The following is a 72,089-nucleotide window of genomic DNA, read 5'->3' as shown; positions in this document are numbered from 1 at the left end:
CTATGGGATGACGCAGAGGAACGCGACGTGTGGGTTCGCTTACGTCTGGGAGAGCCAGAAACGGCCTTTCTCTGAGTGGAGCTGTCCCTTTTCTGGGTAACACTCATAGCCGAGGCATGACCCAGAGTCTGGAGTAAGACTGCAACATCTGGGTCGCCCATTCCGGGGTGGTAGCGGCCGCTGAAGCAATGGTAGGGGCTTCGTGGGGTTCTGACCCAGTATTTTGCACACAATCCCTGCAGCGCGAGTATGTGCTGCCACTGGGGAGAGTGGCTTTGCAGGCGGTGCAGAAAGCATAAAAGCAGTCCTGCCTGGTTCCTTGAGTCCGGCATAGTGCACAGAGGATGGCTAGCAGAGGACCCTACAGGGGTGGCTACGCAGAGGAAACTATAGGAAAGCCTTCTAGGTAATATGGATTCACAGCTGAGTAAAGAGAACCCGGCTGTGATGTTACCCCACCAGTGTGCCCCTAGGTCCAGCGCCGACAAGTCACAGTCCTGTGCCCCCCGGAGACTGCTGGCATTGCTGCTGATGTACCAGGCAGCGTCTGCTCCAGCGAAGATGGCCGCCGAGGTGACGAGGAGGAAGAAGGGGGCGGAGAGCTGAAAAGGGCGCGCAGGGCTATGTAAAAACGCGCCCTTTCTGCCTCGATCCGCCCCTTCTATGACACTGTGGAGTGTCATATTTGTCATCCGGGGGGAGGGCCGGGGGGCAGAGAGGAGGCGGCGACCACAGCTAGGCCAAAGCCGCGGCCTAAATTAGATATCTATGGCCAGAAAGGGCTCCAGGCCGACGCGGTAGTCCGGGAGGGGGTCGGATTTTAACCAGACTCCCCCGGATTGAAAGGCAGGCTAGCGGTGGGGCCACAATCTGAAGCGGGGCCCTGTCACAGGTCCCCCTGAGGCGCTATAGACTGATGCTGCCGCAGAGACAGGGACGCAGGGAGCCCTGTGTCTGCATGTGCTATGCCTGCCCGCACTCCCCCCGGCCCCGACAGGAGCCCGCAGCTGGCTGGGGTCCCTGGATACTGTGCAGGTTGCCATGGAACTGACCCTACCTGAGGCATCTCAACCTAATTCCCCCAGAGGGGGATTAGGGAGGGTGCTGCTGTCGCCGTCAGGGGGCGTCTTCCTCGCCTCAACCTCAACCCAAGACCAAAAGGAATTGGGGAAGGAGGGGGGTCTCAACTTCGAACCAGCACCCGCAGGACTGGGGAAGGAGCGACATGGGGAACCGCCATCTCAACTTCAACTGGGCACCCCACAATAGGGGGCCGAGGAAGGAGCCATGCCGGGAGTCTCACTTAGGAGACCCACTTTTCTTCATCTGTCATCTGGAGGAAAAAAACGGAAAAAAGAAAAAATTCTTTAGGTGTACCTCCTTGCGACACCAAGGAAAAACTGGAGAAGGCTTACGCCGTCCAGGGGTGTATACTGCAGAGGAGGAGCCATAGTTATGTGAAGTACAGTATTCATATGTACGGGATATCTTGTTCTTCAGACTCCATTTTTGTGCTTGCGATGCCATTTTGTTGTTTACAAGATAAATTTTGTAATTAGATGAAAGTTCGCAGATGTTATGAAACTAGACTGTTCTAGCTTGTACAAGATATGAGATATGAGACCCTAAAAGAATGTGCTATTGTTCTATTTTCTTCGTCACACAGCTAGGGACATATTCCGATTTTCTTGCAATACTATTGGCTTATAAAGTGAATGTATTACGACGATGCTATTGGTAGCTGAGTACTTTGCATAATTAAGCAAAATACTATAAAAAGGTGACATAATAGAGGGGGTTAGTGATCTGCCTGGATCCTCCCGTACAGAGACCCCCGTCCCCGTGTGGTCATTCCCAGTTGCTAGCAACGCCCTATGAACTAATTTGGAAATCACTGGATCAACCATGAAGGGTTAATTTAGCCCTCCCTAAATAGCTACCCCAACAGATTGGCACCCAACGGGGGGCCCTGAATAGGGACGCCTCTGCCCCCAGAGGACAAGACAGGATTCTCGGAGCGGACACGGGTGCTGGAAAATTGGGACTGATCATCCCCCATGACAACCACGGTAAGTTGGCAGTTATACTGTTCAGACTGACCGTTGGTGTGGTTTTCCTGTGCTTGTTGCTGCAAAGAGGATCTGAGGTTTGTCCCTTTGGTGGGGCGATTCATGGGTGGAATCATATAGAGGTGCAGTCCCGTTGGGGGCCCAGTGCTCGAACCGTACCTCATAAGGGACGGACACCCCGGATTGACCAGTTATTGTGACTCTTTATAGTCAAAATATCCTGAATTCACTGTTAGTCAGGCGTGGTGAAGTGGTCGAAGACTGGGTAGGATACGTAACTCAGGTATATATATATCTATCTATCTATCCAGAGGTGTCCGGAGGGATAGTCTGAGACGCCCTCCTCCTTTCACTGAGTACCGCAATGAATTTTGGGCTTCCCAGAGGGGGTTGACCCGGTGGAAAAGACTGATACGGCCACTCCAGATCTGTGCACAACTAAAGGATATTTAGCTCTAAATGAGAGAATCCGTGGAAGGAAAAGAATTTTGTGGCTTGGCACATGAATTGTGTGACGAAGGTGTTAGGAAGAACAGAGGAAGTGAATTCTGATTGTTTCTGTTACTGCTATGTTGAAGAAAAATTGTCTATTATGACAGGGACTGGATTGTTTGTGGTTCAAGGAAGTGACTGTGGTGTGAGAAAGTGATTGATTAAGAAGGAACTAAGATTGATACTAATGTGTCAGGCAGACAAATAGTTAAAAGTGATGATTTGAAAGAAGGGGTCTCCCTGCTACATGATAAGGTCCCTCCCCAGGAAATATCATCCGCCGCTAGCCTCAGTCCCCGTTATGCCTAATATTTTTAGTGGTTATGAGTATCCACCCACTCCTATTTTAGTCACCTGATCCAGAGAAGGAAAAAAAAATAGTTTTCAGAAGAATTTAACCCATCTGTTCAGCGTACAGAGGGGGAAAAAAGCAAACTAGGAGCTGCTCCAGCCCCCACCATCGCGCTCAGCACGGCTGCGAGTACACAGCCAGTCCCTTATCAGTATCAGTGGAGCACACAGCAAACTCTGCCCCCACCTCAGACTTCAGCTCCTAATCCTATGACTAGGAACCTTTCTCCCCAGCCCCTCCCTGGCAATGCTGGCGCTGTGCCCAACTCGGACACTTTCAGAGAAATTGTCATACTTCCGCTGTTTTAATTGGAGTAGATGGTAGACCCAATTAATATACTCTTACAAAACCGATCCCTGTGGGACCCTTCCCCGAGGTTACTACTCAGTTCGTAATCTCTCCCATATGTCCAGTAAATTTACTAGGGGGCAGATTTATTATCACAGTTCCGCTCCGGAATACAATTCCAAGATGATAGTCAGATGGTTCTTACGTTATGTAATCCCTATGTAGATGAAGACAGTGAGGAAATCTGTATTTTGCATGCCTTTCCACAGTTATGCCACAAGGGGCCCAAAACAGTCCCAACCAGTTTGCAAAAAAAAAAAAAAAAACATGAGCGAGTGTCTCTTGCCCTGGCAGTTAGATCACCCCCAGGTTACGCTGCTTCAGTATGTGGATGATCTTTTGTTGTGTGCACGGACGGAGCAGGAAGCCATTTCTGCCACTGTTAGCCTCCTCAAGCATCTGGCAGCACTGAACTGTCGGGTTTCAGCCTCGAGACTTCAGTTTTGCCTTGGTCAAGTGATATTCTTGGGTCACTGTCTCCTTCAGGGTGCCAGACACCTCGCAGAAGAAAGAAAAATAGCTGTCAGCTCCCTTCCTTTCCCAAAAGATGAAACTAAACTCCAGCGTTTTCTTGGACTATGCACTTATTGTCAGTGGATACCGGATGCATCTTTCATAATGCAACCCCTTTACAATGCCATGGAAGATGGCAGTGATGAGGATTACCTCCAATATGATTGTTCCCAACTTCTGACTGAAGAAACAGCTACTCCACCAAATGTCAGTGAGAATCCACTCCCAAATCCTGATCTGGTGTTATACACGGATGGTTCAAGATATGTTGATGAGTTTGGTAGATTCCACATGGGATATGCTGTTACCACAGAGGACACTGTAGTGCACACAGCTGCACTCCCGCCCTCACAGTCAGCACAAGAAGCAGAACTCCAGGCTCTGTCTACTGCATGTACTTTGGCCAAGAACAGACGGGCTAATATATACACGGACTCACGGTATGCATTTGGTATTGCTCACGATTTTGGGGCTCTATGGGCCAATCAAGGGTTTATTACTACTGCCGGAACCCCAGTGAAAAATGCTGAAGTTGTTAAAACCCTCATGGACTCAATCAAATTACCTACTCAGGTGGCCATTATCAAAGTTAAGGCGCACGTTCCTAGGACCAGTCCAGACTGTTGGCAACGCATTTGCGGATATGCAAGCAAAAGCTGAAGCTCTCTTACCCGTTGAACCAACCATACTAGCTATGGTGACCACATGCTCTCAGCGTAAACAGTTACAAGAAGCATTGACCCTACAAGAACCTGATGATATACAACAGACTGAAGTTTTCTGTCAGACCCCGCTTAATGACGATGCAGAGAATGTCTCCAAAGGAAGAGGTGAAGCAATGGAAGACTGATGGGGCACGTATGGATAATGGTCTCTGGAAAAAGGACCAACTCGTGTGTCTCCCTAAGCGGATGTACCCTGCTATTGCCACATGGACCTACACATCGAGAAAAGAATCAGGCCCTCGCACTGGTGCAAAAATTCTACTGGGCCCTGAAAATTTCCCGTTTTGACAGCGCTCAACCGTGCCTGTAATATCTGTCAGACCTGAAATCTCGGTCAACTTCAACGTTTACCTACGAAGCATCTTCTTGCTAAGCCCAACTATCCTTTCCAAAGGCTCCAGGTGGACCATATCACATTACCTAAGTCTGGAAGGTATGAATACTGCTTGGTTGTTTACATGTTCTCCAGTTGGCCGGAAGCATTCCCTGTTACCAACATGATTGCAAAAACCACAGCGAAGAAACTGGTGATGGAAGTTTTATGCAGATATGGGATTCCAGAAGTTGTTGAAAGTGATCAAGGTCCGGCCTTTTCTTCTCATGTGTACCTAGAAGTTCTGACAATGCTGGGATCCACTGTAGCCCTCCATACTCCGTACCACCCACAATCCAGTGAGGAAGTTGAGAGGCTGAACGGCACACTAAGGGGACAATTGACCAAAATGATGTAGGAGACTACGGCTCTATGGCCAGAGCTCCTACCCATTGTACTATACCACATTCGTACTACCCCTATTACAAAATATGATTTGTTCCTATATAAGATATTGTTTGGTGCTAGGCCCCCAGTTGCAAATTTCCAGCCTCAGCAGTTATCAGAAGAAACTGACCGTGCTGTTCAATATGTTATTCAGCTTAGTAAAAATCTTGCTAACACCTATGTTCTAGTTTTCTTTTCTTTTCCAGATTCAGGAGAAACCGACACCTATCATAACCTGAAGCCTGGTGATTTGGTAGTCGTGAAGAGGCATGTCAGGAAGCACATACTAGAACCCTTGTATGACGGTCCCTATAAAGTTCTCTTCATCACCCAACCAGCCAATAGCAAATAAAGGGGAATAATGTTTTAGTTTTTCACATTTTTCATATTATTGGTAGAAGTTAAAAGTTAAAGTTAGAAGATATTCAATGACTCAGATCAATACAATAAAGATAATGATCGTAATAAGGACAGTTGGTGGTTAGACACTTTCTCCTTTCTCAATCCAGCCAATTGGTTTAAGGGAATTGGGGGCTGGATAGCTGGGATCTTACAAAGCTTGTTGCATATTGCTGCCTGTATCCTTGTTGTATATGTGATACTAAAACTTGTTCTTTGGTGTATTCCTGTATGTATTAGGAAATTCTACACTAAGACAGCTAATGATGATACCAAAGGTGTCGTTGCCCCTGCTTTTCTCTGCACCGATCTCAAAAGGCTACTTGATGAAGATACTGAAGCCAAGCACATGGCTACCTACAAAAGATCTTCACCACCGTTATCAAAAATTGTTATTCGTAAATTGTAGTATACAGGGGGATGGGTGCGCCGCGACAGCCATGACTGATAACACGGCATCAGTCATGTGAAGATCAGTACCCCTCGAGCTTAAGGCTTGGGATAGCACCTCTGATGCTGCATATGTGTTAACAAAATTTATCTAGGGTGTATTGTGAAGTACAGTATATCTTGTTCTTCAGACTCCATTTTTGTGCTTGCGACGCCATTTTGTTGTTTACAAGATATATTTTGTAATTAGGTGAAAGTTCGTAGCTGTTATGAAACTAGACTGTTCTAGCTTGTACTAGATGAGACCCTAAAAGAATGTGCTATTCTATTTTCTACGGCACACAGCTAGGGACATATTCCGATTTTCTTGCAATACTATTGGCTTATAAAGTGAATGTATTACGACGATGCTAGTGGTAGCTGAGTACTTTGCATAATTTAAGCAAAATACTATAAAAAGGTGACATAATAAAGGGGGTTAGCGATCTGCCTGGATCCTCCCGTACAGAGACCCCCGTCTCCGTGTGGTCATTCCCAGCAACGCCCTATAAACTAATTTGGAAATCACTGGATCAACCGTGAAGGGTTAATTTAGCCCTCCCTAAATAGCTACCCCAACAGTTAATCTTTTTCAGATTATGCAGTGTCGCCTCCTAGTGGACAGCAGCATAACACCAATGGTTCTGTGTCCCCCAATGAGGCGACAGAGTAAATTTTTATTTTTTTAATAAGCAAGTTGCCTGTTTTTGCAATTCTAGTTAAAGAATTTGAGAAAAACTTTAATTAGGAAGTCACTGGTTCTGTTTAGCGAGGTATGCATTGTAGTACATCTTACAATGACTGAAACCTTTCCTAGAATATTACACACACGTGGCCCCCACTACTTCATGTATTGGAAAATGTGTTGCCAGTGGATTTTCTGATCTAATGTTGGGAGACACTGGGATGCTGATGTAAGATGCCGTTCACACTGCTGTATGCAGTCTTTCTGATCCAATACTGGAAATGCCAGGGTACGGAGGTATAAAGAGGCTGTTCACAGTTATATACAGTCTTTCTTATCTAATACTGGAAATACCAGGGTGCTGAGGTAAGAGGCTGTTCACACTGCTGTATACAGTCTCTGATCTAATACTGGAGATACCAGGAGGCTGAGGCAAGAAGCGGCTGCTCACACTGCTGTATACAGTCTTTCTGATCTACTACTGGAGATACCAGGAGGCTGAGGTAAGAAGAGGCTGCTCACACTGCTGTATAGTCTCTGATCTAATACTGGAAATACCAGGGGGCTGAGATAAGAGGCTGCTCACACTGCTGTATAGTCTTTCTGATCTACTACTGGAGATACCAGGAGGCTGAGGTAAGAAGAGGCTGCTCACACTGCTGTATAGTCTCTGATCTAATACTGGAAATACCAGGGGGCTGAGGTAAGAGGCTGCTCACACTGCTGTATAGTCTTTCTGATCTACTACTGGAGATACCAGGGGGCTGAGGAAAGATGAGGCTGCTCACGCTGTATACAGTCTTTCTGATCTAACATTGGAAATACCAGGGTGCTGAGGTTAAGCAGAGGCTGCTCACACTGCTGTATACAGTCTTTCAGATCTAATAGTGGAAATACCAGGGTGCTGAGGCAAAACTGAATGCTCCACACTGCTGTCCACTTCTTAGTGGCTGCTATGACCCCACAATAGTAGGACAGTACAGGGTATAAGTTATTTCCAGCTGATGACAGAGGCACTTCCTATTGCACAATCACACAGGAACCGTTCAGTTAACATTATAGGACAGTTTTTACTTGTATCAGTTTAGGTTACACTGTTTTGCTAAGTATTTTGAAATGTACATTGACATTTTATTTTTATGTGGAACCCCTTTAAACTGGGTTTAAAAAAAAAAAAATTGAACCTTTTTCAACTGTTATGTCACATGATCTGAAGGACACGAGAGCTGCTGCACTCACTGATCTCATAAAATGGAATTAAATTAGACGAAGCATTATAAAAGCCCAGTGGTAAAAAGACATCTAATCATTTGATTAGATGTATTGTAAGGAAAACAAAATACATTTTTGCAGACAGTTCTGTTTTGGCTAAATAAAATCTTTATTTCTTGCCAGCTTTAACTCACATTCATGGGAAAGGTTTGTAATAATATTAGTTCCACGGTCAAATAAATCAAAAAGGAAAACATCTGGTTAATTGGATTTTCAATAATTTGAGATTTTATCAACTTGGCCAGTGGACATCATGACCAAGTTCACCAGATACAGCAACTATACACATTATATATTCTGCTTTAAAAGCAAGACAGCCTTCACAAGTATGTTTGTTTCATCAGCATGCCACATTAAGGTTGCAATGTCCATGCAAATAAATATACATAGATTAAAGTGGTAAAATAGGGTAAAGACATCATCCTCCCAGAAGATTTTATATGCTAGGGCTTCAAGAGGCACACTAGAATCTCATACATTAATTATGCCAACAGTTACCCTATATCTTCAAGGGGCTGAAGTGATGAAGGGGGCACCTATGGGGTTATCATCGGGACAAGGTTATTAAGTTGTCTCAATACTGCTAGGAATACAAAATATAAAGCTTTAAATCTACTGGACACTAGAACTGATCTAAACAGTAAAATCATCATCTTGACTCTGTAATCAAGAACATATATTTAATCAATACCACCTAGAAATAAATGTCTCAGCTGACAAGTCAGTGGCAATTACTCAGAAGACCAAAACAATCTAAATTAACAACCCAAAATGTATTTCAGTTTGGTTAGAAGTCTTCCCATTAACTTTTCCCCCCCTCTAAACCTGTGTAAATGTTACTGTAGTAGTGTCAGTGCTGTATTATACTCACCACTTTTCAGACTCTCTGCGGATCACACATTTCATTAAGGAAAGAAACTTGGATGATCATGAGCCATATACAAATCAGTTAAAGAATTGCAACATGTCCATAAAAATCGGATGCTGAACGTATGGAATCAGTTTATTTACGCACCCAATCATTCAATTTATGAAAGCAGCTAGTGCATGCTGTGATTTTTTTTGCCACGCTGATTTGGTCACTGGTATAGAAATCACTCATCTGCACTGCCCCACTGAATAACATTGGTCGTTTTTTTTCACTCCATAGACTTCCATTGTAACGGGCACTTATGGGTTATGCAGAGCACTGTGTGATCTAGAGAGTCGGAATCGCTGTCACATGACTCAGAAGAGGAGCGCAATGGTGCTGGATACCGGCGAAGGCCTCGATTGGCAAGTACACTAACACATGGACACTAACTTTTTTCTTCTACACCTGTGTAGTGTAGCAAGATGATCGGATGTTTATGAAGTTTGTGCACGTTCTACCTTCTGACAAACACTTTAGATAGAAGATTGGATTGTGGTGATCTAAATCTGCAGACAAGTTCCACTGCTATCACTGAAGAACCCAACATCTGTGGATCACTTACCCCCAATTACAATTTTATAACAAGAGTTGGGGACATTTAGGGTTTGTGCACATTTTCCTAAGAACAGGAGCTTGTCCCCCCACTTAAGACTTTTTTTCTTCATTTTGGAAATCCAGTTTTAGTAACATGACACTAAAAAACAAACCTTTCTGTTACAGGGTTCTCAAAAATGACTGGGAGTCTTGCAATCTGAGACTTAGAGGGGAGAGAAAAAAAAAAAGTGGCATACATGTTTGAGTTAGACCATAAGTCAATCAAATTAATAGATTTTATATTTTGCCAGTATTTCTAATCACATGCTATGGGGTTCTAACAAAATGAACAGTAACCCCCCCACCACCACCATTCCTCAACAGGAACACCCAAGACTAATGAGCGACCAAATTTTTAGGCCAATGAGAAACTAGGCTGAACCTGTGGAAATTATCACCCTGTATAACCTCACACAGTTCACAACCCTCAGTCTGTGGGAAGTTGTGGTTTTAATGATGAAATCCAAGTAAATATTTCCATCCTGGGTGACTTGATGTCCCTTTTTATCTAAATATTGAATGTCAGCACCCCTCCTATACAAAGTTCTGCCCACCTACCTATTTACATATTCACAGTTATGAAAGATTATGAGTAACTATCTGAACTAGAAGCATTAAACAAAAATTCAGAAACTACTTGGTGGAATAAAAGCAGTAATTGCTGTATGTACAAACGACATCCCCATCACTCCAGGAAGTCTATTGTAAAGGGGTTGTACTAGGTCTGGGGTCAGCAACCTGCAGAAGGCTTTCAGTTGGAAACTACAACTGCTGGCATGCAGCTAGCTACAGGCTGAGAGTGCTAGTTTCACAATAGCGGAGTGTCAGATTGCTGATCCCTCTACCAGGGTATATTCCAGCACTACAGACATGTTTCAGAAAATTTTGCAACGGTCCTATCTAAATGGGATAGGTAGAAATCCACACATGATGTAGAATTGTGGAACGGATTTTCAGTCTCAAAAATATCAGCAAATCTGCTGTGTGTGAATTTACCTTTCCAGGAGCTGCTTATGGGTTTAGCAGTTTCCTTGCCCCATGTCTTACATGGGGCATAAAGTTGAATCTGGAACACATGCGACTCCTTTAAAGAGTAACAACTTTTTCTTTTCTAAATAAATTTTGGTTTGCATGGAAAGCTATAAAATGTGCTAATCATTTTATTGTTAGATCTGACTTCATTCCTGTTAAGAAAAAAAAGTCATCCAAGTGCTTCAAATTAAACCCTTGCTTTTTCTCAGTCTATGACTGCCTACAGCTGCATCGATATCAGAATGTGTTCGTTTGGAGTACAGATGATGGCAGTAAAATGTTCTCTAGTTAAGGGGGTTTTACACTAAGCAATATCGCTAGCAATATCGCTAAAACGTCACTGGTTTTGTGACGTTATAGCGATATTGCTAGCGATATCGCTATGTGTGATACTTACCAGCGACCGGCTCCCCCGCTGCTCATCGCTGATCGCGCGAGAATGTCCAGCTCCATTTCTCGTCGGGCGCTTCCTGCTGAGACTTCCTGCTGTGACGTCCAGCGACGCGTGGAGGCGGGCGGGAGGACGCAGGATCGCTGTGTGTGAATGGTAAGTATCGTGCGCTGCGTCGCTGCTGCATCGCTGTGAGATCTTTCTGTATGAAAGCTCACTAGCGATCATTTAGCGATGCACCAGCGATCCTGACCGGGTCGGATCGCTGGTTGGATCGCTGGTGCATCGCTAAATGTAAAAGGGCCTTTAGTGAGACAGGTGCGGACCCCCTCACTGCCAGCATCTATACTCCAAATGAGCACATTCTGATATCCGTGTAGCTGAAAACAAGCAAATAATGGAGTAAAGCAGGGCTTACATGCAATATATAATATAAATATATATTTTTTGCAGGAATAAAGACAAATTCCCTAATAAAATGTTTGAGAACTTAACTTTTTATAAAAGGACAATATTTTAAAAAGTTGTTATTGTTTAATCGAATATCATTACAATAATGTGTTATATTTAAGTGAATCCAAAACAGTTTAATTGCAATGTAAGATTTAGTGTGAAGACCGTCCCCACGTTAAGGCTTGGTCACACAATGGGTGTGAGTGCAGGATGTGTGAACCAAGCTGGATATTAAACATCTTTGCAAGCTAGATATGCACACATCAGTCAGGAATCAAATACAAGCAGACCATTTCCATAACAGCAAGAGAGAAAACTTATAAACCTCTACAAATAGCTAGGATTTCAAAGAGAAGCAATTTTGTGAACAGCCACCTCTATAAAGGCTTCTGCCCACCCCTGAATTGAAAACTGCATTTGCTCTGGAATTTGTATTTTTTTTTTATATTTCGGTAGTTAACGGGAAGGAAGGTGTAAAAAAACAAAAACATGTTCTGTGGTTATTGAAGATCGTAATGTCATATCATGGGACTACTGCATGGATTACAGAGCTGGAACACATTCTAAGAGCATAAAACATAACATCTAATGATGCATGTGTTCCCCAGGCATCACAAGCACAAATGTATCCAATGGCCAGCACTCCAGTGTTGTCCACACTCTCTGGACAGCCCCAGGAAGAAGCCCACGTGAAACGCGTGTTGGGGCTGCGCATACTGGGTCTAGTGACTGGATACTATGGGTGAGGGCATTTTGGGTGCAATTCCTGGTTCCCTTAAAGTGACATGTATCTTTATTTTGAATGTGGTGACTGACGACTGCTGACTATACTGCTCATCTTTACTGATTAAGTTACCAATTTGGTTCCACTTCATTTTACACAATTTTTTTGTTAAAGATTCACTTTTGAGCAATCTAGTTGTCAGTCTGTCTAATCTCTACATGGGACCTTTAACTGTTGTATTGCACTGGCACTTTACTGTCTATTTAAGTGTTGTCCACACTGTCTACTGTACCGGAGCAGAACTGTTACACTGCATTCCCACAATTTATTGACCAGTTGGAGACCACTGCACTTTTCGCAAAGTGGTAAATTTTTTTCTTTTTTGACTGCAGAATTAAATAAAGCCAACTGTTGAGGAATCTGGTTGACCAGCCTAATTATTGCAGACCTCATCTAATCACGAAGATGATCAAGAAAGTCACTCAATGAATATCCGCTTACATTAGCTGATTGCAGCTAAACGACCGCCAGTTAGCTACTAGCTTGTTGATCGCCTGTTTACACAGGCCGACTGCGCTCCAGATGTGCACTTAATGCTCTGTATTAGATTATCCAGTGCACATAGCCTGCCATTGTTCTCGGCAGCTCAAATCATGTTTACACAGAACAATGTGCTTACCAGAATTTTTTCTTTGTCCCCCCTCCCCCGACATGCAAGTTTTTTTCTTGACACTATGAACAAGTGTATTTTTTTGCTAGCAAGATGGTGTGAATTTACATGCTGGTAACCAGTGAAAAATTTGAGGATGTCCTAAAGTTTATCATGAACACAATCTCTCACTTCAGACTGCAGCAGATCATCATGGCAAACCATGTTATGCAACATAAGAAAAACCTCCAACTTTGCTGCCTTAACCACCTTCTAATAAATGTATTAATTGTTTTCTACCTTCTTCCATTAGCTGAAATTAGCAAAAATTTACTCATTATGGGAAATGTGGAAGTAATCAAAATCTAAATAAAGTCCACTGTTACAGACTAGGCGCACCAAAGCTGCACAATAGCGGACACCCCCCTTTTTTTTTTTCTTACTTATACAGGCAGAACCTAGCACATCCTGCACCATTATCATGGATTGTACAACGTCTATTCTGTCTAAACTTAGAATAAGTGGACAAAAAAAAAAAAAACAAGACAAAAAAAAAAAGGAATCAAATTGTGTCTTAAGGATTACTCTTTATTTCCCATGACAGTCTAGCTTGTCTTCTACATTAATAAGTTTACAAGCTAGTTATATTCTGTGCCTAGAGTTATACTGTAACCATATTTCAGATGACAAGGAATGCTGCAAAAATACTCTAATCCAACAAAGTAAAATTCACAAAATAATCTGTATCCATTCTACAGTGTTTTACCAGTTATCTTTAACACAAAAGAAGGTATTGATGCTAATGGTGGCTATAGTCGTACGTCTTATAGCAATTTGTTGTTCATGCAACACTTGTGCTCAAAAGAGAAGGCACAGCATTTCCTACAATGAGCCACCTTATAAAGAGTTCTGCCGATTTCTAGAAATCCCTGTTGCTTTTAATTTAGTATGCATTACCTCACATAGAGGCAGTCAGCCAATTAAAAGTCACTTGCATGTGGTCAATGCAAGTCTTAAAAAATACAAAGTTTTCTCCCTAAAGTGGCTCAAAATAGAGATTGTTCACGGCTGCCTACATCTATAGATAAAAAGACTCTAAAACAACGTAAGGGCTTAGGCATAGTAAAGGTGTTGAGACCACGAATCCATTTTTACATCTAAATCACACCTCCTAGCAATCTGAATGTAGCAGTACAAATGCACCAAGTATCGTTTTCGAAGTGTCCATATCATTTTCATAGAAAACAAATGTTTGGTAACTAACAGGATTGAACACGACACAGTGTCTACCACAACTGAAACATCTGTACAGGACTCAACAAAATGTATCTAAAAAATAAACTATGAGGTTCGTTGCCACATGCAAATATAAGTCATGAAAATGAAAGGATTGTGTGGATCATCTTTCTGTATGGCATCTTATACTGGGGAGAAACAGAAATTATAAAGGGAAAGTCTGACTTTTCATGCATGTCCTTTTTTGTACACTAACAGCTTTGATGATATGGAACAGTTTGCATAACATCAAACATGTATCTGGTGCAGATGCACAGGGTTGCCTTCTTCAATTTTCTAAGCAACTTAAAATATACAAGCCATACAAGTTACAAACTAAAAGAAAAAAAAAACAAGATAAAAGATAAACAAAAAAAAAAAAAAACAAAGGAAAAAAAAAAGCACAGGCTGCAGGAGTAAACCAAAATCTGCTGCTATAAGCGGTCTTTGTTTTCACGTCCAGTGTAAGGTAACACTTATGAACTTATTGTTTTCTAGGTTTTAGGATCGACCCTCTGAAGGCGATTCAAGCTTGCATGCGTTCACGCACAGCACCACACCCATACTCTCGTACACACGCCACTCCTGGACTGAAAGTCTGCTTCATGAGTGAATTGCCTCACGTTAGTAAAATGAGCCTGGCTCCGCAACACGGTGTCCAGACATTCATCCAATGCTGTCCATTCATACGGAGTGTCTTAGCAAGGCCTGGGTTTATTCTCCTTGGACTTGTGTGGGCATCCTACCCATAGGTTTTTCTTTTATGCTTACAAGGCTTGATGATGACAGCACTGCATTTCCTCATTTGCTCGGTTAGATCAATGATCGCTCTCAGGCACTTAAGATCTTTGACCTGTTAGCCTTTTCCTCTGCACAACCTATATAAGCATTCGGTGTGAAGTTTTCATTACATTTGCCACTCATTCTCATTCGCACCCACTCGCCATCTTGACATCATTTGGTCTTTACTGTCATCCAAATGAAGTCCGCACATTTCTGTCTCCGATTTAATGCAGCAGCAGATCCCATGAGCCAAGCTTGATGGATCAAACCAGTTTTCAGTGCTGCACTGTACCTAACTTCCAACCATTCTTTCTAAAACTGGAACCCTTCTGCTGGTACGTTGGCAGCTGAATTGAAGTTGAATGTTCCACCTTGTATTGTCTCAGGAACAAGACTAGAATCTTCATCAATCTGTGGAGGAGACAAACACCATCATAGTATGAACATGTGTCTCTTTAGGAGGCATGTATCAGTAACTTAACCGTACAAATGTTTAGAAGATGGGCAAAGAGGACACCATCAGATAATGCACAGATCCTCTTACTGCCAGGATGGGAAATCTCGATAATTAGTGGCACACACTTTACAAGCTGGTCATTTCTAGCATTGTAATTTGTAACAAGCACAAAGGAAAGGACCCCTCTATGGCTTGGTAAAGAGAGAGCAAGCTTAATACAGAAGCTACAAAAGAAACATTAACTTGAATAAATAGGTGCATGTCATCAATCATCAAGACTCATCAGTTCCATCAGGTTTAGATTATACAGCACTGGATCTTTGTTGATTTGTTAATTTTCATCCCAATCCAAAAAACCCCAAAACATCTGCATTCATGATGAGTGAACGTGCTCTGATAACGTCTTATCTGAGCATGATTGGGTGTGCTCGTATATTTTTGAGGCTCTTCAGCTGCATAATTTGCAGCTGTTAGGCAACTTCAACACATGCGGGGATGGCCTGTTTGTTAGGGAATTCCCACATGTGTTGAGGCTGTGTAACAGCACATTTGCTCATCACTACTCTGCATCCCAATTGGCTTCCTAATAAATTCACACTGTGTAAAACAAGCTACTTAGTAGGGTGCTATTCAAACATCAGTTTTTAGTCAGTGTTTCATCAGTATTTGTCAACCACTATCAGGACTGGATGATACAAAAAGGAAAACTAGAAAGCCTCAGGCACCTGTGAGTCATGAATGATCTATCCATGATTTTCTCGAATAGCACCCGAACCCATTAACCTCTATGGGGCTGTTTAAATTTTTTTTGTGGACTGGTTTTCACACATGCAAGAAAAAAAAAAAAAAAGAAAAAAAAAAAAAAAAAATCAGTATGACATGTCTATTTTTCATCAGATACATGGATCGAAAATAACCCCAAGTCTACAGGTCCGTGAAAATCGACAGCAAACACGGATCTCAGTGTACAATTTATGTGAAGTCCATGATTAAAATGTCAATGAATAAGAGAAGCTTTTCAATTTGCTTCGCTTTCACATGCAAAAATCATTGACGAAAAGGATGGTAAAAACTGACACGCGGACTAATGAAACTCACTTTTTTCCATATGTGAATAAATCACAAACATCTGAATTAGGCCTTATGGAAAGATTCACACCTGTTGTCTGTTTGGAGCCTGGTTTTAGTTTACTAACACTGATGAAATATTGACCAAAAAACTGGTGAGAATAGCCCTCAATGGGAAGGAAAAAAGTGCATCACTAGTAACCAAAGAGGATCTCTAAATTTGTATCATGTAAATATAGAGTCAAGATCAATAAATTATACACAGTGGCTTCAGTCACAATTTTTCATTCAGACATTTATCATCCACAAAAAAAAAACAAAAAAAAAAAAAAACACCACATTAAATATACTTTAATTTTCTATTGATGTGCAGTTCGACTTGTGAATAAGTGTGGCTGCAGGTTTGAGCATGGCTGTTTATTTTATATCTTTAAAGCACTTTATGCGATGTCTGAATAAGAACTCTGAGCTCATCTGGTCCTCACTGCACTGAACTGGTAGAAACGTTACATGAATCCTGCATTGGAATAAGATCTTTGTGACCAGTTGAAGTTCAGGAGGACTTTGTCTCGATCTGATGAAGATCACACATCACAGAAGAACTTATGGTATGGATAATCAATATATCAGTTATGAAACTATAGCTACTTACATCATCTGAGGAGAAAAACTGGTCAATTATTTCAAATGCCAGCTTGTAGATATCTTCATTTTCATGACTCTGCAGCTGTTCAATTTTTTCCAGGCCTGTGGAGACGGATTCATTAAGTTATTGTATATTTGCTATAATTAAACAATACATGCCATTGAGTTGCAATAGCAATCATAAGCAAGATAATGGGAAAGAGGTGCAATGGGCTACGGGGTAATAAAGCCTTAACACTCCTGACAACAGATTTGTCAACTAAATTTTTTTTGGGAAATATGTATGCAATGTAGTTGTATGAAAATACTTACAGATCACCATCATATAGTGCCACTCCACTCCTCTTCTGGGTCATGTGACTTCAAATCAAATTTTCCAGATCACACAGGGCTTTATGTTAGGCCTACAAGTTGCTTTAACAATTCAAGTCTATGGTGCCTCGCTCCGAGGCTGCATGGGCTTACTTTAATGGAAGCAACACCACCCTGCACAAGGATCCCTGTGTGAGCTGTCAAAAGGAGAAGAGCGGAAACGAGGGCAAAAAAGGAAAACCGGAACAGCTCAGGGAACCAGGGATGAAAGCAATTTAATACAACTACACAGCATTACATACCCTTTTAACCGTGTAACATTTGCCTGGAATGCTTAAACGGGTTATCCACTACCAGGACAACAACTTCTTAAACTAAATGTTCGGCCCCGATAAAATAAAGCCTATACTCACCTCCTGTGCTTGTGCAGTTCCCGTGGTGTCTGGACTCGCTATGATGTGGTGTTGTGACATGTGACACCAGTTCCCAAAAAGCACCGGCGTTACTGTCTCCGCCTTTGGACAAACTGGAAGCCAGGTATGCAGCTCATCCACTTCATGTTCAGTTTGTCCGAAGGCGGAGACAGTGACGCCAGCGTTGTTTGTGCGCCGGCATCACATGTCATTCCACCACATGACAGCCCCAGGATCGCGAGTGCAGACACCGCTAGGAAAGGCGCAGGCACGGGAGGCGAGCATAGGCTTTATTATTTAATCGGGGCCGAACATTTAGTTTAAAAAGGAGTTGTCCTAGTAGTGGACAACCCTTTAAGGATCACTTACACAAGCTGATACAGGTGCTTCTCACAAAATTAGAATATCAAAAAGTTAATTTCAGTTTTTTTAATACAAAAAGTAAAACTCATTATATAAAGTCAAAACAATCAGTGATCTATTTCAAGTGTTTATTTCTGTTAATGCTGATTATGGTTTACAGCCAACGAAAACCCAAAAGTCATTATCTCAGTAAATTAGAATAATTAAAAAACACCTGCAAAGGTTTCCTAAGTTTGAAAAGGTCTCTTAGTCTGTTTCAGTAGGCTCCACAATCATGGGGAAGACTGCTGACTTGACAAATGTCCAGAAGGCAGTCATGGATACATTGCACAAGGAGGGTAAGCCACAAAAGGTCTTTGCTAAAGAAGCTGGCTGTTCACAGAGTGCTGAATCCAAGCATATTAATGGAAAGTTGAGCGGAAGGAAAAAGTGTGGTAGAAAAAGTTGCAGAAACAACCGAAATCCTTGAAAGGATTGTTAAGAAAAGGCCATTCAAAAATTTGGGGGAGATTCACAAGGAGTGGACTGCTGCTGGTGTCATTGCTTCAAGAGCCACCACACACAGATGTATCCAGGACATGGGCTACAAGTGTTGCATTCCTTGTGTCAAGCCATTCATGACCAATAGGCAACGCCAGAAGTGTCTTACCTGGGCCAAGGAGAAAAAAAACTGGACTGTTGCTCAGTGGTCCAAAGTGTTGTTTTCAGATGAAAGTAAATTTTGCATTTCATTTGGAAATCAAGGTCCCGGAGTCTGGAGGAAGAGTGGAGAGGCCACAATCCAAGATGCTTGAGGTCTAGTGTGAAGTTTCCACAATCAGTGATTGTTTGGGGAGCCATGTCATCTGCAGGTATAGACCCACTGTGTTTTATGAAGACCAAAGTCAGCGCAGCCATGTACCAGGAAATTTTAGAGCACTTCAGGTTTCCCTGTGCCGACAAGCTTTTTGGAGATGGAAATTTCATTCTCCAGCAGGACTTGGCACCTCTCCACACAGCCAAGAGTACCAATACCTGGTTTAAATACAACAGTATTACTGTGCTTGATAGGCCAGGAAACTCGCCTGACCTTAACCCCATAGAGAATCTATGGGGTATTGTCAAGAGGAAGATGAGAGACACCAGACCCAACAACGCATATGAGTTGAAGGCTGCTATCAAAGCAACATGGGCTTCCATAACACCTCAGCAGTGCCACAGGCTGATCGCCTCCATGCCACGTCGCATTGATGCAGTATTTGATGCAAAAGGAGCCCCGACCTAGTATTGAGTGCACTTACTGAACATACATTTCAGTTGGCCAACATTTTGGATTTTCAAATCTTTTTTCAAGCAGGTGATATAAAGTATTCTAATTTACTGAGAAAATGACTTGAGTTTTTGTTGGCTGTAAGCCATAATAATCAACATTAACAGAATAACAGTTACTTACTGATAACGGTATTTCTCGGAACCCATGACAGCACAACGGAGAGAGGGGATCCGCCCTTCAGGGACAGGAACCTACAGATAAAAAGGGTGGCACCTCTCCTCCACCCCCAGTTGGTTACAGAGCATCTCCAGGTTAGTTAACAGAAATATATACATAACATTATAATATGTCTTATTATTAAGAAGCACCGTGTGTAAACGAAAACACTCTACTAACATTAAATTGTGCTCACCGCACACGTGAAGGGAGGGAACAAGCGGGTGTTTTCATGGGTTCCAAGAAATACCGTTATCGGTAAGTAGCTATGTTATTCTCTCTCACCCATGACAGCACCATGGAGAGAATTAAAGAGACTGGTAGCTTAGGGAGGGACCACAGCCTGAAGGACCCTTCTCCCAAAAGGTCAAGTCAGACGTATAGGCTAAATCTAAACGATAGCGTCTGAAAAAGGTAGAAGGTGTTGACCAGGTGGCCGCCTTACAGATCTGCTCTATCGATACCTCAGATCTCTCAGCCCATGAAGTCGCCATTGCTCTTGTGGAATGGGCTCTTAAACCTTCCGGGATGGTATTCCCGCTGAATGAATAGGCCAGGGCAATCGCATCCCTTATCCACCTTGCCAGGGTACTCTTAGATGCTTCCGGGGTCCCTGGAAACACAAAGAGAGCCTTCCTTCCTATAACCTTTGTTGGCCTCTAAGTACTGAACTAGGCACCTCTTCACATCTAGGGTGCGAAATCTTTCCTCCCCCCTATTTCTAGGATTTGGGCAGAAGGAAGGAAGGACTACCTCTTGGGACCTATGAAAGTGAGATGACACTTTCGGTAAATATACCGGGGCAGGTTTTAAGATGACCATCTTCTAGAATTTTTGTAAATAGTGGCAGTGCTGATAGAGCTTGAATGTCGCTCACTCTGCGAGCAGATGTTGGTGCCACCAGAAGCACAGTTTTTAGTGACATGGTTCTTAGGGGTGCTGACTGGATAGGCTCAAACGGGGAACTTGTTAATGCGGATAGTACAAGGTTCAGGTCCCACGATGGTAGTTTGCAGCCAATTATTGGCCTAGACCTGGTTGCGGCCTTAATAGTGCTGTCCAAGGATCGCCTGCCACGTCACGGTTATAAAGGGCACCTAAAGCTGCCACCTGTACTTTTAATGTATTAACCGCCAACCCCTGCTCTAGGTGTCTCTAAAAATTTCAAGAATTTTATCGATCTGGACTCCATCCTGGAACTTTACCCTGGAGGTGGATAGAAATTTTTTCCAGGTTTTCCCATAGGCTTTTGTTGTGATCACAGTTTTCTACTCTTTTGTAATGTATTAATTAGGTTCTCTGAGAACCCCCTTTCCCTCAGCAGCGCCCTTTCAAATTCCATGCTGTTAAATGGAGGTTCGCTGCTCAAGGGTGTAACACCAGCCCCTGAGATAGTAGGTCTGGGAGACCTGGTAGGATCCAAGGGTCGGTGACCGAGAGCATTCTCAGTCAGGAGAACCAAGTTCTTTTGGGCCAGAAGGGGGCTATTAATATCATTTGTGTACCATCCTGACTTTCATTAGAACCGCCGGGATGAGAATGATCGGGGGAAAATCGTACGTCAGTTTTTGGGTCCATGGAAGCATAAAAGCGTCCAGGGCCCGAGGATTCCCCCTGGGGTCTAGGGAACAGAATGCTTCTACTTTTTTGTTTTTGAAGTCGGCAAATAGGTCTATGACCGGGTTTCCCCACATCTCTACAATCTGCCGAAAAATGGACTGTTTTAAGACTCATTCTCCCTGTCGTAATCGGTTGCGACTTAGAAAGTCTGCTCTTTGGTTTTCTGTCCCCTGAATGTGTAAAGCGGAGAGGGATAGTAGGTTTGCCTTCTCTAGACTGAGGATTTTGGAGGACGTGTCCATTAGGGCTCAGGACCTGGTTTCCCCCATGATGATTTATATAGGCCACCGTCACCAGATTGTCTGAAAATACGAGGACATGATGACCCCGCAGCAAGGGTAGGAAGTGTGTCAGGGCGGAGCCTACTGCCAAGAGTTCTTTTTTGGTTTGAGGAGGCTTCTATTTCCAGGTCTCCCCATGCCCCCCTGAGACACGTTGCTGTCCATATGTGCTCCCCAACCCTTGGGACTTGCGTCCATGGTAATGTGTGCTATTTTTAATATCCAGGGAATCACTCTGGATAGGTTGGCATTGTTTCCCTACTAAATTTAGGACCTCGCATTCTAGAGCTTTTTGCTCTCGGGTAGAAGCCCTTAGGGGGGTCACCACGTATTTTTGGGGTGGGAGAGAAAGTCTATCCTCAGGCCAGACTTGATCAAATTTCGTAGCCACGGGCTGTTTGAGATTTTCCTCCAGGCTGGAAGGAAAAGGGGTTAATCTTCCTCCCACCCTGGGCAAACTGTCACCTGGAGTGTTTCTTGTCTCGGGAAGAATTGCCAAAGAGGAACCCCCCTCTCTCTCTCGTCCCATCTCTGTTCCCTCGGGTCCCTTCTCTGGAAAATTTTTTTGTTCCGAAAGGATCTCTTAAAGGGAATTTGTCACCCATTTTCAATGATACCATGTAAAGATATCATTCAGTTGTGTGTCACATAAGGATGGGCGACAGATTCCCTTTAAATGCTGCCGGCCCCAGACTAGGAAACCCCTTTTTCTTATCCCCCGCTTTCTGGAGGATATCATATAGCGTCTCACCGAATAGGAATTTTCCCTCACCCATGACGGCACCACGAGAGAATTACAGAGACTTGTAGTTACTTAGGGAGGGATCACGGCTTGTAGCACCCTTCTCCCGAATGTGAGGTCAGAGGAAGCAGACAGATCTCACCTATAGTGTCTGAAGAAGGTAAAAGAAGAGGACCTTGTGGCCGTCTTACAAGTCTGTTCAATTGAGGCATCTGCTCTTTCCACCCAGGACGTCGACACGGATCTCGTGGAATGGGCCTTCAGAGCTTCAGGAACAGCCCTGTCTGCACTGACATAAGCTACCTTTATGGCGCCTCTCACCCACCTAGCTATAGTTTTGCTTGGATACCTTAAGACTGATGCGGAGAGAGGAGCCGCCCTTTTTATCTTGAAGGTTTCCTGTCCTTGAAGGGCGGATCCCCTCTCTCGTGGGGCAGTCATAGGTGATGGATAAATAAACACTTGAAATTGATCGCTCTAATTGTATTGACCCTATATAATAAGAGTTTCACTTTTTGTATTGTAGAACTGAAAAATTAACTTTATGATATTCTAATTTTGTGAGAAACACCTGTAATTGGGAAAAAGCACTCCTTTGAACATTTGTTCGCTGATTTTCGGCTTGTATAAACATGCAGGCAATCACCCGATGAATGAGCAAAACTCTTGTTTGTTGGGTGCTTGGATCATTCATGCTGGCAATAAAAAATATTCTCGGAGCATATTAACTTGTGTACACAGGAGCTGTCCTGCCGATAATATTCTATGCACACAGAATTAAAGGGTTAATGATCACTTTGTGTACATAGTAAATGAATGGTCTACCTCACTAACAGGCCATTAAATGGTCGATTTTGCATGTAGTCGATCAACTATTAACGTCAGTGGTCTGATCATCTAAACGGACGCATAGATTACACTGCCTAAACAGACAAGATATTGGTCACCCACAGAGGGTGTCTAGTAAGTACTGACACTGTCTAGCTACCCAACCAGTTGCCAGAGAAAAGGGACACCAAGTGGTCAGTTTTTTCCTCTATTTTTAGAATTACAAATGAATATACAATAAGTTCCTAGTGTTATTTTATACAAAATACAACGGAACCAACAAATTTTCTTTAAATCACCCATAAGCATGCCAAAGTAGTGCCATGTAATCAGATTCCACTACTGGGGCACAGATGAATAAAACAGAGGCAGCGGACCCTTCACAACTAGTGAAGGAGCCACCGCTGCCTCTGCTATTCTGATCTATCTGGGCCCCAGTACAGTTTGCTTGCAGAAAAAGGAAGAGATCTATGAAATAGTGACAAAATATCACAGTTTGAGAATATAAAAACAATTTAAAAAAAAATAAAAAAACCATGGAGCACCTCTAGCTGAAAGACACTAGAAAAGGACCTGTATACAGTCATCAGTATAGACCAATTAGCAAAGCATATGTGGAAGTGGGAGTAGTAGAAGGCCAGTGCATATAAATAAAATATACCATCCCATTACACTCTAAGCTTGCCAAGGTCTAAACATAGGAATATAATGCCCACAGCACTGTTTTCCTAATTAGAGATGTATTTTATGCAAATTGTATAATTACCTATGGTCAGAGAATTCGCTGCTGCTAAAGATCTGACAGGCTGCCGTGTCCCTCCACCCGACGAACGTTTCACCTCACTTGCTTCTTCCGGGGGTTATCTATATTATGTATACAGAGTATACAGATCTTTTTCCAAGTGTCCCTCAACTAGAAATACTCCTTATTTTATATGTTTTTTTTTTTAAATTATGTTTTTATATTTATTCTCAGTGAACTGACGATTTATAACTATTTCATAGATCTTTCTTCTTTGATCAAACACTAACCAAAACTTAGTTCAATCATACAGAAAACAGTGAAACCGTTACTAACCTCCACATTCTTCAATAAGATTGGCTATAGTTTCAGCCTCGTCATCAGCCATTTTTAATATGTTGCTCAAGCCATCCAACACCACCTGTATGACTTGGGCATCTTTCACAGTCAACAGGTTGCAGAAGGGTGGAATCACATTTTGTTGAATAAGATATGCAACCTAGAAAAAGATTATGAGAAAGCACTGAAGACCTGGATTACATTCGATTGTTGCCTTATGAATGAGGCAGATTCCAAACTTACAACTGCTGATTTCACATTAGCGTTTTTGTGCGCAGCGCATAATGTGCATGCTTCCCTATGTTTAACATGGCGTACGCATGGTCTTGCATATGCATGCGTTCGTCTGCGTTTTCGTGCGCATGCGTTTTTCCAGACGTGTGTCTAGACGCGCCGGACGCAACATGTTGCATTTTTGGGTCCGCTCAAAGGCGTAAAAAAAAAAAAACAAAAAAAAAAAAAAAAACACATGCGTACACTTGCGCACGGAATGAGTCAAAACAACGCATTACAGTCTATGGGAACGCAGGCGTGCGCATGGACATGCGTACGTATGCGTTTTACGAGTAAACATGTCTAGAAACTGGTTAAAACGCAGGGGCATAAAAACACAAACATGCAAAAACGCATATGCGTTTTTGCATGCGTTTCTACTTGCGCACGATGCGCTGCGCACAAAGACGCAAATGTGAAACTAGCCTCAGGGCAAATAAAACCTCAAATAAAAGGATATTTGTGGATGGTTTCGACGCTGCTAGATGAACTTGAGAGTATACTCCGGTATCCGATCCAATGTGATCAATCCTGAGGAAGTAGTCACTTTGTACTTCAAAACGCCTCGAATAAAACACTACCTTTTCACTTAGGACACCGACGTTCATCTAGCAGCGTGGAAACCATCCACAAATATCCCTTTATTTGATATCTAATGTTTATTGACTGACCCGTGGATCTGCTGCACCTGATGATCACATTCCATACTTTTTCTATGGATACATCAGGTTAGTCTAATCTAAGTAATCTCTTACTGTGTATATCGGATAAGACGCTATTTGCGTCAATTTCTCCTACAGTCCCTTGATGGCAAATAAAACCTAAAAGGTATTGGCAATTTTACTTTAATCAGAAAAAATGTGTGCTAAAATTTCGCTGATGCAGCTTACCAATATATATTATTTTATTAAAGTTCAGCACAATTTTATTTCTGAAGCCAACACTGTCTTGTTGGATAAACCTTCGGTCTCGTCAGCACGGTGCACGTCTATAAGATGCTGCTGATGGAAGGGCATGTGACCACACACAGGTGTTAATACACTGAGCTCACTATCGAATAGGCATAGGTCCTGGACATCAGGAATCAGACAGTGTGTTACAGCAGCCATTTTATGGATGGGAGTCCTGTGCGGATGACACCAAAGACTTGCCAAAGACGAGAACGAGGCTTCAGTAATAAAGAAAATAGAGCAGAACTTAAGATATTTTAGTAAGTAGAATAAAAGCATCTTTCAACACACATTTGCTATGATTTGTTACAGTGGCCAAACCTCATTCCTTGTATATAGAAAGTGTAGCAAATTTCTAGGTTATTTTATTCATTTTACAACCAAATGAATCTTTAGATTGTAGATATAGGCCTAACTCATCAAAGCAGTTTAGCATAAAACAGTTTGAATTCGAGGTTGAAGAATTTTGAAACTTTTGGCGTTTCTGCACCAGTTTCAGCCAGTTCTAACCAAAGTTTGAGGTTCTGGGGCAGGACAAGACGTGGCGCCGCCTGCTCATCACTGACAGGAGTAAGATATGTGGCAAGACATGCACCTTTTAAAGACCACGCTTTCTCATCAAGATTGGCATGAACAAAGGCGGTCTTGATGAATCGGAACCACATTTTTCCTTCACAGAAAGCTGAGAATGTAGAGGCCTAGTACTTCTTCGGGAGGAGAGATGGATTACACTCTAGACAATCCTCCGAGACACACACACCAGGAGCACAGATTTTATTCTGACAATTCGTTATAACCATACTTCTCCTTGATTGTACGGCTGTTGTGAGCGGGGGTCCCTGATTCCTATTCTTTGCGATGTTGATTTATCTGTTACTATGTACATGTACCCTCTGAATTATGAAGCGCAGCGAGGAATATTTTGGTGCTACATAAAGATAAAATTATCTGCATACTAATCAGCTAGCCTCCAGAAAGTGTACAGTAAACCTTTAATTTTGATCTTACAGCATAACCAGATATTGGGTGTGGAGATGCGCTCCTTCACCCTCTCCAGAGACCTGTGAACGATACTGTGATTACTATACTGCTCGTTATGAAGGAGCATCTCTCCAAGGCTGAAATTTGCTCAAACTGGTGATGAAAAGTGAAGTCTAGTATGGTTTAAGACTAGATACACTCAGCAATGGGAACCATTTTGGCAGTGAGGACATCCCAGATAAATCTACTCTACAAAATCCTAAATCAAATGCAGATCAATTTTTATAGCATGAAAATGGGGCTTTCAAACATCAATTGGATTAGACTTTGAATTATTTCAATTATGGCACTGGTGAAGTCGAGGACACTTGCACAGGGACTATTAGCTGTTACAGTCGTGCCCTAAAAGCCACTATTTTAATCTAAGGTAGCCAAACGCATGGGAGAGATCGCATATGCACATGCCACATACTGACTACTAGGTAAAAGCAAGACCAGTACTTTGAAATCTCATAGTTACACATTAAGTGCATTGTTTAGTTCCAGCACATAAGTCAGTATTGCATCAGATCATGTGTAGGATTTTATCCCAACAGTACTCACTTGGTCTTTTCTTCCACTGATAGTCAAATTGCTTATAGCCCATGCTGCCTCCTTCTGTGTCCCAAAATCCCCCTATATGGAAAGGAACACACAAAAGCTTCATTAGAAAATGATACCCAACGCAATGACTGCCGCTCAGTATCTACACAAGGCTTCACCTTATCCAAGAGGTGTATGATCATTGGTACAAGGTTAGCATCAATTACAGCTTGTACTTGTTGTTGGTTGCCTGCTGTGATGTTGGACAAAAACCAAACTGCCTCCTGGAAGAATCAGAAAATTGGGTTCATTAGATAATGTTCACCACACAACAAAGCAATTTAAGAAAATGATTAACTAGAAGACGACTCCTGCAGCCATAACAATAGGAAGTATTGGAGCAACAGTCCATATAGAGTAAGCGGAAACTACAAACCTTGTTAATCTTCTCCTTCATGTGAGTAAGCAATGCTGGAAAGTGTGACAGTGCATCGCAGTTCAGGACAACCTGGGTCTGCTCATCTGTCCCAGTGACTATATTACCTACAGCTCTCAAGGCAGCAGTCTGAAAGAGAAGCCCACAATGTGTGTGAGCACAGGAATACACAATTACCAAACCCCACACTGTCCACAGAACGTTAATATAAAGCACTGGACAATATTTCTCTAATTTCTCTAATAAGTAGAAGTGAACCAAGTCCATAGTTATGTAACAAGTTAACAAATCTATTTTATACGGTAGGAATCAATATCATAATACAATTTAAAGGGTCGCCAGAGCTTGGGACAAAAGCGAGCTGTAGCTTCCCGACTGCATCCTGTTGAATCGTGACAGTGTGAGGTGCACACGCCATCACAGCTCCCTGCACTAACCAGCAGTCATGTGATTTGCATACATGGCTTTTATCGAGAGAAGCCCAATGCAATTCACATACATGTAGTTATGTGACTGCAGGCTTGCTTTACTCTGACTATGCCTTTAAGTCAGCCATAATTAGGAATGAAGTAGTTAGTAGCTTAGTGTTTTAAGGTCCCATGTACAGGACACCTGTAAATCCCCCTGTTAAAGGGAATCAGCATGTTTTTGATACCTCATCTGAGAGCAGAATAATGTAGGAAAAGAAACCCAAAGTTCAACACTGTAACACTTAGTTCACTGGGTTCAGCTTTTGTGATACAGAGTTCTTAGATGTAGCATAGCTGAAAAAGCTGACCCTGTCCACACCAGGCTCGGTGTGTACAATGTCAATAGATAGTGAGCTGCTTATCACACGAGTGGGTGTGGTCAGACATGTGTCCCACCAGTGATAAAGGTCCTTGTGATAAAACCTTCATTGTAGGTAAACAGCACAGCTTGATAAGTGACACATTGTTAAATTGTGTGTTTTAACTCCTATCTCAACCTGACTTCAAATTACATAGCAAAAACCTGCTGACAGATTCCATCTAAAGCCCCCTTCACACATAGCGAGGTCGCTAGCGAGCTCGCTAAAGCATCACCGATTTTGTGACGCAACAGCGATATTGCTAGCGATCTCGCTACATGTGACAGTTACCTCCGACCCGGCCTCCCGCTGGATATCGTTGATCGCGTGAGATCGTCCTGGTCCATTTCTCGTCATTGGCTTCCTGCTGGCGCCGACGAGCGACTCCATGGACGAGGGAGGAAGTAGTCACCAGAGCTGCCATCTGACAGGTAAGTCACGATCGCCGACCGCTGCTGCATGGCTGGTGAGATCTGCCTGTTTGGCAGCTCACTAGCGACCATTTAGCGATGCAACAGCGATCCTGACCGGGTCGTATCGTTGTCGGGATCGCTGGTGCATCGCTAAATGTAACGGGACCTTAAGTATTATAATACTTGTTTGCATTTGTTACTTACTAGTCACAACTCTAACCCCTTCACGACATTTGACGCAAGTTTACATTATTTTCGGGAAATGGTTCCTGCAAAATGACATAAGCGTACATCATGGAAACCATGAGGGCACAGAATCTGTGCCCGCACGATTGCTGCTGGGAGCAATCCGGCTGTCACTGTCAGGAGTGGGCTCCCTCTCCCTTCAGACTGGTGCCCCTGCAACATCATGTGAGGGTCTGATCGCTGCCATGGCAAATCAAGGTAGTCATAAAGACCTACGGGTCACCCAGCTACAGCAAGCCTGTTAGACCATGCTGAAAGCATGGTTTAAGAAGCTTTTAACAGTGCAGCACTGACCGGAATAATGCATTGCAGTGCTGGTGCATTGCATTATACCAGCGATCTGACTAATAAAAGTCTCATATAAGGACAAAGTAAAAAAAAAAAAACAAGAAAAAAAAACTGTAAAAATATAAAAAGTTAAAAAAAAATTAAAACTATATGGATATATTTATCGAACCCATTCCCAAAAAAACCCCCCCAAAAAAACCCACATTTGGTATCACCGTGTCCAGAATGATCTGACCTATAAGACTGTTTAGACTATTAAATCTATTTAGTGAACGTCATTAAAAAAAAAAAAAAAAAATTTGAAGTTGCAAAAAACTCATCATACCACCCAAAAAAATAAGTGGAATAAAATGTAATCAAAGTGTCAAATGTAAACAAAAATAGAATTGCTGAAAATGGCATCTTGTCCCAAAAAACAAAAAAAAAAAACAAGTCACCATACGTCTCAGTCAGTGGAGAAAAAGTTATAGCTATCAGAATACAGCGATTAAGTTCTTTTTTCTATAAAATGGTTTTTATAGTGTGAAAACGCTAAAACATAAATGGATATAATCAAGTGTTCTAGACTTACTACCACATAAAGTGACACTGATCAGAATTGTAAAATTTGTCCTGGTCAAGGAGGTGAAAACCGGCTTGGGAGGCAAAGGGGTTAAAATAAAAAAAAAAAAAGACCACAATTTATAGTATTCTGGATGCATCTTATGCGGATTGACTTAACTTCTGGGCTTACCTGTACTTTTACTTCTGGATTGCATAGAAGAGGGACCAGGTTTGTCACAATCCCAGAGTCTATTACCATCTGGATTTGCTCATTCCCAGCATCTGTTAAGTAGGAGAGAGCCCACACTGTGTCCACCAAAATCTAGGGATAACAGACAACCATGAGAAGTGTTGCGCATGCGAGGTACAATTACACAATTGGTAGGAAGGGAACAGACACTTACATTTACATCTGTGTGGTGAATGAGAACGCAGAGTGCCGGCAGAATCTGTAAAGCAAACCGCACCAGATAATGCACGCACCATATAAAAGGAAACAACTGTGTGACACTACCAAAGGTAGTATAACTGCTGCCTGTATCCGTTCACAGGGCTGCCTTCTGCAGGCCTGTCAGAGATAAGGGTACCCAGGTTATCTAGGAAAACTGCCATGGGGCTCTAATCACTGGAATTGTTGTAACGAAGCCCCCTCTTTTCACAACATTCCTCAGATACACTCTGAAATTAGCAATACTCGGTAATTTCAGAGTCCCCTTGTAATAACCACACACACACAGAATTAGCAATTACAGAAATAGATGTATGCAATAGCTATATGAACACATTCTCACCAATACCCTGATTCTCCATTTCATCACGTCCAGAAACAGCAGTCAATTATCTGTTACTTTGCTAAATTTATAGAAGTGCATTTACCTCCTGAATGGTCTCCATAGGTGGCGGGGGGTCTTTATGTCGACATAAGTTTACCATTACCCAAGTGACGTTTCTCAAAAACGTGATGGGTATGGAAGGGTTAATGAACGACAGCAGAGGTTTCACCACACCAAGGCTGATGACGTAATCCCTGCATTGTGGTCCATCACCTGATGAGAAATTAGAACGTTTTATTCAGCAAAACCAGTTTCCGAAGAACAGAAATACATGCAATTTCTGATGCAGCGTGGAGTAGGAGGAAAAAAAGAAAAAAAAATAATCTGGGTTTGTGTGTCATATTGGCCCCTATGTACATGGCATGTACTGTTACATGAAAGCGCTCTTCACTTTTCAGATAGCACGAGCTACCGAAAAACAGCGATTTCAATGTTGCATCTGTCATAAGTACCTGGCAGTGAGGTTGGAGCCAAAAGTCCACGTTACGCACAGTGAGGCCCCAAACATCCATTTTTTTATCTTCTAGGTATGAAAGGCTGCATTTCATCAGCAATCAACATATGGCAAGTGTGCCCAGTCAAACATACGTGAATTTCTCATGCCAAATATACAATAATCTGCAAAAGCTTCTCCTACCATTAGGATGTTAAAAATAGAACAAGAACCGCATGCTGCCCCATGATTGTCACACACCCGTAGACTTAATTTATGACTCTGATCAAAAACTGACAAGACTCCGCCATATTTTTGTGGACACATGAACATGAGAAAAGCAGCCAGTGACTGACACTGCTCAAGGCTACACTGGACCCATGCGTAAGCAGATCGCTACTAGGACCCCCCCCACTACGCAGTAGGAGTACACTACAGGGATTGAGGCTGACCCCACTGGTGACATGGGCCAATACAAGTGAACAGATTGTGTGTACAGTACTGACGACATGCTGGTGTTACACAAAAAACATTACAAAGTAGCTTTTGCTGGAAAGAACACTTACCAATTATGTTTCCCAGTGCCCACACAGCCTGCTCACACACATTCTGGTGAGGAGAATGCAACAATCTCAAGAACAGAGGAACAGCGTCTATTAAAGAGAAAAAACGGTAAAGAATTAGACTGAGAAGATTACCTTTAGACACTTACAGTATAGAATAGCACTATTTGTTAGTAGTTTGATCCTTCATAAGAATCTGGTACTAAACAATGAAGTTTATATAGGCAATGCCGTCAACTTATGTGAAGTGACAAGGATGCAGCGTTATTTGTTCTGTCAAAACAATATAAACCCTGACTATACCGCGGGCGGGCCTTGCTAGAAAATATAGGGGTTTGTCATGCACCGTGTGGATCCGTCAGAGCACAGGTATAAAAGTGTAATGAAAAATTAGACAAGACAGACATTTACACAAGCCTATTTCTGCAAGACCGCAATGAAATGGAAATCTTTCACTACACTATAGACTTGGTATAAGTGTATGCGATAAAGCCCACAGATTGTGCATTCAAAAAAGGAGATCCTGTTAGATCGATAAACTGCTTTAAAAGGTTAAATGGGCTCTAATACTTGCAAGATACTGATGGGTATACATGACTACAAAGAATAATAATCAGCCCATAAGCTATATCGCTTGTATATACTGACGTGATTGGACCACAGCTTGTGTTTGCTCAGATGTTCCTGAAGCAATGTTGGTGAGAGCCCACGCAGCTTCAAACTGAAGGGAAGGACTAAGGAAGAGAAAAAACAAAAACAGTCAAGTGCAAAGTACTTTTCTTTTTGTTAAAAGCCAATTAAGTGAACAAACACTTACTTGTCATCTCTTTCCAAACAGTGGACCAAGATTGGCAAAATGCCTGATTTAATGAGGTCATCAATTGGTGGATTACGATCACTGGACAGAAGCTTCCTGAAAACAAAAAAGGCCAAGTCAGCGACAGCCAATGCAGTGAACTAAACAAGTCCAGCCAGAAAATCTGTCATACCCAGGTTGTCACTACAGTTTGGATCAGTTAAGACACCATCCATTGTTTCCTACTCAAAACACTCAGTATCAAAGGAGGAACAGCCCACACATCTGCTCAATACCAAAACCATGGTATCTGAAATTCTACCCCAACCAGGCAGTGATTCAAGTGGTTACCAGGGGTCACATTAGCATCTAGCGGTGTCGATAACGTTATGATCCCAAATACCTGCAGAGAGGAGCATACAGTCATCAGGTATTGGGCACGTGTCCTATTCTAGTGAACCAGACCAGTGTACGATACTTGGGACAATGAGCATCCATCTTGGTAGGTGTGTGGGTTCATAAAGTCATCGGCAGCATTTGACTCCAAATCAATAGTGAGAGGTGCTGGGTAAGCTTTTAATGATTTAAAGTACTAAATGAACTTTGCATACATGTATTGGATCAGAGGGGGGGCAACGTTCAATTGTACATGAAATACAATGACCATCTTCAATAAAGTAGAAAATGCCACCTAAAAACACACTTCTAAAATATTGCTTTACATAGATGTGCTGTCCATGTTAAAATTAGAAACCAAATATTATTGAATAGGGCTGTTCAGATGCATGGGTTTGTTTTTTTTTTTTTTTCTTCAAAGGGACTCAGTCAACACAAAATGATTGTTTAAACCAAGTGCAGGCGCTCCGTGCTTCATAGCAGGGCCAAATATTTAACTACACCTTACCATCTGCTTGGTTTCCATCCAACTCCACCATTCTCTGGCCCTATGAAGCCAGAACGGTCAAACAGGAAGGGGTGGAGTTTGAGGGAAACAACAAGTGGGAGGGTGCATTTAAATGACTGGCCCCGCCATGATGCACTAAGCGGCGCACTTTCTTTGAGAAGTCATTCTGTGCTGACAGAGTCCCTTTAAATGACTGCAGCTTTTCATACTGGCTTTCACATGTACATTAAAAAAATAAAGTCTGCAGATGTCAAGTGAAATCAGAATTAAAATAAGCAATTTTTGATATATATCAATAAATATCTATATAGCTACCTATCTATATATGACTTTCGCTCCTCTGAACCAGTCCTTATAGGAAGGCTGCAGAGAGGCTAACAGCAAAGCAATATTTTATTATTAATTATGGGTATTTTTGAAGTGCCACCATATTCACCAGCGCTTTACAGACATTTTTCAACTCTGGTTAATGGGGCTCACAATTGAAACTCTGATCACTATGTCATCAGAGTGTGAGAGGAAACCCATGAGAACACACGGAGAACACAAACTCCTTGCAGAGGGTTGTCCTTTCCTATACAGTGTGCTTTTTTGACATTTGTGGTTAAACCTTAAATCACCCCAACTTCTATCAAGTCTCCTTCACAAATTCAAGAGCACTTTTAATCTAAGCCAGTCTTGACATACTGATGGGGTATCTAGATTATAAGCCCCATTGGGGACAGTGATGATGTAAAGCACCACATAATTAATGGTGCTGCATAATTGAGTAAAATAAATATACGTCTGAATACAAAGCTTAGTGGAATAGAATGCACCAAACTAGTTAAGATGAGCGAGGCAAGTCTCGTAATGAATTAGGCCCATACTTAAGCTGTCGTGAAGAGTCCATGACTGGAATACATTTATGCTATAGCTTACATCCCTTGTGATGCAAATTCTAATGAAATTGTTGGGCTGCGCTAGGCCATACTAAGCCCAACAAACTGCACCAGCTTTTTCAAAATTTGTCAATATTGTATTAAAAGCGACCAACATTGCGGCATTTGCAACAGTTTCACACGTTTCTTCTGGTGCAAACTGTTTGGTGATAAGGGCTATGTGCTGTTGATATACACTTTGGGTTGTAATTTTGAACACCACGGTTCATTTTAACAGAAAATGTACTTTAAAAACAATGAGAGAAAGCTTGAGTGGCTTTTATACGATAACTTTGCAGACCTGGTAAATCAGTTCTACCAGTGTTTATGGTTAAGGTGATACCAGCGCCATGCTGCAAGTGCAAATATCCACTGTAAGTGTACGGTAGATGTCACTAAGTGGGCAAAGTAGCATTTGGTTGCATAATATAAGCCGTGTGTGAAACGTAAGCATTTTACCTTGCAGCCTGGACTGCACCGAGTTGAATACCTTGGTGGTCACTGGATGCATTCTGAAAGAAAACATGAATATTATACAGAATAAAAGTGTCCAGCCCAAGAACACCTACGTGATTAAATTATCTCACATTACCTGCACAATTGCTTCCAAAGACGTGTTTTGCTATAGGAAAGGAAAAGAAACAAGTTATGTCATGTATAGAAAACAAAAAACTGCAACAACATTCATAGGCGAAATTCATGGAGACCAAAAGCGGCATCCATGCGCTCCTTCAGACTTCCACAATAATGGGGACACTGACTTCTTTAGCTTGTCTTTCAATAACTGGGAAACTGAACATTTCAGGAGCTTTACATGTGTCGGTGGATTTGCTCAATAAAGCCTTTGTTCTGAGAATAACTGTGGAGCTCGGCAGTGATATTAACGCCAGATGCGCCAAAATACAAGGAATGCTGGCCTATATCTTTATTACTGGGATTACCAGTAACAATATGTGGCTGCTATAAATGATTATATGACATTCACATGTTCCTCTCCCATCAACAAGGACACTTCTAATGTGCCCCATGACAAGCATTAATAGGAGCGCACTAGTACAGTACATATCCATTGTACTCACCACTTTGAAGTCTGCATCCGCATCAGAGTCCTCACAGGCATCATCATGGGGAACGTTCCTCCTTTTTAACAGATGCTCATCTCTTTTATTCTAGAATCAGAATGTGAGATATTGCACAATGTCTCCATGGATCATGTGAGCACGTTAATACAATTTGGTACAGGTAAGTAGACTTATACATAAGATTTCAGTATCTTGAAGTCTGCTAAGGAAAATGAACTGGAGTTATGAAATCTTACAGCACAGCTCGGCCCGGGCCTGGGATTATGTACGTAACACTGATGTATGAGTTACAGAAATAGAGGGACGGTCATCTACATGGCTGCCCCACAAGAAGCGAGTCAGAACCACTTCCTGGCCCTGAAACCAGAGTCTTCACTTCAGCCAAATATAATGAAGACCTCAGTACATGGGGGGATATATATTTAATTTCACACGAACATTTCATCTTTACATGTGGTGCAATGTGGATTAGCCAAAAATGACACTACCTTTCTCAGCTCCACAACCACTTCATTCCTCTGTCTTCTCATGCTCTGAAAAAGGAAAATAAATGTTTATACTAGGAAATACACGAGCAGCTGAAATACTACAACTTGTAAGAGCCCCCTGTTCCATAACTCTGAAAAGTAACTTTCATGTGCATCCTCCCTTTCCAGAGGACCCGCCTAACCGATTAAAGGGGTTTCCCACTACATAAAGGGGTTGCACACTCCAGGACAACCCTTCGTTAATGGATTCAAGGAAGTGATTTTTATATGATAAAAAAAAAAAAAAAAAAAGGGCCACAAACTTTCTCCTCTCAGACCAGTCCACAGTGTACCACTCCACACTCAGAAGTGTCCCCCCATCGGACCCCTGGTAACATCTTACAGAGGTGTAATGTGAGCTTTGCATCATTCACATTTCATATGAACTGGAGCATTTCTTCCATGTGGATGAAGAGAGATGGCTGCAGCGCTCATGTAATGGTGGCTGTGATGCAGGTGATCGGAGAGGGAACACTGATTATGGAGGAATAGTAATGGTGCAGGAGGAAAGTATAGATTTTATCTCTCAAGACCCATTAAAAAAAGGGGTTGTGCAAATTCAATTATTGTCTATCGGAAGAGCGAATCAGAATACCAGGTAACCAATGCAAACTCGGATGCCCTCAGAAACGGAGCTTATGATTACTTCTCTGATGAGGAGCAATGCATGTATAAAGCAAGAATAGGGCTTTCCTAGATCACCCTCTATCACATGTGCTTCAATAGAGCAAGGAATCGGCAGAAATTCACTGCCTACCTTGAGACTTGTAAGTTCACAGTTATCACTTAGGGTATGTGCACACGCTGCGGATTCTGCTGCGTTTCCGCAGCGTTTTTGGCTCTGCAGAAACGCAGCAGATTTTGCTGCGTTGTACAGTACCTTTATTTCCTATGGAAATAAAAAAAAGCTGTGCACATGCTGCGTTTTTTTCCGCACGGTTTTGCTGCGGTTTACAATCCGCAGCATGTCAATTGTTTGGTGCAGAAACGCTGCGGTTTTACACCTCATCCATTATGAGGTGTAAAACCGCAGGGCAAAACCGCAGAAAAAACGCAGATAATCCGCAGAAAAACCGCAGAAAAACCGCAGAAAAACCGCAGAAAAACCGCAGAAAAACCGCAGAAAAACGCGCAGAAAAAGCGCAGAAAAAGCGCAGCACTTTGTCCTGCGGTTTTCTCTACAAAATCCGCAGAGACTAAAAACTACGTGTGCACATACCCTTATAGGATAAACTACTAGACATGGCAGAGGCTGCGCTGCAGAGAGTGACTGCCAGGGTACAAAGTAACAGTCACTTTAGCCAGTGTAATAATAGCACTCCCATAGAAACAAACAAGAGATCTCTGTGCCGATTCAGCAGTGCAGACAAAGGTATAAAACAAGAAAATCCTTAAGCTCTATTCACAAAATGTGTCCTCAATGCCTTTTTTAGGGTATGTGCACACGCTGCGGATTCTGCTGCAGATCCGCAGCGGATTTGGCCCTGCGGATCCACAGTAGTTCCACAGTGTACAGTACCGTGTAAGTCTATGGGATTTACAATCCTCAGTGCACATGCTGCAGTTTTTTCATTGCGGAAAAGCTGCGGTTTTAAATCCGCAGAAAGAATTCACATGTCAATTCTTTCTGCGGATTCCGCTGCGGTTTGACACCTATTCCATTGCCCAGGTGTCAAACCACAGGGGAAAACCGCTGGCCAATCCGCAGGTCACTTTATCTGCGGTTTTACCTGCGGATCCGCACGGAAAAATCAGCTGGTGAATCCGCAGCGTGTGCACATAGCCTTAGCTGCAATTTTCCAAAAACAAAAATCACACAGATCAAAAAATGAACAAACACGTAAATCTGGTATGCTGACACCAGATGAAGGCGCAGATGCCAAGAAGCTTGTGCAGTTCAACCATTGAAGGGGTGTCCGCTACTAGAACAACCCTGCCTTCATCTAAATGTTTGGGCCCAAAAAACTAAAGCCTATACTAACCTGCTGTGCCAGAGGTGCTGACACTCACGTTCCCAGGGCTCTCCTGCAGTTATGACCCATGAGCCCTTCAAGGGAGAATTTACCAAAGCTTTGTGCCAGTCTTAAGGCATCAAAATGTTGCAAATTTTAGTGCATGCTTTTGCCACTTTTTTTTTTTTTTTTTAAAGTGGCAAGAGGAAAGCTACTTTACAATGGATTAAAGCTAGATTTATCAAATAAGTCTCAAATAGGGGTGGTGGCAAAAAGTGGTAAAATGCTGTACTCAAATGTTCTAACTGAAGATGCGACAATGTGATAAACGGCAATGCAGCCCCCAGCAATCTGGACTTCAAAGATTTCCTCTGGAAACCCCACCCTCCGAATACAGACACATTTACACTGCAGCTACAAATTGAGACCCATCTTTAATTCGGTGTCACTGGACTGGAGCCACGGTCCCAAGTACAGCGTGTCCTACAACAGAAGCCAGGCACAGGAGGCATGAGCGCGCAGTACAAATTTAGACAGACGATGAAATCTGAGGCATGAGGTTTAAAATAGACAATTGTATTAAAACCACATCAGATACATTTCCTTACTACATCAGCGTACAATTCTTCACACAGCACATCAACCTACAGCAAAGGGGGCGAGATGTATCAATGTTTTACAGCAGCCCAAACTGCCCTTTAGATAAAGTCTCTACTACTAAAAATCAGTCAACCAGGAAAAAAAGACCTCTTACTGGTGAGAACTAAACTAGAAGGCCACTTTGTTAGAACCCCTGTGCCTGTCTTACATATAAATCCTACAACTCTCATATGGCAGCCACTCATCACTGTAGTGTATTCTGTACTAGAATCACCGCTGCAGCCCACCACCTCAGCTATAAATTGGATATTCATTGTTATCGTACATTACATACACTCCAAAATGTTTCACTGAGATATGTGGCTCTCCGACGTTATGGCACTACTGTACATTACTATGGCATTATGGAACATTTTTTTCCCTAGTGAAATGAAAATTAGACATTTTGATGCGGTAATGCTTTGCCTTCCTACAAATGGCAGAAAATCTCAAAACTGTGAGACTTCACGTTCCATTGACATCAAAAAGTCTAGTAATACAGGAATAACAGAGCAATTAAAAAGTCATTCTCAAGTTATGTCTGCAGTAGCACGCAGCTCCGCAGTCTCCTTACTTCCTTGTGGCTTGGGGGGGCGGCACACCACCCACGGTAACAGTTCTGGTTCAGTAGCTCAAAACTACTGGTAAGCTTCATTTTCTCCTGCTACTGTGCATTCAAGGGAACCTGTCACCACACTTCACCTATCTAAACTATTAATATGGACATACAGGCTATAGAATGCTGAATACAGTCCCTCCTTGTGTGCCTCATATCAGATGGATTGTCATTTTATCACTTTATATGAGTGATCTCTTCCAAGCTCCGGGGCGGAAGATGCCTGGAGATAACTCTGCCTCCAGAGATTTTAAATATAAGGGGGAGTTGCCAGTGTGGCTCTGCTCTCCTGATAACTGACATCTGCAGATTCCTATCAGCTTCAGCTTCCAGCTCACAGGCATACAAGGCTGCAATACTGTTACAATACCACAGAGCTGAGAGAGAAGCAAAAATGCTTTTGCAAACAAATTTCCTTTCTCCTGTTCTGTGTTAGTTACGCATCTCATCCTGGGAACGCCTCCTTCATGTAAAATAAGCTCTGGAGGCAGAGTTATCTCCAGGCACCATCTGCCCTGGAGCCTGGAAGAGGTCATTTATATAAAGTAGTAGTAGTCTCAGTAACACCACAACTGATATGAGAGTCAGGTGTGACTGTTCTCAGCATTGTTAGGTGTATGACCATATTAATAGTTTAGATAGGTCAAATGTGGTGACAGATTCCATTTTACAGCCTGACAGTGCTAGTTTTCAAGTTTACACTATTAACATATTTTCATATATGGATAACAATGCCTTTGAACAAAAGCTGGGCTCAAGTGAGTAATGAAGAGGAGAGCAGTTCTGGAAAATGCCTATGCGGGGTCGGGGGTGATTCTGTAGGACAGATAACAGAAGCTTTACTGGGAGACCCGCGAGAGGCAAGTAGCTTACAGCTGTAAAAAAAATAAATGGGCTGAAAGAGGTGGATAGTATCTCAAGAGTTAACACCAAGGGTCTGTGCAAATGTTGCATTCTTGTCACTTTTTTTTTTTTTTTTACTAAACCTGAAGGATTTCCCAATGCCTGCTAGGTGAATGAGAATCCTGAATTCTCATACACAGTATTTTGTCCTTGAAAATTTGAAGCAGATTTAAATCTGCAGCATTTCAATTCTGTCAGCGTTTATGCTGCAGATTTCATCCATACTAAGAAGTGGGGAAAAAAAATCTGCAACAAGGACGCATGTTAAATGCAACAAAAACGTGCAATTTTATGCTGCATTTTGTTCGGCCAAAAGATGCAGAAATTTCAGCACTAAATACATAACCCATGGACATACCTTAACAGTGCATACTCTTCCCGACTCTGGCGCCTGTGGTCTTTATGAAAGAAGCTAGACACAACGTAAAAAAACCCTCAATGCTGGAGAATGACAGCAGATAGAAAAAAAGTCAATTGCTGATTTCCATGATGTCTAACAATACCAGTTTGATAACATGTAGTACCATTAATTCTCAACTGAGTGTGTATGGCTGGGTGTGAACCACAGCACTACAAGGCATCTCTAATAGCTGTGATGGACCCACACTGCCATATTTATGACCCCTGACAAAGCATTAAACGTGTTTTGGGTTGGTGGGGAGCACCCATGAACTTGGTGTAATGTATGCGGTTTATTATCTGCATTACTGCACTTTTACTATATTTGCATTTTTCATAAAGTCTAAATCGTTTTGTCGCTTTTACCTTATGTATACGTTTCTGTTCATCTTTGATTACTCCATATTTTTATGATATTTATTTTTTAAAATACCTTCCATTTTTGTACTTACCACTATCTTTCTGCATTAGGTATTAAAGTACTTTTTTTTATTGAACAGGCATTCCTTAATATCCTCAGGCCAAGAGTTTTTTCAGTGATCACCCACATTACATATCTGCGTTTGCCATGTTGGATTTTTATCTTCCCTACTTTTCATAATAAGATTTATACCATTTACCGTATATTGCACTTCTTCCTGGCACATTTTTTTCCCCCTTGGTTTAATATCTACACTTGGCCTAGAACTGGGGGGAAAGCCTTCATCATGGCTATGTATTGGAGATTTGCACTGTGGATATGTTCCACACCATCATGAGAATAGAAAAGCAGCTTATTACACTTGTACATTACTTTATTTACAGAAGACTGAACAGGGATAAGATCTATGTGAAGTGAGAAAGTACCAAGCTCCCTGTGTAATGAGATCTTCCTGTCACCTTAGTGCACACTGGCATCTGCCATAGTAAAGCTTAGCCGAGGCCTATGATAACCCGCCAGCAGTAAAGGTAAATATCTCAGACCACAGAAGCAGTTGTCCAAAATCATGTCATCTCTGTGTGTCACACATTAGGTTTTGGCATGTAGCACAATCCCTCTGTAAACAGAGGATTAGCCATCTACATAAGAGCCGGGTGGCTTTTCATGAACATGTACCTGTAACATGACTAATGACCACGTACGTTTCTTAACCATTTTAATAGGGAGGAGTATTAGTATTTCAGGATAAGGCTTATTAGCCTCAATTATCCATATGACAATATGCCTGAATGGTCACCTTCCTATAATCCAAAACATGACAATAAGACAATGTGACCCTTTAAATGCCTAAAAATTCCTCAAATTAAAATTGTGTCGCACACCTATATGTATAACCGTTCTGTTAAATCAGGCCATCCATAATTTTTTAGCATGAATAATGAAAAATCAAAGGAAATGGAAAAAACTGAAAGTCTGCTGTACAGAACACACTACAGTACCACTCTACGTCAGACTGGTAGATGAAGCGTCGATCCACTTACACCCATGGTGTGCAGTGAGAACAAATGGGGGGCTCAGTACAAAGCACTAATCAGCCACGCATAGGTGGTCATTTGTCAGAGCCCTTTATACAATACAATTTTCATAATCTTTCAAGGGACAGAAAACCCAAAAACTCAATTACTTATGATGTCCACCTATGAAATATATATAGATTGAAAAATGACCTAGGTCCATCAAGTTCATCCTTTCTCCACCAAATATACATTTTGTCACTAAACTATAACCTGCAATGTCATGTGTACTAAGGAAATCATCTAGCTGTTTTATAAGAGGTTATAGTGTCTGCCATTACTACATCTTGCGGTAGGACATTGCACAGTCTGACTGCTCGAACTATAAAGAACCCTTTCCTATTTAGCTGCCAGAATCTCCTCTTCCACACGAGTGCCCCCTGGTCCTTAGTATGGTCTTTATAAAGGAAGTCATGTGCCAGTCCTTTGTACTGACCGCACATTTATACATGTAAATGAGATCCCCTCTGAGGAGTCTTTTCTAAGCTAAACAAGCCCAACTTTTCCAACCTCTGTTATACAATCTAGCTCAAAATTGTTCACAATGCTCAATGTTTCTGCCGATTAAACTATGCTCTTAGGACACATGAACAGCGGCCTAGATGTACATGATGCAGAATAGCTGCACAACCAATACAGACAGCGATCATCTTGGATCTGCTCAATGCATGTTATTAACATTCAAGTTCATTACAAAAAAGTAAAATTCTACTGTATCCATGGTTGGTCTATTTCCCCTGTATTTTTGGCTGGCCCCCAAACTGACACACCATGTGGTTATTCTCATGTTACCACCCTGCCTAACAAGCCCTTTGTATAGTAAAGGGTGATTCATTTGCCATTTTAACCTGGAAAAATTGGTGTAAACTCAAAAAAAAAAGAAATCTACTGTACTGAAAATTGTACTGTACATAACCTGGTCATGAGAAACTGAAATTTTAAAGCAGGTGTTGAAAATGTCCACCGTTCATCCTGCGCAAGCATGCTTGGATGTGTTCCATATTGTTGAATGTAATCCGCAGGACGTTTGGGGTCATAGCCTGAATTTCTCGCTGTATGTTCTCTTGGAGTGCCTGTAATGTTCGTGGTTTGTTACTACACCGCAGACTCTTCAAATGGCCCCAAAAGGAAAAAAAAGTCTTACAATAAATTTTCTCTTGGTCAGGCCCTTATTCCAGATCAAGTGATTCTGCACTGACCACCCTTCTTGTCTGCTCATTGACCTGTGGAATACAACATGCCAGTTTCCTGGGACAGCCTGTGCAACAATTTCCGTGGAGATGCCAGAAGTCACTGTTTCACATCTTGGAATGGTCTCCTCAGACATTATTAGACGTCCTCCATCATACCTATGCAGTAATGTTCCTGTACGTTCCAGCTCATGCACCAGTGACAGAATACAAGGTTTCAATGGCGGATTTCAACCTTCAAACTTCTTTAGAAACTCATTTTAACACCTCTTTAGGGACTCACTTTTGCAATAAGTTTTCACAATGAAAACACGCTCCTCCAAACTGTCTGCACATCATTAACAAATGAAGAAGAAATTCGGCAGGAGTGTAATGAAAGCACCACACAAGCTGCAGATGAACTGAAAAGCGTGCAGCAAGTCTAGAGGTACTGTCACACTTAGCGATGTATCAGCGATCCCGACCAGCGATATGACGAGGTCAGGATCGCTGGTACATCGCTAAGTGGTCACCAGTGAGCTGCCACACAGGCAGATCTCACCAGCTGGGGACGGGGGTCGCTACTTACCTGTCACACTAGGCGATCCTGCGTCCTCCCGCCCGGCTCCACGCTCGTCTCTCCACAGGAAGCGCCGCAGGAAGCTGACGACGAGAAGCGGTCCTGAACGTTCTCGCACGATCAGCGATAACCAGCAGGGGAGCGGTCGTAGGCAAGTATGAGACACAGCGATGTCGCTAGCAATATCGCTATAACGTCACAAGTTATAGCGATATTGCTAGCGATATCGCTTAGTGTGACAGTACCTTTACTCGTAGTGGAGACAGCCAGAGGGGCGACAAGAAAGGGAGACCACTGGGAGAGAGAATATTTCTCGTTTTTGAGGTTCATTGCACTTCTTCCAGTAAAGATTCGATTAGAGGACCTGATAAAACAGTTAATATAATATCCCCTTGAAAAATACATTTAAATATTTTGAAAAATATTCCATGTGATCACACAACAAACAATACCATAAAAATGTAACTTGGAATCCTTGTAATCCGCACAGAATTCCAACTCCAGAGAGGTCGCAGTAGCTGTATAGGTGCTATAGGTGGAGCCTCTCCCTATTAGCTATGCCCTGCCTAAGCCTGGCACCCTAAGGTCACAACACTGGCGCCCCCCGCTCAATGTCGGCTGTCCGATCTGTCTAGTGTCATAACAGGGGGTGGGAACGGATAAACATTTGGTACAATTAAAAAGTCGAACTTAATACAAATATACGACTAAGGGTCCCGTTTCACTTAGCGACGCACCAGCGATCCTGACAACGATACGACCTGGTAGGGATCGCTGGTGCTTCGCTAAATGATCGCTAGTAAGCTGACAAATAGGAAGATCTCACCAGCGACGCAGCAACCATCCAGCGATCAAACAGCGATGCATGTTGGCCAGCAGGACGCCGACGACGACGAAAAAAAGGGCCCAAGACATTCCTGCACGATCAGCGATATCCAGCATGGGGGCTGGTCGCTGCTGCGTGTCTCATGTAGCAAGATCGCTGTTGCGTCACAAATCGGTGACGCATTAGCGATCTCGCTATGTGAGACAGGGCCTTAAAGATGCAGTCTTAAATTTATGTAACAAGTCTCTAGAGCTAATAAAGTCCTAATACAGGTACCAAGGACCAACTCCAACAAAGATTGAATCTTTGGGAATGCCTTTCATCTTCAAACAAATTTCTGTAAGTAGAGAATTCAGCCATTGACTCAGTCGCCCCTCTCATGCATGGCAAAGTGCGACAATCCAATAGGCAACCCTGGCACAACAACCTCACCAAAAAACTTCGACAAGCATCCAGGGTCGCGGAGCAGCGTTGGAAGAAAATACGCCTGCCAGACGACTTCACTGCTTTCAAACAAGCTACACTTGCCTTTAAATCAGCCCTCACCTCTGCTAAACAGACCTATTTCACAAACCTTGTATCTTCACTATCCCACAACCCAAAACAACTGTTCAGCACATTCAACTCTCCTCCGCCCACCACTGCCACCTCCCCTCATCTCTGCTGAGGACTTTGCAACCTACTTCAAAAACAAGATTGACCAAACAATGCAAACTTTTACAGCTCCACCACCCCAACCGCTCTACATACCAGACCTCTGCCCTTCCCTAATAACCTCCCTCTCCAACATCACTGAAGGAGAGCTTACTCATCTCCTTTCCAAATCACACCTCACCACCTGTGCACTTGACCCCATCCCTTCCCACCTGCTTCTCAACCTCACTAACATGATCATTCCAGCCCTAACCCATCTCTTCAACCTATCCCTAACTTCTGGTACCTTCCCCTCTGCCTTCAAACATGCCACCATAACACCCATCCTCAAAAAATCAAACCCTGACCCAACTGCTCTACCCAGCCATCGCCCCATATCACTGCTCCCGTTTGCTTCCAACTCCTTGAACAGCATGTCCATGCTCAACTTTCCTCCCACCTCTCATCTAACTCCCTCCTTGACATCCTGCAATCTGGCTTCCGCCCCCACCACTCCACTGAAACTGCCCTGACCAAAATTACCAATGACTTACTCACAGCCAAAGCTAACAGACAGTTCTCCATCCTCCTCCTTCTTGACCTGTCCTCTGCCTGACACAGTTGACCACTGCCTACTGCTACAGATTCTTTCTTCCCTTGGCATAAAAGACCTCGCCCTGTCCTGGATTTCCTCATACCTTTCTGACCGCACATTCAGCGTTTCCCACTCCCACACTACCTCCTCATCCCGCCCCCTCTCTGTTGGAGTCCCCCAAGGCTCTGTCCTGGGGCCCCTACTTTTTTCCATCTATACTCTTGGCCTAGGACAACTCAAAGTCCCATGGCTTCCAGTACCACCTGTATGCAGATGACACTCAGATCTACCTCTCTGCTGTCCAGAATCCCGGAGTGTCTATCAGCCATATCCTCCCTTTTCACCTCTCGCTTCCTAAAACTCAACGTAGACAAAACTGAACTCATTATCTTTCCTCCATCTCACGTATCTTCCCTACCCGATCTATTATGGTAAATAGCATCATGCTCTCTCCTGCACCTGAATTCCGCTGTCTTGGAGTAACTCGACTCTACCCTGTCCTTCAAACCGCATGTCCAATCTCTTGCCACCTCCTACTCAAAAATATTTCCAGAATCCGTCCCTTCCTCAGTTCTCAGTCTACTAAAACTCTTGTACATGCCCTCATCTCCCGCCTTGACTACTGCAACACTCTCCTGTGGCCTCCCTGCTAACTCTCTTCCTGCTAACTCTCTTGCACCACTCCAATCTGTCCTCAATTTTGCTGCCCGACTAATCCACCTCTCTCCTCGCTACTCCCCTGCCTCTCCCCTCTGCAAATCCCTCCATTGGCTCCCAATTCTCCAACGAATCCAGTTCAAACTACTAACACTGACCTACAAAGCCATCCACAACCTTTCCCTCTGAACTAATCTCCCAATAACTTCCCTCACGTACTCTTCGATCCTCCCAAGACCTCCTACTCTTCTCCACACTAATTCATTCCTCACACAACCGCCTCCAAGATTTCTCCCGAATATCCCCTATCCTCTGGAATGCCATGCCTCAACATGTCCGATTATCCACCACCCTCGGATCCTTCAAACGGAACCTGAAAACCCATTTTTTCAGGAAAGCTTACAGACTGCAATAACCATTCTGCTGCCTCACCACCGCATGAGCTGCCGCCTCATCACCACCAGAGCTGCTGCACCCCCAACCTGCTGTCTTTTCCCCACTATCCCGTAGAATGTAAGTCCGCAAGGACAGGGTCCTCTCCCACCTGTACCAGTCTGTCATTGTAAATTTGTTGTGGAAACTTGTTTACTGTTAACGATATTTATAACTTTGTATGCAACCCCATTCTCATGTACAGCACCATGGAATTAATGGCGCTATATAAATAAAATAACAGATCAGATTGCTGAGAAGAGCTGATCCTATATCAAGCCCCTGCCTGCCAGCGGAGGTTGGCAAGCTTAATGTAAGGATAGTGGCGCCCCCGCTCCTCCCTAACCTGTCTAGATACAGGGGAAACGCCTAGGGACAAAGGAGGGGAGAAGAACTTCAGGCTCGTGGGCTGTTTATGGCCCTCGATAACCTTTCATCATGCAGATTCCCAAGGACCGTAGTGCTTGTGTGGCAGCTATATTTTGACTGCCGCTGGCCCTTTAAATTCTTTTTTGCTCTCTGTGCATGCACACAGTCTTCACTACTGAATGCTGGGGAGCGTGTAATGAAAGATTACGCTCTGGCACCAGTGCCATCAGGACGTACTTTGTGGGTGGAATTAGAATGCAGTTTGCATTGCCCCTGGAGGATGGTATACAAATGGCCCTTGGCAGAGAAAAAAAAAAAAAAAAAAAAAGATTCCCCAACCCTGCCCTAAGGGGTGTACTTTAGGGCATGGGCTCTGATTTACCTGTAAATATTTGCACGCCACTGTGAGGATTCTCTCGTGGTAGCATGTGACTAAGTATGTGATACGCACACTCCTGGCCACATTCTGACTAGGTGGGCGCATGTATTGAGTGAGGTCTGAAATTGTCTAGTCTGAACATGGAAAGGAGCATGCATATCGCACACTAGTGGTCACATGCCTGCCAATCGCAGCATCGGCACCAGTTTCATAACTCTGAAGTCACAAAGTGACTGCAGACTTGTAGTTTAAGACCAGATAACCCCTTTAGGTTATGGACTTTTTATTTAGTGCTAATTTTTATGGTCTTCACAATGGGGCATGGCTCACGGGATTCTCTGGGGTATGTCTTTATATGGCTTTGCATTATTATCCTGTGAGCAACACCCCGTTGGTAAAGACCATGAAAGGTAGCACCAATAAAAAAGGCAGTAGTTCTGGAACCATATTTTGCATTATAAAAAAAAATCTAAGGGGAAGCAGCAAGGATAAAATAAGAGCAAAAACAAGCCACTTTTGACTTGGTGACAGCTTAGCATTGAGAAGAGCAAAACACAGACGTGTATGCAACTTGAGATTCTTGTTTGGCTTTTATCCCAAGGCATATGGAAAGGTTCATTAAAGGGTAGATACCGATTTTTACGATTACCACTTCCAATAGGAGGCACTTGAGTTCAACATATCAACAGGCTCACATGACTGCAGGAATAGGGGCAACATATTATAGGCCAGTGACAAAAAGCTAGCATCTAAGAATCACCTCAGAGAAAAGTATACATTTTCATGACATCCCAAAACCACAATGCTCTTGAGGATCTTTCAGCCTAGTCTCCAATCAAAAACATAGCCAGTCAATGATTGGGAACAGCCAGCACCAGCAGAGCTCCATATAATCTACATCAATAGGGGATGGTAGAAGGAAACAAATGTATGCACATCATCTGTAGGATTTGTTCTAATAATCCTTTGTTTCTTTACAGCCCAGGTTGTGGTAAAGGGGTATCCCCATCTCAAAGATCCTATCCCAACAAGTAGTAGGTGTAACTAGATGTGTATTTCCTGAAGGAAGTACAGATAGTGCTTTGAAATGGTGCCCGGGCTGCCCCTGCAAGACGGGCCACCCTGGGTCCGATTTGGCGAGCGGGGCCACCCTGGGTCCGATTTGGCGAGCGGGGCCACCCTGGGTCCGATTTGGCGAGCGGGGCCACCCTGGGTCCGATTTGGCGAGCGGGGCCACCCTGGGTCCGATTTGGCGAGCGGGGCCACCCTGGGTCCGATTTGGAGGCCAGGGTGGCTAAGCATCCGATTTGTAGGCCAGGGTGGTTCAGCCTCCGATTTGGAGCCTGGGGTCACAGCTTTCGATTTGGAGCGCTGGCCCTTTAAGAGCCAGTTTGGCACACTGGGCTTCTAAATCCACTTTGGCGCACATTCTCTGTCAGGGGCATGCGTCATGTGATGAAGCTAGATTTGCATTTGTGCTGTGGGTTTCACTTTAACCGGTTCCCGACCTGTGACACCGCGTATGCGTCATGAAAGTCGGTGCCAATCCGACCTATGACGCATACCCTGTGTCATGAATTCAAAGCCCCCCTGCGGGTCGGGTGACCGGGGTCAATGAAAGGTCACCTGACCCGCAGATACAGGGGGCTTTGTAATTCACCACAGGGGGCGTGGCTTCGCCCCCCACGTGGCTACGATCGCTCTGATTGGCTGTTTCACTTTTAACAGCCAATCAGAGCGATAGTAATATTTCATCAATGAAAATTGATGAAATATTACAAACCAGCCATGGCCGATGCTGCAGTAGCATCGGACATGGCTGGAGACACCGATTTGACCCCCCCCACCGGCGATCGCCCCCCCTGCCACTGAATGACAGCGGCGATCTGCCGCCGCTGTCATCATCTGCCCCCCCTCCCATTCCCTTCGCTCCCCGCCAGCTTCCGATCCCCCCCTCACCCCCTCTCACCTCCCCCGGCACCTTCCAAGTCCCCCCGTCGCTCCCGGTGTCCGGCGGCTCCGGTTCATAGGCGCCGCCATCTTAGAAAATGGCGGGCGCATGCGCAGTGCGCCCGCCCAAATCTGCCGGCTGCAGATTCCATTATTTCATTTTTATCACTCTCAGAGTGATCAAAATGAAATAAAAAGTAAATGAACCCCCCGATTATCACCCCCATAGGTAGGCAGAACTAATAAAATACAGAAAATATTTTTATTTTTATTTTTCCATCAGGGTTAGGGTTGAAAAGAGGGTTAGGGTTGAAAAGAGGGTTAGGGTTGAAAAGAGGGTTAGGGTTGAAAAGAGGGTTAGGGTTGAAAAGAGGGTTAGGGTTGAAAAGAGGGTTAGAATTAGGGTTAGGCTTGTGGTTAGTGTTATGGTTAGTGTTGGGGTTAGGGGTGTGTTGGGGGTTAGGGTTGGGATTAGGGATGTGTTGGGGTTAGGGGTGTGTTGGGGTTAGGGTTGTGGTTAGGGGTGTGTTGGGGTTAGGGTTGGAGTTAGAATTGAGGGGTTTCCACTGTTTAGCCACATCAGGGGGTCTCCAAACGCGACATGGTGCAACCATTGATTCCAGCCAATTTTGCGTTCCAAAAGTCAAATGGTGCTCACTCCCTTCCAAGCCCCGACGTGTGCCCAAACAGTGGTTTACCCCCACATATGGGGTATCAGCGTACTCAGGAAAAATTGCACAACAACTTTTGGGGTCTAATTTCTCCTGTTACCCTTGGGAAAATAAAAAATTGGGGGCTAGAAAATTATTTGTGGAAAAAAAATGTTTTTTTCATTTTCATGTCTCTGCATTATAAACTTCTGTGAAGCACTTGGGGGTTGAAAGTGCTCACCATACATCTACATAAGTTCCTTGGAAGGTCTAGTTTCCAAAATGGGGTCACTTGTGGGGGGTTTCCACTGTTTAGGCACATCAGGGGCTCTGCAAACGTAATGACGACTGTAGACTATTCCATCAAAGTCTGCATTTCAAAACGTCACTACTTCCATTCCGAGCCCTGACGTGTGCCCAAACAATGGTTCCCCCACACATATGGGGTATCAGCGTACTCAGGACAAACTGGACAACAACTTTTGGGGTCCAATTTATCCTGTTACCCTTGTGAAAAAAAAAATTGCGGGCTAAAAATCATTTTTTTTGAGGGAAAAAAATGATTTTTTATTTTCACGGCTCTGCGTTATAAACTTCTGTGAAGCACTTGGGGGTTCAAGGTGCTCACCATACATCTAGATAAGTTCCTTGGGGGGTCTAGTTTCCAAAATGGGGTCACTTGTGGGAGGTTTCTACTGTTTAGGCACACAGGGGCTCGGCAAATGTAACATGATGCCCCCAGACCATTCCATCAAAGTCAGCATTTCAAAATGTCACTACTTCCCTGCTGAGACCCAACGTGTGCCCAAACAGTGGTTTCCCCCCACATATGGGGTACCAGCATACTCAGGACAAACTGGACAACAACTTTTGGGGTCGAATTTCTCCTGTGACCCTTGTGAAAATAAAAAATTGCGAGCTAAAAATTCATTTTTTGAGGAAAAAAAAAAAGATTTTTTATTTTCATGGCTCTGCGTTACAATCTTCTGTGAAGCACTTGGGGGTTCAAGGTGCTCACCACACATCTAGATAAGTTCCTTTGGGGATCTTGTTTCCAAAATGGGGTCCCTTGTGGGGGGTTTCTACTGTTTAGGCACACAGGGGCTCAGCAAATGTAACATGATGCCCGCAGACTATTCCATCAAAGTCAGCATTTCATAATGTCACTACTTCCCTTCCGAGCCCCGACGTGTGCCCAAACAGTGGTCTCCCCCCACATATGGGGTACCAGCGTACTCAGGACAAACTGGAAAACAACTTTTGGAGTCCAATTTATCCTGGTACCCTTGTGAAAATAAAAAATTGCAGACTAAAAAATTTTTTTTTTTTAGGAAAAACACAAGTTTTATTTTCACTGCTCTGCATTATAAACTTCTGTGAATCACCTGGGGGTTCAAAGTGCTCACTATGCATCTAGATAAGTTCCTTAGGGGGTCTAGTTTCCAAAATGGGGTCATTTGTAGGGGAGCTCCAAAGTTTAGGCACACAGGGGATCTCCAAACACGACATGGTGTCCGCTAACGATTGGAGCCAATTTTCATTTCAAAAAGTCAAATGGCGCTGATTCCCTTCTGCGCCCTGCCATGCACCCAAACAGTGCCCCCCCCCACATATGGGGTACCAGCGTACTCAGGACAATCTGGACAAGAACTTTTGTGGTCCAATTTCTCCTGTTACCCTTGTGAAAATAAAAAATAGCGTGCTAAAAAATCATTTTTGAGGAAAAAAAAATGATTTTTTATTTTCACTGCTCTATGTTATAAACTTTTGTGAGGCACTTGGGGGTTCAAAGTGCTCACTACACATCTAGATAAGTTCCTTAAGGGGTCTAGTTACCAAAATGGTGTCACTTGTGGGGGAGCTCCAATGTTTAGGCACACAGGGGCTCTCCAATCGCGACATGGTGTCTGATAACGATTGGAGCTAATTTTCCATTCAAAAAGTCAAATGGCGCTCCTTCCCTTCCGGGCCCTGCCCTGCACCCAAACAGTGGTTTATGACCACATATGAGGTATTGGTGTGCTCAGGAGAAATTGCCCAACAAATTTTAGGATCCATTTTATCCTGTTGCCCATGTGAAAATGAAAAAACTGAGGCTAAAAGATAATTTTTGTGAAAAAAAAAAAGTACTTTTTTTTTTTTTTTTACAGATCAATTCGAGAAGCACCTGGGGGTTCAAAGTGATCACTATGCATCTAGATAAGTTCCTTGGGGGGGGTCTAGTTTCCAAAATGGGGCCACTTGTGGGGGAGCTCCAGTGTTTAGGCGCACAGCGACTCTCCTAACGCGACATGGCAACCGCTAAATATTCCAGCATATTTTCCATTCAAAAAGTCAAATGGTGCTCCTTCCCTTCTGAGCCCTGCCGTACGCCCAAACAGTGGTTTATGACCACATATGAGGTATCGGTGTACTCAGGGGAAATTGCCCAACAAATTTTAGGATCCATTTTATCCTGTTGCCCATGTGAAAATGAAAAAAATTGATGCTGAAAGGAAATTTGTGTTGGAAAAATTAAAATGTCCATTTTTTCCTTCCACATTGCCTTAGCTGTTGTAAAACACCTGAAGGGTTAATAATCTTCTTGAATGTGGTTTTGAGTAGCTTGAGGGGTGCAGTTTTTAGAATGGTGTCACTTTTGGGTATTTTCTGCCATATAGACCCCTCAAAGTGACTTCAAATGTGAGGTGGACCCTAAAAAAAAATGGTTTTGTAAATTTTGTTGTAAAAATGAGAAATCGCTGGTCAACTTTTAACCCTTATAACTTCCTAACAAAAAAATATTTTGCTTCCAAAATTGTGCTGATGTAAAGTAGACATGTGGAAAATGTTATTTAGTAACTATTTTGTGTCACATAACTCTCTAGTTTAAGAGAATAAAAATTCAAAATTTGAAAATTGCGAAATTTTCAAAATTTTCGCCAAATTTCTGATTTTTTCACAAATAAACGCAAAAATTATCGACCTAAATTTACCACTAACATGAAGCCCAATATGTCACGAAAAAACAATCTCAGAATCGCTAAGATGCGTTGAAGCGTTCCAGAGTTATTACCTCATAAAGGGACACTGGTCAGAATTGCAAAAAATGGCCAGGTCATTAAGGTCAAAATAGGCTGGGTCATGAAGGGGTTAAGAGCTGATATTATCTGCCAGAAACTCTGTCCTGGAGAGGTCAAGTAGTTTGTAGGCGTTGGCATAGTAACTGGGTCTGCCTGAGCATATCAATGAGCTTAACTGCCATTTGAATCGCCTCAGGGCATGTTTTCTCTGTGGCAACATTTTCCCATTGAAATGCATTGAGGAAAATGTTTTTTCAAACGCAAATTGCGCAAAAACTACAAATCCGATCGACACGAAAATTACTTAGCACACCACTCGTGGACGCTGGCTTCGAAACGACACCTCAATGGAGTTTGTGCGTGTAGCTGTTCGGGCCGCATTAATTGCGGAATATCAACTGAATAATAATAAGAAGCAGAACTAGATGTGTATTTCCTGAAGGAAGCACAGATAGTGCTTTGAAATGGTGCCCGGGCTGCCCCTTTAAGAGAGACGTGCCTGCTGCCCCTGCAAGACTTGCCACTCTGGGTCCGATTTGGCGGGCGGGGCCTCTCTGGGTACGATTTGGCGGGCCAGGGTGGCTCAGCCTCCGATTTTTAGGCCAGGGTTGATCAGCCTCCGATTTGGAGGCCTGGGTGGCTTAGCCTCCGATTTGGAGGCTGGGGTCAACCAGCCTCAGATCTGGAGCTTGGGGTCACTCAGCTTTCGAATTGGCGCGCCGGCCCTTTAAGACTCATTTCGGTGCGCCGGCCCTTTTAGAATCACTTTGGCGCGTCGGCCCTTTAAGAGCCAGTTTGGCTCACTGGGCTTCTAAATCCACTTTGGCGCACATTCTCTCTCAGGGGCATGCGTCACGTGATGAAGCTAGATTTGCATTCGTGCTGTGGGTTTCGCTTTAAGAGCTGAAATTATCTGGCAGAAACTGTGTCCTGCTGGGGTCATGTGAAGTTCGTAGGCGTTGGCATAGTAACTGGGTGTGCCTGCGCATATCAATGAGCTTAACTGCCATTTGAATCCCCTCAGGGCATGTTTTCCCTGTGGCAACACTTTCCCAATGAAATGCATTGAGACAGTGCATTCCAATGACGGGAAAAAAAAATTTCAAAAGCAAATTGCGCAAAAACTACAAATCCGATTGACACGAAAAATACTTGGCACACCACTCGTGGACGCTGGCTTCGAAACGACACCTCAACGGAGTCTGTGCGTGAAGCGGTTGGGGCCGCATTAACTGCGGAAATCAACTGAATAATAAGAAGTTAGCAGCGTTCGGATTACAATATAGTGCTTTTTTTCAAAAGCACTATAAAAAGAAGAATAAGTTAGTAGCGTTCGGATTACAATATAGTGTTTTTTTCAAACCACTATAATAATCAGGGCTATGGAGTCAGTAAGCCAAACCACCGACTCAAGAAGACTCCTCAATTTCCCTGACTCCCACTCCACAGCACTGGTCACTACATAGCATGTACATAAAGTGCAGCACAGATTCATCTCCACAGCGCTGGTCACTACTGAGCACGTGCATAAAGTGCAGCATAGATTCATCTCCACAGCACTGGTCACTACATAGCATGTACATAAAGTGCAGCACAGATTCATCTCCACAGCGCTGGTCACTACTGAGCACGTGCATAAAGTGCAGCATAGATTCATCTCCACAGCACTGGTCACTACTGAGCATGTACATAAAGTGCAGCACAGATTCATCTCCACTAAAAGCCCAGATCCTTTGATCAGGAACAGAACAGACCTTTATAGGACATTTCATAACTTTCCCAAATTCTTATGAAAAACATTTACAGCTCATCCTGCATTGTACTACTGTACCCAATTTATTATATATTTTAACGGTCGGAGACGGTCCATTTTATACAGACTCCACGACCCTGGCAATATTAGCAAATACCTCCAATTAGACATGTAGTATACCTTTTCTCATTCGCTATGTCTCTTTCCTTATGTGCAGGCAATGCAGGACTTTATGTGTCCATGGTTACGACCACTGATATAATGACAAGTTTCTAGTGCTCGTAACCATGGATACTTAAGGTCCTGCAATGACAGCACATGAGGAATGAGACATAGCGAATGAGAAAAGGTATACTACATTTCTAATTGGAGGTATTATTTCCCCTACTACATATTGTGAGAATCTTGGGAGATGGGAAGAACCCTTCAATACATTAGATTAATGACCACATACAGTATACCTGCTCCTAGCTTGGTTGAAAATACGGACATGAACGGCGAGTCAGGCGACAATAAGACCCAAGTATAAAAAGTGACAAGTCATTACCAGGATTTTTTTTTCTAATGGCACAAAACTATACTGGACCAATGCCAGTTAAGAAAAATCAGTCCAGGCATGCTAGAGAATTTGGTAGATATCAACCATAAATGAAACCTACAAACCTTTAGTCTGTACTTGCCTTACCTGCTATAGGGTGTGCAGTCTTATTTTAATTAAAAATTCTATTAGACATGCATGATAAATGTGTCAGGAGATCACAGGTGCAGACCAGCCTCAGGCCTTATAAATGTTAAGTACTGGTAACTCCATATTTAAAGTTTTTGGTTTCCATATAAAGCTTTATCTCCCTTTATTGAAACGTTCCTCAACTTCCTATTATAGTTAGCTTTAAGGCTGAGTTCACACGTGGCGTTTTTTCGCGTTTCCGCGGCGGTTTTAACCGTGCGATTTTGCCGCGAAAAATAAGCATCCCATGCATTCCTATGGGAATCCACAATGCTGTGCTAATGCTGCGGTTTTTACCGCAACAGAATCGTTTTGCGGGAAAAAATGCAGCATGCTCATTAATTTCACGGAATCGCGGCGATCCCGCACCCATAGGAATGCATTGTTCTGCTTACTTTCCGCATGTGGCTGTGCACACCATGCAAAAAGTAAGCAGAACATTTGCGGATGGTACCCACAGTCCGGAGGAGAGGAGACTGTCCTCCGGGCTTTGGGCACCATATCCCTGTAAAAAATAGAATTTAAAATAAAAAAATATTGTTATTCTCACCTTCCCACCAAGCCTTTGCGAGCGATGACGTCCGTTCTCGCGGGATCGCGAAGTCTCGCGGTAATTGTCGCAAAGGATTACTGGGACCGGGAGCGTGGAGAGAGGCGGGAAGGCTGCGCGGGACGTCGGAAGGTGAGAACAATATTTTTTTTTGCTATTATTTTTTACATTCTTTTACTATTGATGCCGCTAGGACATTGCCACCTTTCACATGGATAGGCAATAACTTCCAAGCATGAGAAGACCCCTTTAACCCCTTCACACTATGGAGATTCTCCATTTTTCCTCCCCTTCTTTCAAGAGCCATAACTTTTTTTTATATTTCCATCAATATACCGTATATACTCGTGTATAAGCTGAGATTTTCAGACAATTTTTTGGCGCTGAAAGTCCCCCTCTCGGCTTATACACGAGTCATACCTGGGGGTTGGTGTGGGAGGGGGCGCAGGGGTGTCAGAGATCATACTTACCCCCCTGGCGCGGTCTCTGCAGCCCCCCGGCTTCTCCACGGTCTCCCTTCCTGCCTTCAGCGGTCACGTGGTACCGCTCATTAAACTCATGAATATGAAATCCTTGAAGAAAACAGGTTGCACTCCACGGGATGAATTATTCAAATTTATTGACACATACATTACATGTCAGGGTCGGGAGGGTGACATCTAGAGTGCAAAAGACTGACAACGGCCGTTTCGCACTGCTCAAGCGCTTCAACGGACCCGTTGAAGCACTTGAGCAGCGCAAAACGGCCGTTGTCAGTCTTTTGCACTCTAGATGTCACCCTCCCGACCCTGACATGTAACGTGTATGTGTCAATAAATTTGCATAATTCATCCCGTGGAGTGCAACCTGTTTTCTTGAAGTATTTCAGACGTGATTGCTTCGAGGTCAAGCACCCGGGATCCATGTGTTGGTTCACTGATTACCGGACATCACTAGCAAGTACACGGTAACAGCGGTGCTGTCCGCGTTTTCTTTTGTGGTGGTTAAACTCATGAATATGCGCATATTCATGTGTAAGGAGCGGTATCGCGTGACCGCTGAAGGCAGGAAGGGAGACCGTGGAGAAGCGGTGGGGGCTGCAGAGACCATGCCAGGAGGGGGTAAGTATAGCGATATTCACCTGTCCCAGGTCCATCGCTGCTCACCGCTGTCTGCTGCGTCATGTGTCAGTGACATTTAGGCAGCAGGGGGCGCAGTGATGTGGTTAGTGCGCGCTGCGCCCTCTGCTGGCTGAACAGTCACTGACAGCGGTGACCAGCGATGGATCCCGGACAGGTGAATATCTCAGGTGCCGGGTCCTGAGCAGGAGAGGGGAGTATGACCTTTTTTTTTTGCAGCAGCAGCAGCAGCAGCCTATGGGGGCATATCCTATGGAGCAGCCTGTGGGGGTATATCCTATGGGGGCAGCACATGGAGCATCTTATGGGGCCTTAACCTTTATGGAGCATTATGTGGGGCATATTATTCTATGGAGCATCTTATGGGGGCATTATTAACCCTTGTGCAGCATTATATGGGGTGCATTTTGTATGGAGCATGTTATGGGGACCATCATGAACTGTATGAAGCATTATATGGGGCTCCTGATTCAATATGGATATTCAAAAACATTTACCCTACTGATCTTAACTTTTACTTTTATTGGTATCCATTTTTATTTTTGAAATTTACCAGTAGCTGCTGCATTTTCCACCCTAGGCTTCTACGCGAGTCAATAAGTTTTCGTGTCAAAATAAGGGGGGGGGGGGGGGGTCATGTTAGGGCTTGTTTTCTGAAGGACGAGTTGTACTTTTGAATAATATTACCATATAGTGTGCTAGAAAACGCTAACGTTTTTGGAATTTTATATTTACCAAACACCCGGCTTGGCTGTCATGACAACCCATCTGCACCCCCTGATCATATGACACGCTTCTGGCTGTCGTGTTAAATCCCGTTGTCAGATTAACAGCTGGATTTAACTGGTTAACAGCCACGGATGGAGTGTGAAAGGCACAAGACAGCTGATTAAATCAGCTGTCATGTGCAAGGAAAGATGCGGGCTCAGCGCCGGGACCCGACCTATGACGTATATTTACATAATATGCTCGGAAGGTGTTAAAGAAATACCGGTTTGATATGAATGGGTCACCGAAGAGGAACAACAAAAAGCTAAGTCCCAGAAAACCAGAGAGGTTGGTCACTATGCAGATCCCTGATCTTAACCACACAACTAATAGTAGCAGTGGAGCGTTCCTACGTTGTTCCTAGACGCCTCGTCAAAGCAGGAGGACTACATAAACCTAAAGAAAGAAAATGGAAAATTGCCCCAGAGCAGACCCCAAAGGAAAAGACAGCCCCCACACATGTATTGACGGTGAAGCAAGATGAAAACACATACACAGGCAGGAAAATAGGCTGAGCAAACGATGGGGCCCAACTAACTAGAAAGGAAAGGAAAGCCACTGTCTGCAATCTGCCAAAAAACCCTACCAAAATAATGTCCAACACGTCTGATAGCAAAATTAACCCTGAAGTCACTAGACTTCTCCCACTATATCAGCACTCTGAAATAGAGCGAAAAGAGGCCAATCTAATAAGGGACAAAAAGGCAAATACAGATAAATAGGAGTGGAAGTTCAGCATAGCCCCAGCAGGGGCAAGCTGACCAAACAAGAAACTGAATTGACCAACAAGCGCAAGAGTGAACAATAGCAAACAACAAACTTAACTTTAAGAAGACTGAAAGGGAGCTGAAGTCCAAGACCTGAGAAGCAGACTGATCACCAGCAGCAGGATAGGGCATCGGCTGTCTTATATCCAGTCTGATACTCCAGCGATCCAATCGTTATCCTTCTCATCAGGTGGCAGATCACTACCACTTAAACCAACCTCACTACCTCCTGTCACCACCAGAGGGAGAACGGAAGGAGAACTCTCAACTGGAGGAGCAGCAAATGAGCTCATAACACCAGTTGAGTCAAAAGTGACCTATTTTTGCTCTACTGTGTATTCCGTTTGGTTTTAATCAACCATATGACACCAGAGAAATGGGCCATTTTATTTAATGCTGAGTATATGGTTTTTTACCAACGGATGCAGTTCACAGGATTTTCTGGGTGGTGTCAGTACATCACTTGGCATAATTATGTTGTGAACAATGCTCCCTTAGTAAAGGTCATAATTAGCACAAGAAACCAAAAAAAAAAAAGGCCCAGATCTCTGGAGCGAACCTGAAAACGTGGGGATAGGATAGCAAAGTGGTTGAGAGCGTAGGACTATTCTATGTTGCAAAATCCCTGTGAAAGTATTCAGATGGAAAAGCTGCAAAAAGAAAAAAAAAAAAACCTTTACATGTGAAACTACTTATGTTTGATCTCCAGTCAGCACTGTTGGAAATCAGGGAAATATTTAGCCCTATGGTTGGTGAGGCATGCTAGAAGTGTACCCAGCGTTTATGAACCCATACTTCTGCTGGACTGACATGCCTGAAATGTGACCTAATGTTACGTGCAGGACAATAAATTGCAGAAGAAGCCATGTCACAGCATCCTGGGAGTTGTAGTTCCACAACTACTGAAGTCATATCCTTAACAGTCAGTTATGAAATAGCAAGTACACCTGTACCCCAAAGAAAACACAACTCATCCGAAATAATGTAGACTTCTTATCAGTGACGTCCATAAGGCATTATCAACAGAGAACAAATAGGGGGTGCGGTGACAACAGATGAACACCGGCCCACAGCATATGGATGGATACAATATACCAGCACATGACATCTAACATGTATATACCTGATTCTGTGTGATAATGTGAGGGATCAAGAGGGCTGGGATCTTCAATGATAGGAAATCAATAGTACATCCAGCCTTTCCATAGAGAGAAGTAGCTGATCACAGGGAGCAATAGACTGCACAGTAAGAGGTGGTAAGAGGCAAGGTTGTACCCACTACACACAGCTCAATGTACAGATATACATCAGTGTGCCTAGTGTACATTGTGGAGCCCAATATAAAAAAGTGGCGACTCTAAGATGTAAAGGAAACAAGAATACAATGATTTGGAAATCTCTTATGGTAATATTTAATTCACAACAAGAACATAGAACATGCAACAGAAGGTGATTAACACTTCCCATTTAATTTTAAATTAATTTATAAATTGATGGCAGAAATACATCTAAAAACATTAGGAAATGGCTATCAAGAGGCTGGAAAAGTGGTACTAGTAAAAAAAAAACAAAAAAAAAAAAAACAAACAGCTAGAGGGTCAATTTTCCAAGTTACACAACTGTGTGCGAAAAGAGCATGTAAGAGAGGCAGAGTCTCTCAGAAGCAAAGATGGTCTGAGGCTCATCAATCTAACTAACCATCTAAAAACTGTGGGACATTTTCAGAAACATGTTCCTTAACATAAAATTCAAGACTTTGTAGAATATTCAATCTATAGTACAAGTCATCAAAAGATAGAGATTCTGGTGATAACCATGTGCATAAGGGACACTGCCAACAGTCAATATTAGATGCCTGTGATCTAGAGGCCCTCGGGCAGCACAGAATTAAAAACAGCCATCGATCAGTTGTGCAAATCACTGCATGGGCTCAGGAACACTTCCAGAAATCACTCACTGAACACAATTGGCAGTGCAATCCACAAATGCAAGATAAAACTACCATGCAAAAAAGCTGCTTAGCAACACAATCCAGAAATGCTGCAGTCTTCTTTAGGCCAAAGCTTAGCTAAAATGTATTGAAGCAAAACTGAAAACTGTTCTGTAGTCAGATTAATGAAAATTTGAAATTCTTTTTGAAGCCCAAAGATGCGGTGCCCTGCAGACTTAGGAGAGGGACCATCAAGCTTGTTACCAGCACACAAAAGCTTGCATCTCTGATGGCAAGGGGTTGCATTAGTGCCTATGACATGGGTAGCTCACACACTATCAATGCCAAGTATTATAAAGAGGTTTTAAAACATATGCTACCAGGGGCAGACATACCATTGGTGCTACCTGTGCAGACACTCAGGGACCAGAGAGGTGTAAGAAAGTCACTTTTACCTCCAAATTAGCAAGAACCTTCTCTCACAGACACATTATTGGACGGCAAAGGGTCCTGTGTTAGCCCCTTATGCTACCACAGACAGTAGCTATTTCAAGGAAGACCTTGCATATTTCAGCAAACTCCCAGCACTGTTAAAGGGAATCTGTCACCTGAATTTGGTGGGCTATTTAAATGTCCTCTGTCTGGTCCGATGGGCGGTGTTTCCTATCCATCCCCCCCCCCCCCCCCCATCCTTGGCCACCGTCCGCAATATTTTCTGGAATTTTAGTAGGTGTACGCCATAGTCCGCAAGTGCACAATGCAATCTTGCCTCGCACAAGCGCAGTATGCTTTGCCCACCTGTGGGCAAAGCCTAAAAGCGTTATTGCGCATGCGCCGGTTAGGAAAGAGTGGTGACGTGTTTCTATTATATTTTTCCTTTGATTGTTCCACTCCAGGTTTTGGCTTACAGATACTGATGGAAAAAAACCTCAAAATACTCAAAGTGTAGGCATTGCCTAAAAAGACGAGTGGGTGCTTCACAATGGTAGACAATGGGCTAGTCCCAACTTTTTCCAAATATGTTGTCATCAATTTTTAAAGTACTGTATTTTTTGCTTTATAAGACGCATCCCAAATTCTGAAGAGAAAAATAGGAAAAACAACAATTTTTTTTAAATAAAATGGTGGTGCTTATTGTAATCCATGCATCTTATTGCTTACTAGGGTGAAGGCTGCGGTGAAGCGGGGTCCCAGGGTTGCCGCTGGAGGAGGCAAGAATGGAGCGTTGCTGCAGACCTAACACCCCCTCATCCCAGCCTGCAGGCGGTAAGGCATATCCACATTATAAGACGCACCCCCATTTCCCCCAAAAAATTTGGGGGGGGGGGGGGGGGAAGTGCGTCTTATAATCTGAAAAATAAGATAGTCAATTTTTTTCCAAATGAAATGGAAAAGTGGCTAATTATTACCTTCTGATCTGTGTTTTATGTTGTTGTGACTAAACTAAGAGACTGCCAAATGATTGCATTCTAGTTTCCTTGACATTTGAGTGTGGTACTTCTGAACAGTCATGCCCGGCGCTGGGCCCACCAATACGCACACCCATGCCCAGCACCGTGCCCATTTATGTCCGGTACCACATCCACACCTATGCCAGGCACAGTGCCCACCATATGTACATCTATGTCTGGTACCATTATTATTTATATAGCACCATTAATGCCATGGTGCTATACACGAGAAAGGGTTACTGTCAAATACAAGTTACCGTACATTAACAATGATAGACTGGCACAAAGGGGAGAGGACCCTGCCCTTGCGGGCTTACATGCTACAGGATGGTGGGGAAGGAGGCAAAATTTTGGGGGCTGCCCATCATATACAGGTGCTGCGCGCACCCCCACCACAGGCGCTGCGCCAGCCCCACGCTCCCCCACCACAGGCGCTGCGCCCGCCCCACGCATCCCCACCACAGGCGCTGCGCGCTCCCCCACCACAGGCCCTGCGCGCTCCCCCACCACAGGCGCTGCGCGCTCCCCCACCACAGGCGCTGCGCGCTCCCCACGCTCCCCCACCACAGGCCCTGCGCACTCCCCACGCTCCCCCACCACAGGCCCTGCGCGCTCCCCACGCTCCCCCACCACAGGCCCTGCGCGCTCCCCACGCTCCCCCACCACAGGCGCTGCGCGCTCCCCACGCTCCCCCACCACAGGCCCTGCGCGCTCCCCACGCTCCCCCACCACAGGCCCTGCGCGCTCCCCACGCTCCCCCACCACAGGCCCTGCGCGCTCCCCACCACAGGCCCTGCACGCTCCCCACGCTCCCCCACCACAGGCCCTGCGCGCTCCCCACGCTCCCCCACCACAGGCCCTGCGCACTCCCCACGCTCCCCCACCACAGGCCCTGCGCACTCCCCACGCTCCCCCACCACAGGCCCTGCGCACTCCCCACGCTCCCCCACCACAGGCCCTGCGCACTCCCCACGCTCCCCCACCACAGGCCCTGCGCACTCCCCACGCTCCCCCACCACAGGCCCTGCGCACTCCCCACGCTCCCCCACCACAGGCCCTGCGCACTCCCCACGCTCCCCCACCACAGGCCCTGCGCACTCCCCACGCTCCCCCACCACAGGCCCTGCGCACTCCCCACGCTCCCCCACCACAGGCCCTGCGCACTCCCCACGCTCCCCCACCACAGGCCCTGCGCACTCCCCACGCTCCCCCGCCACTGGCGCTGCGCCCGCCCCACACACTCTGCCCGGCACGGTCCCCACCATACGCACACGACCGGCGGTGCCCACTGAAGCGGCACACAATGGCCGGTCTGGGACGCGCCGTCAGTGCGGGGGCCGGGCGGGGACTCCTATACGAGGTACGTGCCGGCAGGACTAGGCCTCAGATCGCACCGGGGCAGGGCGGAGGATTGCACGGGAGCCGCCCTCCTATAACGCGGATGAGGAGCGATGTCGGCAGCCTCCGCCCTCTCCCTCCGGCCCGGGCCCCACATTCCTCCGTCAGGCCCGGAGGCACGACGTCACAGCTGGGCCCGGCAGCGCAGGTGCCCAGGGGGGCGGTGTAGCGGGAGCCCGGAGTAACTACCTCTAGGTCGCGGCCTTTGTTCTTGAAATTCTTCAGCCGCTGGTTGTCCAGCTTGTCGTTGTCAGCCATGATGGGAGCGCCGGGGCCTCGGTGTCAGCACAAGACTCGGGGACAGAGCACGTAGCAAGCACTATGGTTCGCTGCTCAGTGCGGGGACGAGAACGCTGGAGCTCCGCCTGTCCGGTTGGTGCCGCAGCCAACTCGCTTTCCTGCCGCTAGTCTGGGCGGAATGCCGGTAACAAGAAAGCCTCGAACTGGTGGAAATGACTCAGCCCACAGACAGGAATCCCCGCCGCTGATTGGCTGACCGCCGACCCTGTGGGGGGAAGAATTGCGCAAGACTTCCGGTTGCTAGTTAGTCCGCCGAGCAGTGAGGGCGTTAGAGGATTCCAAGGAGAGTGAAAGAGAGGGAAGGAAAAGGAGGTGTGTGTGTGGTCAGAACTTCCGGGGGTGGTAGCGCGAATGGACTCACTCACGCACTAATGTCAGTGTCACTGAGGTGGTGCGTCACGTGACCCACGCCCCTGACTTCTAGGCAAGTGCTATAAAGGTGTGTTCTGGAAAGACTGGTTGCACTACAGTCGTGTCCGCGAGTATCAGCCTGGCTGTATGATTGGTCATTATGAGAGCTAAGCCTGACTGTATGATTGTTCCTACGAGCTCTGAGCCTGGCTGTATGATTGGATGTCATGAGGTCTGACCCTGGCTGTATGATTGGTCATTACGAGGTCCGAGTCTAGCTGTATGATTGCACGTCAAGAGGGCTGAGCCTGGCTGTATGATTGGACTGCACAAGGTCTGAGACTGGCTGTATGATTGGACATCACGAGGTCTGAGCCTGGCTGTATGATTGGACGTCACGAGGGCTGAGCCTGGCTGTATGATTGGACGTCACGAGGGCTGAGCCTGGCTGTATGATTGGACGTCACGAGGGCTGAGCCTGGCTGTATGATTGGACGTCACGAGGGCTGAGCCTGGCTGTATGATTGGACGTCACGACAGCTGAGCCTGGCTGTATGATTGGACGTCACGAGGGCTGAGCCTGGCTGTATGATTGGACGTCACGAGGGCTGAGCCTGGCTGTATGATTGGATGTCACGAGGTCTGAGCCTGGCTATATGATTGGTCGTTACGAGTTCTGGGCCTAGCTGTATGATTGGTCGTTACGAGGGCTGAGCCTGGCTGTATGATTGGATATCACGTGGGCTGACCCTGGGTGTATGATTGGACGTCACAAAAGCTAAGCATGGCTGATTGGTCGTTACGAGGTCTGAGACTGGCTGTATGATTGGACGTCACAAGGGCTGAGCCTGGCTGTATGATTGGACGTCACGAGGGCTGAGCCTGGCTGTATGATTGGACGTCATGAGGGCTGAGCCTGGCTGTATGATTGGACATCACGAGGGTTGAGCCTGGCTGTATGATTGGTCGATACGAGGTCTATGCATAGCTGTACTACTGGACGTCACGAGGTCTGAGCCTGGCTGATTGGTGTTTACGAGGTCTGAGCCTGACTGTATGATTGGACTGCACAAGGTCTGAGCCTGGCTGTATGATTGGACTGCACAAGGGTTGAGCCTGGCTGTATGATTGCACGTCAAGAGGGCTGAGACTGGCTGTATGATTGGACTGCACAAGGTCTGAGCCTGGCTGTATGATTGGACTGCACAAGGTCTGAGCCTGGCTGTATGATTGGACTGCACAAGGTCTGAGCCTGGCTGTATGATTGGACTGCACAAGGGCTGAGCCTGGCTGTATGATTGCACGTCAAGAGGGCTGAGCCTGGCTGTATGACTGGACTGCACAAGGTCTGAGACTGGCTGTATGATTGGACTGCACAAGGTCTGAGACTGGCTGTATGATTGGTCGTTACGAGGTCTGAGCCTGGCTGTATGATTGGACATCACGAGGTCTGAGCCTGGCTGTATGATTGGACGTCACGAGGGCTGAGCCTGGCTGTATGATTGGACGTCACGAGGGCTGAGCCTGACTGTATGATTGGACGTCACGAGGGCTGAGCCTGGCTGTATGATTGGACGTCACGAGGGCTGAGCCTGACTGTATGATTGGACGTCACGGCGGCTGAGCCTGGCTGTATGATTGGACGTCACGAGGGCTGAGCCTGGCTGTATGATTGGACGTCACGAGGGCTGAGCCTGGCTGTATGATTGGACGTCACGAGGGCTGAGCCTGGCTGTATGATTGGACGTCACGAGGGCTGAGCCTGGCTGTATGATTGGATGTCACGAGGTCTGAGCCTGGCTATATGATTGGTCGTTACGAGTTCTGGGCCTAGCTGTATGATTGGTCGTTACGAGGGCTGAGCCTGGCTGTATGATTGGATATCACGTGGGCTGACCCTGGGTGTATGATTGGACGTCACAAAAGCTAAGCCTGGCTGATTGGTCGTTACGAGGTCTGAGACTGGCTGTATGATTGGACGTCACGAGGGCTGAGCCTGGCTGTATGATTGGACGTCACGAGGGCTGAGCCTGGCCGTATGATTGGCCGTCATGAGGGCTGAGCCTGGCTGTACGATTGGACGTCACGAGGTCTAAGCATAGCTGTACTACTGGACGTCACAAGGTTTGAGCCTGGCTGTATGATTGGTCGTTACGAGGTCTGAGCCTGGCTGTATGATTGGACATCACAAGGGTTGAGCCTGGCTGTATGATTGGTCGATACGAGGTCTATGCATAGCTGTACTACTGGACGTCACGAGGTCTGAGCCTGGCTGATTGGTGTTTACGAGGTCTGAGCCTGACTGTATGATTGGACATCACGAGGGTTGAGCCTGGCTGTATGATTGGACGTCACGAGGTCTGAGCCTCGCTGTATGATTGGACGTCACTAGGTCTGAGCCTTGCTGTATGATTGGACGTCACGAGGGCTGATCCTGGCTGTATAATTGGACATCACGAGGGCTGAGCCTGGCTGTATGATTGGTCGTTACGAGGTCTGGGCCTAGCTGTATGATTGGTCGTTACGAGGTCTGAGCCTGGCTGTATGATTGGATGTCACGAGGTCTGAGCCTGGCTGTATGATTGGACGTCACGAGGTCTGAGCCTGGCTGTATGATTGGACTTCATGAGGTCTGAGCCTGGCTGTATGATTGGACTTCATGAGGTCTGAGCCTGGCTGTATGATTGGACGTCATGAGGGGTGAGCCTTGCTGTATGATTGGACGTCACGAGAGCTGAGCCTGGCTGTATGATTGGACGTCATGAGGTCTGAGCCTGGCTGTATGATTGGACGTCACAAGGGCTGAGCCTGGCTGTATGATTGGTCTTTACGAGGTCTGAGCCTGGCTGTATGATTGGACGTCACGAGGTCTGAGCCTGGCTGTATGATTGGTCTTTACGAGGTCTGAGCCTGGCTGTATGATTGGACATCACGAGGTCTGAGCCTGGCTGTATGATTGGTCTGTACGAGGTCTGAGCCTGGCTGTATGATTGGACGTCACGAGGTCTGAGCCTGGCTGTATGATTCGTTGTCACGAGTGCTGAGCCTAGCTGTATGATTGGACGTCACGACAGCTGAGCCTGGCTGTATGATTGAACGTCATGAGGTCTGAGACTGGCTGATTGGACGTCACGAGGTCTGAGCCTGGCTATATGATTGGTCGTTACGAGTTTTGGGCCTAGCTGTATGATTGGTTGTTACGAGGTCTGAGCCTGGCTGTATAATTGGATATCACGAGGGCTGAGCCTGGGTGTATGATTGGACGTCACGAAAGCTAAGCCTGGCTGATTGGTCGTTACGAGGTCTGAGCCTGGTTGTATGATTGGACGTCACGAGGTCTGAGCCTGGATGTATGATTGAACGTCATGAGGGCTGAGCCTGGCTGATTGGTCGTCACGAGGTCTGAGTCTGGCTGTATGATTGGACGTCACGAGGCCTCAGCCTAGCTGTATGATTGGACGCCACGAGGCCTGAGCCTGGCTGTATGATTGGACATCACAAGGGCCGAGCCTGGCTGTATGATTGGACGTCACGAGGGCTGAGCCTGGCTGTATGATTGGACGTCACAAGCTCTGAGCCTGGCTGTATGATTGGTCGATACGAGGTCTAAGCATAGCTGTACGTTTGGACATCACGAGGTCTGAGCCTAGCTGTACGATTGGACATCACGAGGTCTGAGCCTGGCTGTATGATTGGATGTCACGAGGGCTGAGCCTGGCTGTATGATTGGACGTCACGAGGGCTGAGCCTGGCTGTATGATTGGACGTCACGAGGGCTGAGCCTGGCTGTATGATTGGACGTCACGAGGGCTGAGCCTGGCTGTATGATTGGACGTCACGAGGGCTGAGCCTGGCTGTATGATTGGACGTCACGAGGTCTGACCCTGGCTGTATGATTGGACGTCACGAGGGCTGAGCCTGGCTGTATGATTGGACGTCACAAGCTCTGAGCCTGGCTGTATGATTGGTCGATACGAGGTCTAAGCATAGCTGTATGTTTGGACATCACGAGGTCAGAGCCTAGCTGTACGATTGGACGTCACGAGGTCTGAGCCTGGCTGTATGATTGGACGTCACGAGGGCTGAGACTGGTTGTATGATTGGATGTCACGAAGTCTGAGCCTGGCTGTATGATTGGACGTCACGAGGGCTGACCCTGGCTGTATGATTGGACGTCACGAGGGCTGAGCCTTGCTGATTGGTCGTCACGAGGTCTGAGTCTGGCTGTATGATTGGACGTCACGAGGCCTGAGCCTAGCTGTATGATTGGACGTCACGAGGCCTGAGCCTAGCTGTATGATTGGACGTCACGAGGCCTGAGCCTGGCTGTATGATTGGACGTCACGAGGTCTGAGCCTGGCTGTATGATTGGCCGATACGAGGTCTAAGCATAGCTGTACGATTAGACATCATGAGGTCTGAGCCTAGCTGTATGATTGGTCGTTATGAGGTCTAAGCCTGGCTGTATGATTGGATGTCACGAGGGCTGAGCCTGGTTGTATGATTGGACGTCACGAGGGCTGAGCCTGGTTGTATGATTGGACATCACGAGGGCTGAGCCTGGCTGTATGATTGGACATCACGAGGGCTGAGCCTGGCTGTATGATTGGATGTTATGAGGGCTCAGCCTGGCTGTATGATTGGTCATTACGAGGTCTGAGCCTGGCTGTATGATTGGACATCATGAGGTCTGAGCCTGGTTGTATGATTGGACATCATGTGGTCTGAGTCTGGCTGTATGATTGGACATCACGAGGGCTGAGCCTGGCTGTATGATTGGACATCACGTGGTCTGAGCCTGGCTGTATGATTGGACGTCACAAGGGCATAGCCTGGCTGTATGATTGGACGTCATGAGGGCTGAGCCTGGCTTTATGATTGGACATCATGAGGGCTGAGCCTGGCTGTATGATTGGACGTCACGAGGGCTGAGCCTGGCTATATGATTGGACGTCACGAGGGCTGAGCCTTGCTGTATGATTGGTCATCACGAGGGCTGAGCCTCGCTGTAAGACTGGACATCACGAGGGCTGAGCCTGGCAGTATGATTGCTCCGATACAACCTCGTGACATTCAGTGTGCCTTGACTAGATTAGGAAGTGATCTGATGGATTGTAGGGTCTTGTCATGAAATAACTTTAAAAAAGTGTGTCATGAAAATTTTGTATCCCAACAAATTGAAAAGTATTCATGTTTAATAAAAACTGATTTTGTAAAAGTATAAAAAATTAAAAATAGACAGGCTTTATATTTTTAATTTTGAAACACTAGAGGGAGCAGCTGCTGAAATTTGCCATGAAAACCTAGTGTATGGTTGCAGCAAGCGTCAAGGTTCTCAGTGCACAGACACTTTGTGGGTGCAAAGTACTGCTGAGATGTGGCCAGTGTCAACAAGGACGGCTGGCAGAACCAGTGTTAGTTGGTGTTGCATTGTTTGTCGTGTCACATGTGATAGGATTAGATACACAGCGAAGCAGACTAGATCACACGTCATAGGGTTAGATACAGAGACTATCACACAATATGATTAGATATACAAATCAGTGAACTGTATCACATGATAGGGTTAGATACACAGCGCAGCAGACTATCCCACTTTGAAGGGATTAGATACATAGCCCAGCAGACAAGATCACACATGATAGGATTAGCTACACAGTCTGTATGACACATGATAGGGTTAGATACACAGACTATCACACGTGATAGGGTTAGATACATGGCTATGCAGACTTTCACATGTGACAGGATTAGATACACAAGTCAGCGGACTGTATCAGATATAGAATTAGATACATGAACTCTATCACACCTGATGAAATTAGATACCTGACTCAGTGGATGGTATCACACATGATAGAATTGGATACACTGACTGTATCACACATTATGGGAATAGATACACGGCTCCGCTCAGTCAGTATAGAGCCTCATGCAGACGTCCCTGCATCACAAACATCTGATTGAGGCTGTACACAAAGCTTGCACAACATACGGCCTGCATGCCACGTGTGGCCTGCCAAAGGTCTTCTTGCGGCCCACAGAGCACCGGGAGATGCCTTGTTCCTTCTTTCTGTACTTAATTGTATTCATGTCTTTTAGAGCATGTGAACACTTCAGCGCCAGGACAGGAGCAGAAAAGCACTCGTCAGCTCCCCGCCCCATCATGCAGAGGTGTGATGAGGTCTTCACGCTGTTGCTGTCACCACAGAGGTGGCAAGGATGCAGCTGATTATTATTTGGGAGGGGGGGTGGTTACTGTGAAGGCAAATTATGAGAAACTGAGGGGGAAATTATGAGATATGGGGCAGTGTGGGGGGGGGGTATTTACATTTTTTTGTGGCCCTTTGGATTGGTTCAGTGTGACTGGCCCTTGGACCAACAAATGTTGTTCATCCCTGCTTAACACTGACTGAGCAAAGCTGAGTGATGGTTTCTCTGCTGTGCTCTGAACACTGCGGTGAAAGCGGTGGTGAGGACTGGTCAGACATCCTGACATTGTTCTACTAATACCAGGCTACCGAGTTGTTCTGGGAGGAACTTATTCAAGCTGTGAGGCCTGCTCAGTATCCGAATATTAGTGGTACAATGTCAGGCTGCGGACCTATGTGCTGCCCCCAAACCTGTCACCACTTGCCAGTGAATACAGTGATGTTGTTACAGGGGAAATTGTAACTTACAGCACAACTCTGAGCTACAATAAAATGTCACCTGGCTCACTCCACAGCTGTAGACTGGATAGACAAGGGGGAGTACCAATTTTGAAGTTGAGTTAGGCTACTTTCACACATCCGGTGTGTGGGGTCCGGCGGCGTGCGGCGAAAAGCCGGGCCGCCGGATCCGGCCTGCAGCCGTGACACCGGATGTGTATGCGGCGTCTGATACGGCTCGGACGTGATTTAAATGAGCCGCAGGAGGAACATATACACCAGTGGACGAGAGAAGCAGCCGCTGAGAGAGACAGCTGCTGAAAGGGAGAGGAAAGGGGGGTGGAGAGAGAGACATGTGGGGTTAACACTCAGTGTCCAGGCGAGAGAATCTCTCTCTCTTGCCGGGCACTTGTGGGGTTAACCCCACAGAGAGATCTCTCTCTCACCCAGACACTGTGAGTGTTAACCCCACAAGTGCCCGGCGAGAGAGATCTCTCACAAGTGTCCGGGTGACAGAGAGAGATCTCTCTCTCTCGCCGGGCACTTGTGGGGTTAACATTCACAGAGTCCGGGCATGCGCTGTGGAAAAAGCCGATCCGGCGCTGACAAAAAACGTTGCAGAGAACGTTTTTTGCAGATGCCGGACGGCTAATTTTTGCCGTGTCCGGCAACAACCAGACACAACACATAACCATCCGGCACGATGCGGCGACCATGAAAGCTTATGGGACAAAACCGGATCCGGTGCTGGATCCGGTTATTAAAAATTTTGCCACATCGTGCCGGATTACAAAAGCCGGATGTGTGAAAGAGGCCTTAGCCTCAGTTTAGGAGATGCAATCAAACGGGCTGCCATATTTGTGGCCCTAAAGCAGATATCGTGCTGCTAAGGTGAACTGCAAAAGTCTTGTAAAGTAAGGGTCAACACTGTAAATTTTGAGTCTTTTTATAAACTTGATGTATTTATTAATACAAGTTTAATCACCTATGCAGACTTACCCATGAGTCCAGTGCTTTGCCTTCCCTATCACCAAGCACTGACAGATGTACAGTCCAGTCGGTCACATCATCCGGCATCATTTATGGTGAGGAGATGATCAGGCCCACAATTACTATGGATATTTACTTTATGTCACTTAGTATAAAAGCTAGTCAGAATTATCACAATAATCAGAACTAAACAGGATTCCAGTTTAAGGGGTTTCCAGCAGTTAAAGACTATGGACACATTTTGACACAGAAAATGTTATTTTCACCTATGTAATCTGTATTACAGATTAAAATTT

General features: G+C 44.7%; 1 protein-coding gene and 1 non-coding gene across 2 annotated transcripts; both read right to left on the bottom strand.

Annotated features, from left to right (window-relative positions):
• Positions 1 to 13,367: 13,367 nt before the first annotated feature.
• On the bottom strand, positions 13,368 to 64,136 carry KPNA4 (karyopherin subunit alpha 4). The gene is made up of 17 exons (XM_073578964.1): positions 63,692 to 64,136; positions 35,697 to 35,741; positions 35,206 to 35,295; positions 34,719 to 34,748; positions 34,586 to 34,638; positions 32,324 to 32,419; positions 32,155 to 32,240; positions 31,510 to 31,596; positions 30,554 to 30,723; positions 30,082 to 30,126; positions 29,868 to 29,999; positions 27,359 to 27,487; positions 27,102 to 27,206; positions 26,944 to 27,015; positions 24,134 to 24,296; positions 17,036 to 17,130; positions 13,368 to 15,269 (listed from the first exon to the last, which is right to left on the bottom strand). Exons 1-17 carry the CDS (start codon positions 63,758 to 63,760, stop codon positions 15,171 to 15,173), a joined length of 1,566 nt encoding a protein of 521 aa, XP_073435065.1. The 5' UTR covers positions 63,761 to 64,136; the 3' UTR covers positions 13,368 to 15,170.
• On the bottom strand, positions 30,213 to 30,500 carry LOC141092834 (small Cajal body-specific RNA 7). Its single transcript, XR_012232940.1, has one exon.
• Positions 64,137 to 72,089: the final 7,953 nt, after the last annotated feature.

This window comes from Dendrobates tinctorius, unplaced genomic scaffold (genome assembly GCF_039654945.1).
Source record: "Dendrobates tinctorius isolate UK_male_01 unplaced genomic scaffold, ASM3965494v1 ptg000060l, whole genome shotgun sequence".
Taxonomy (NCBI): Eukaryota; Metazoa; Chordata; class Amphibia; order Anura; family Dendrobatidae; genus Dendrobates; species Dendrobates tinctorius.
The sequence above is the reverse complement of the archived record's forward strand: the minus strand, read 5'-3'. Positions and strand labels throughout refer to the sequence as shown.

Bases quoted from the DNA above. Each gene is read 5' to 3' on its own strand.
- KPNA4 (XM_073578964.1), bottom strand. From the start codon at position 63,760: ATGGCTGACAACGACAAGCTGGACAACCAGCGGCTGAAGAATTTCAAG. The intron at 34,639-34,718 runs GTAATGTGAGAT...GTTTTCTTTCAG, and splicing joins CTTTGGAAGCAATTGTGCAG to AATGCATCCAGTGACCACCA. The intron at 27,016-27,101 runs GTGAAGCCTTGT...CTTTCCATATAG, and splicing joins TCATACACCTCTTGGATAAG to GGGGATTTTGGGACACAGAA.